At 42.5% G+C, this 72,089-nt stretch overlaps 2 protein-coding genes and 1 long non-coding RNA gene across 10 annotated transcripts; all 3 read right to left on the bottom strand.

Annotated features, from left to right (window-relative positions):
* Positions 1-13,422: 13,422 nt before the first annotated feature.
* Positions 13,423-23,037, bottom strand: LOC128340321 (uncharacterized). The gene is made up of 2 exons (XR_008313598.1): positions 22,900-23,037; positions 13,423-14,161 (listed from the first exon to the last, which is right to left on the bottom strand). It is a non-coding gene; the product is annotated as an uncharacterized LOC128340321 (long non-coding RNA).
* A 14,577-nt stretch (positions 23,038-37,614) lies between these two features.
* On the bottom strand, positions 37,615-55,308 carry SMPDL3A (sphingomyelin phosphodiesterase acid like 3A). Of its 8 annotated transcripts, XR_008313167.1 has the most exons (10): positions 54,711-55,308; positions 50,097-50,310; positions 49,380-49,524; positions 48,293-48,389; positions 46,927-47,105; positions 43,895-44,075; positions 41,037-41,161; positions 39,958-40,172; positions 39,324-39,401; positions 39,091-39,230 (listed from the first exon to the last, which is right to left on the bottom strand). XR_008313167.1 is itself a non-coding variant. In XM_053283974.1 (8 exons), exons 1-8 carry the CDS (start codon positions 54,886-54,888, stop codon positions 38,871-38,873), a joined length of 1,479 nt encoding a protein of 492 aa, XP_053139949.1. In that variant the 5' UTR covers positions 54,889-55,300; the 3' UTR covers positions 37,615-38,870. The 8 variants fall into 8 exon arrangements, 6 of the variants coding, with proteins under 6 accessions (XP_053139949.1, XP_053139961.1, XP_053139975.1 ...); XR_008313168.1 differs by lacking the exon at positions 39,324-39,401 and having other exon boundaries at positions 39,095-39,230; positions 54,711-55,307; XM_053283974.1 differs by lacking the exons at positions 39,324-39,401; positions 39,958-40,172 and having other exon boundaries at positions 37,615-39,230; positions 54,711-55,300.
* Positions 55,309-62,403: 7,095 nt separating this feature from the next.
* On the bottom strand, positions 62,404-66,926 carry FABP7 (fatty acid binding protein 7). Its single transcript, XM_053283929.1, has 4 exons — positions 66,670-66,926; positions 65,344-65,516; positions 63,967-64,068; positions 62,404-62,666 (listed from the first exon to the last, which is right to left on the bottom strand). Exons 1-4 carry the CDS (start codon positions 66,740-66,742, stop codon positions 62,616-62,618), a joined length of 399 nt encoding a protein of 132 aa, XP_053139904.1. The 5' UTR covers positions 66,743-66,926; the 3' UTR covers positions 62,404-62,615.
* Between the last annotated feature and the right edge of the window lie 5,163 nt (positions 66,927-72,089).

Below are 72,089 nucleotides of genomic sequence, written 5' to 3'. Positions count from 1 at the left end.
CTTGGCCTGTTTGGGCCCCTGTAGTGCATGGTGGCGACCATTTTGGCCACTGCCACATATGAGTAAATGACCCCATGAGTCCTGGCATGACCCAGGGTCTCGCAGAGGTCATTTGCCTATGCACGGTGGCCATTTTGAAAAACAAAACAAAATGGCCACCGCACATGGACAAATGACCTCTGCAAGGCCTTGGGTCATGCCAGGGCTTGCAGTGGTCATTTACGCATGCATGGCAGTGGCCAAAATAGCCACCTACAGAGGCCAGAACAGGCCCAAAATGATCAATTTCCTATGCCACGGCGGTGACTTCAGAGGCCAGCAGGGGGAAGGGGAACACTCGCAGACCCCGCCCCCACGGCATACAGGAAGGCCCCCCAAAGGGGCTAAAGATACTTTAAATTTATTGCGAACGTGTCTGGAGGTTCAGTTCCGGTCCGGACCGAACTGGGGTGGGTGGGTTCAGTTTGATCTCGAAACCCCGAACCTCCGGACTGAACCTCTGGACCGAACCTCCAGACTGCCGGACCAATCCACCCATCCCTAATGCTGGGGTGAAATGAAAATGGGTATCTGAAAAAGAGATGGCTCTGTAACTATGGCAGCATCTTGACTACTTTCTGTTCTGCTTGCCATTTAGTGGCTGGGAGTGAGAACTGTGTGCAAAACTCCCAGACAACATATGTGGGGAATTATGTCTGCCAAAAAGAACTTGTTGCTATGGTCAGGGCCAAAAAGCAGAGGGAGCCAGTACAAATTACCGGGGCCCAGTGGTCCAGTCAGGGCCCAGGGCCCTGATTACAGGCGTGCTGGAATGCCTCGCAGTTATCAAGGGCCGCTAGGCCAGATGGTCAGGTTCAGCAGCCACTCCCACTCCACCTGCCACCACCACAGGGGGGTGATCAGCTCACCCCCCCACCCCCCGGCCGCACACAAGGTGGTTCAGCCTTGTAGCAGTGGCGGTGGCAGCAGGGGGGGGGCACGGGGCAGTGGCAGCAGGGCCCTTGCAGCATGGGATTGGAAATTTTTTTCACTGGGGCCCGAACCTGCTCTCGGCAGCCCTGGCTGTGGTTCAGAACTTCAGAACAAGCAGTGCCATGCATCCAGCTGCAAAGGCTGAATGTGCAAAGATGCAACAACTTGTGATACTTGGTGGGCGGTGGGAAAGGGAAATCCATGTGAGAAATCTGTTTTCATATGAAAAATCAATCCTTGATAGATTGGGGTGTCTGACTCCTCTGACGTTGCATCAACATAAAGTTGTGCCGTAGAGTCGGTGTTGACTCCTGGTGACCACAGAGCCCTGTGGTTGTCTTTGGTAGAATACAGGAGGGGTTTACCATTGCCTCCTCCCGCGCAGTATGAGATGATGCCTTTCAGCGTCTTCCTATATTGCTGCTGCCCAATATAAGTGTTTCCCATAGTCCTATAGTCTGCGAAACATGCCAGCAGGGATTCAAACCAGCAACCTCTTGCTCCCTAGGCAAGTTACTTCCCTGCTGTGCCATTAAGTGGCTTGCATCAGCATACTCACACTAATATAATGTACAGCACTGGAACTGTATTGCATTTCTTATATTCCAGTAATATTCTATTGATGGTTTTTTAAAGTACTTCTACAGTTGCATCACTTTTAAAAAAGTGCACACATACATTTAGAACAGTGTTTACAGTTGTTGAATCTCATCCTCTAGCTTTATTTCCTGCCTCTGAAAAATAGATGGAATTACACAAGTGTGGCCAGTATCTTTGATCGAAATAATCTTACTCCCATGTACTAAAGTCCACTTACATTAAAAAAAATTTATATGCTTTAAATTTGTTCCATGACCTAGTATCAAAAAAAAAAAAAAGGCAACTTAACTCCAATATGTTCTAATGTTTTATATCGGAAGATACATACATGTAAATTTTCTTTTGAGAAGGTCCTAATAATTCTGATATGTTTTTATTTTTTAGATAGGAAGATATATACATGTACATTTTCTTTTGAGAAGATTTACAGAAAAAGAATGCATCACTGTAACAGCCGATAGCAATTGTAGCTTTACTCCAGTATACGGGTCAGATTCTAATGAGGCCAATAAAATGTTTATATCAAGCTGTTCGTGCATTGTGTTATGTAGTAGAGAGTGAAAATATTGAGGGCAAACATGTTTCATTGGGTCATTTTCAAAGTGTTGTGAGCTCTTCTTTTTTTAAAAAAGGTGCCTATTACAAAGGCTGATTTCTTGGGTTTATGTATTTATTTTTATGTATTTATTTTTACATTTATGTATTTATTTTTACTTATTTTAAGTACTTATGTATTTATTTTTACATTTATATCTTGCTCTTCCTCTGAGCAGCCCAGAATGATGTATATGGTTTTAAGTTTATCTTTACATCAACCCTGTGTGGTAGGTCAGACTGAGATAAGTGGTTGGTTCAGAGCCACCCAGTGAGTTGTATGGCTGAAAGGGGATTTGAACCTGGGTCTCCTTGGTCATAGGACAACACTCAAAACACTACGCCATGCTGGTTCTGCAAGGTGAGCACCTCAAGCAGACATGGGCTATTACTATCACAGTTGTAGCACTGGAAAAGGCATCCACGACAGATAACTAGTAGCAAATTCAAATATGGTTTATGCATCCATTTCCTGAGCATGCTTTGAAAGAAGAAGTTGCAAACTCTGCTAGGCATGCATTTTCAACAGTACAAGCTACTCTACCTATGTCTTCCAGGCAGATATAATTACTCTGTTCTGTGTGCCAAGAAACCTTCACATTTGCACTTGCCATTATGGATCAGAAGACCCAGTGGAATGCTGTGGAGAGGGACCAGACAATCAGAAAACCACACAGGAAGGGAGAAGCAGCTGGTGGGAAGTGCCAATCAGCTTCTGAGCTGCCATGATGCTGGACCTTCAGTTTGGCACACCAGTGTGATAGAACCCAGTTGTGCTTTAGTTTACAGCAGTACAGGCGTCTCCATGCTGACCCTGTTGGTACTAGATTGTGAGCCATAGAACCAATCTGTTAAATAACTGACCCAATCCAGACTAAACTGTTTAGTTTGCATAGTTTTCAGGCCAGCTGTCTTACCATTTGTAGGTAAAATATTGAAAATGTGGTGCTATTATCTATCTATCTATCTATCTATCTATCTATCTATCTATCTATCTATCTATCTATCATATTTCTATACCACCTGATATAGACATCTCTATATGCATAGCATAATGAAATAAAACCAGTAATCTTCCAGAATTACTATGGGAATATTGACTTTCTGTTCTTGTTTAATTACATATTAAATATCTGAAATGATCTGTGGGAAATTATAACAAGAACTGGTACAGCATTGGCACAAACATTCATTTCTCCATTTGGATACTCAAAACTCATTAACCCCACCACTACCATCATGCCCACCGTTTGGAAGAGCTGGTATGTGAAGTCTTGGATGTAAGAGAAGGTATGTTGGTGCTCATATGGTGCTGTTGCTCAGTGGAAGAACATTTGCTTTGCATACAGAACTTATAGAAGGTCCCAAGTATGATTCTTGACATCTCCAGGTAGAGCTGAAAAAAGACTCCTGCCTGAAGCCTTGAAGAGCCACTGCTGATCAGTGTAGACAATACTGAACTAGACGGAACAATGGTCTGACTCTGTCTGGCTTGCTATGTTTCCTATGACTCCATATAAATCAGCTTCATATTTCCAGTTGGAAGTTTAGATTCCTCGTCAGAGTAGGCAGCATTTCTGAAACTAACCAGAGGAGGGCACTAAAAAGTCACACAATGATTTCGAATTTCTGAAGGCCTGCTTCTGTAATAGGAAAGGTTTGAGCCTGGGATCATTATTTCTGGTTTTGTCATGTATCCATTGGTCAAACAAATCCTGAATTACTCAGCTTTGGCTGGATTGACTAATACTAAGCACTTGAAAATGCTTAATTAAAAATTAATTTTAATTTAGGGGCAGGCAACATGTGGCTCTCCAGTTGTTGCTGAACTACAACTCCCATCACCTCCAGCCACAATTTATTACAGCTGGGGATGATAGGAGTTGTAGTTCAGCAACGTCTGGAGAGCTATATGTTGCCTACCCTTTCTGTAACTAGGTTCAAGTGTCTATGAAACACAACACTGGCTCCCAGCCCGTTTCTGGGCCCAATTCCAAGTGCTGGTTTTAACCTTGAAAGCCCTAAATGGTTACCTGAGAGAGCGCCTTGCCCCATATGTCCCAACCCAAACCATAAGATCTTCTTCGGAGGCCCCCTCCAGGTGCCTCTGCCAAACATGGTGAGGCGGGTGGCTACCAGGGAGAGGGCCTCTTTGGTGGTTTCACCCCGTTTATGGAAGAGCCTTCCAGTGAGGTTCACCAGGTTTCATCACTTGGTTATTTTAGACGCCAGGTAAAGACCTTTTTGTTCACCCAGGCCTTTTAAATTCTGATTTTCAGATTTGATTTGATTTTTAACTAACTTTAAAATGAGTTTTTAAGCTGCTTTGTATTGTATTTTGTATTTTCTTTTCACCGTCCTTGTCTGTTTTGATTTAATGTGTTATGTGTTTTTATTGTTTGTTTTATTTATTTTATTATTTATTATTTATTCAATTTCTATACCACCCTTCCAAAATGGCTCAGGGCAGTTTACACAGAGAAATAACAAATAAATAAGATGGCTCCCTGTCCCCAAAGGGCTCACAATCCTCTGTTGTGAGTTGCCCAATTTGTTATTGGTTGGCTAACAAATAACATTTATTTGATGATGATGATGATGATGATGATGATGATGATGATATAACAACATATTCTTCTACATCTTTCCTTGCATCTACTTCTCTCTCCTTCCTCCATTGTCGCCCTGCCTTTCTCTGTAAAGCAACATGCAGATGGATAGTACTATAGTATATACGTTGATTAATTAAATCCCATTCATCCCAGTGGGGGAGTTGAGCACATGCTTAACAGTCATCTACCAAAAGGACTGACATGTATCTCACTTTGGCTAGTCTTTGTCATGGGCTGTCACAGCCTTGCACTGCTTTAGACATCTTTTAAAAAATACCATGGGGCAGTGTGGGGTGGGGGTGGGAAACAAATTTGGACAAAGCTAAGAGTTACAAGACCTCTAATGGGAGGAGAGAACTACAGAAGAACTGCCATACAGTACTTTTAGAGGTCACAAGCTCATTTATGTTTTTAAATTGTTCCTGCTATCACCTGTCATTAAATCAGATGTGGCTTGAAAGGAGGTTAAAAGAAGTCAAACACGTACGTATCTCCACCATTCCAGCACTTTTGTTTCTCCCTTGGAACATCCTCCGATATATCTCAGTGTCCCATTCTGTTGCCAGCATTTTTAAATCTATGAAACTGAGTGAAATCTTCTGGGGATGGTGTTAGTGTGTCTGGTAACATCCAGTACTGCTTTTCATTATCTACTGACCCAACAGCAGTGATATTGACTGGCACTGACTGTGCACCCTATTTAGATACAATCATGAATTAGGATGAACAGACTGAGGTGGATTCAGCTCAAACAAGAGATGAGGATAGCAGATGGACTGCTTGATGTATGGAAGATGGGATTGCTTGTTCTAGCCAGAAATCACATTCTCTCACAGAACTGTGATGGTGCCAACTCAATCCATGCTTTGATTATGCTTTGCATGGGGCTGCCCTTGAAGACTAACCAAAAACTGCAGCTGGTTTAAGAAGAGGCTGTCAGGAACCCTTGGCAACAGGGTGGCATGTGACTGGGGGGGGGGATGAAGAAGTAAAAACAATTAATATCTCACTAGCACAATATGAAAATAGTGTGTCTTTGTTTTAGACATCTTGTGAAAATGGCCCCATTCAAACAGGCCTTGTGGGCTACCTGCTTCGGTTTTGTGTCTCTGATCAGTGTGGAGGGAGGGAGGGGAGAGAGAGAGAGAGAGGGAGGGAGGGAGAGAGAGATTGTCATTGCTTTATTCTTTATCGATATGCTATATTGTTAGCCATCTTCCTGGGACTTTTTTTGTAATGCAGCAGCGTATTTTTATATAAATAAATAATAGGACTGATAATTTCCAAATCCTTCCTTCCTTCAGCTGAACCAGATAACATTTTATTAGTTTTAGAATCTGAATGCCAAGTTTTATTTATTACACTTCCCTTTGCTTGGTGGATTCTGCTGCTTGCATCAGAATTAGCATTGTGTTTGTTGACTGCTACTTCCTTAATAATAATACTTAACACTTCATAGTGCTTGTGAGTGTTCAGAGCTCTTCATTTGTAGTAAGTGATTGAAATCCTTACAGCACCATGTAAGGTGAGCATTATTATCTCCATATTGCAGAATGGCAGAGGGGGACTGAGCCTTTGGAACATAGGAAGTTTCCATTTACCAAGTCAGACCATTGGTCCATCTAGCTCAATAACACAGACTGGCAGCAGCTTTTCCAAGGCGGCAGGCAGGTCTCTCTCAGCCCTGTCTTGGAGATGCCCCCTCTGCATGCAAGCAGGCAGGCGCTCTTCCCAGAGTGGCTCCATCCCCTGAGGGGAATATCTTGCAGTGCTCACACATCAAGTCTCCCATTCATATGCAACCAGGGCGGATCCTGCTTAGCTAAGGGGACAAGTCATGCTTGCTACCACAAGACCAGGGGTGAGATTTGAACTAGGGCAGTGCTTTCCAACCTTTTCCTTTATGTGGGCCACTACATCATCATCTAAAGCTTTTGTGGACCTCTATGTAAGCAAGCCATTTTGAGTATTTTTAACACAGCCTATGACTGATGGGAGTCAAACATATTTCATATGCTAAATCATTGTAAACCGCTTAGAGAGCTCTGGCTATAGAGCGGTATATAAATGTAAGTGCTATTGCTATTGCTATTGCTATGGGTATTAAATACACAGCGATTTCTTTTATATTTAATAAGCAGAGGTGCTCTAGTCAAAATTATCCCTCTGCTTGGATTCTATTATCTATTTATACTAGTCATACAGAATAGTTAAATTACAAGAGTAACAAAATCAATATCCCTAAACCTAAACTATCTCATTGGATCCTGCTAATATGTTTTTCTTTGGAATAGTGAAGTCATTGTTTTCTCTCCAGCATTTCCCCATCCCATTTCTTTTTCCTCTGGAGTTGACTTATGAGAGGCTAGAATATGACATTTCAGGCTTTGTTTTCTTCATTACCATACAGACAATGCTCAGCTATTCCCAATTATGGTCTGGGGAACTATGCTGTATTTTTTCCCAAGCCTTCTTATTATTCGTATTTTTAAGAAGGAAGAAAAGGAAGAAAAGGAAAGGAATCAAGGAAAAAAGAAACCTCTCATACAACCAGCAGAAGATTGTTTGGCGTTGTCAAGCTTAGCCATCGTCTGATGGTGATGTAATGGATGAGGCCCACGATGACTGGTTGCAGCCAAACTGGTCATATTTTGGCCACACATGGCACTGCAATCAGTTTACAATGCAATCTCACTGAAGCCAAAGCTGTCCTTACAAAGACGGCTAAAGGGAAAGCATTCATAGTCTAACAAAGCACCAGTGAAGCATGAAAGCAAAGGAAATCTTGCATTCCGTGGGGAGATCGTTTCCAGCTCTTTTACTAATGATTGGAGACTATGTGGGTCATGTCAACAGCAGGCTAAGATGCTTCTGTTTCATCTGAAACGTAGCCAGACTTTTAGGTGGGAGACAGATGAAGGAAGCTGTGAAAGAACACTTAACAATATCTGTTTTCTTAGAGACTTGCTGCTGAAGCCAGTAGTAGTAGTAGTAGTAGTAGTAGTAGTAACTTTTCCATGTTTGGTCAAAAGCCATAACAAAACTAAAATATCAATTACAAACAACAACCACCACACCAAGAACAGTATTTACATAGGTGCGTCATCTATTGAAGCCTTTAGAGAATCTCACATTTTCATTCCAAAAGCTAGAGTGCTATGAGTTGGCTCCAAAGAACTGTAGGCAGAAGGAAAGCAGCCACCAGCCTATTCCTCAGAAGCGTGTGCAAGAGTTCACACCATGCTGACACGAGTCAGTGGTCCTCTCATGGGCAAGCTGCAGGCTCAGACTGGCCCACAGGGCAACAGGGCATATTCCCGGTGCACCCCACCCACAGGGCTCCCCTGTGCCCCACCACACTTGGCAGAAGTGAATACTCCCTCCTTTAAGCACCCATTCTGCTCAAAACGCTGCACCATCCCCACATATATCCCACGCCCTCTCAGTGCCCCCAGTCCAGCCCTGGCAAGCTGCAAGTGTCAGCTTGCACAAGCAGCTCTCATGCGTATGTAAGAGGTGGCACACGCTCTTGCACAAGTAGAAGTGCATCACTGGATTTCGTTTTTCTTTTCTTGCACAACCCACTAGTACAAGGTATAACTAGCCCTTCAGAGAGTGACATTTTCCTCATCCGGGAGGAGGACACCTTTGAATCCAAGCCAGTTCATGGGCTTGAAAATTACATGGCCGCAACAGTTAATTTCTGAAATCTGTTTGTCTGTTATACTCTAGCATGGGGTTAAGAAATGGAAACTCTGATGCAAGAAAGGGGATGCAGAGATGGGCCACTGCAGGTAGGAGGGGGCTCAGTTATCAATTGAGCTTGATAGGACAAAGTAAATGGGCTTCAATCAGTAATATTGTTGGGAGGGGTGAAACCTGCTCTCCTTCTTTATGACACCAAGGCCCTAAACAGCTTGCAACTGGGTTGCCTAAAGGACCACCCACTCCCAAATGAACCTGTCCTCCTGTTAAAAACTTCATCCGAAACCCTGCTCAGAGTACCCCACCTTTGGAGGTGAAATGGATGGCAATGCGGGACAGGATCTTATTGGGCGTGGCACCTTACCTGAAGAATTCCATTCACAATCCATTCCACAGTCTTGTCCATTTGCCTACTGCCCTCTTTGAGACCAGTCAAAGATCCTGCTATTTGCAGAGACTTCTAATCAGGTAGTCTGTTTGCTCTGATCCTTCGTCACTTTTTAAACAATGGGTTTGAAACAGTTTTCACAACTGTTTAACATTGTTCTAAATTGGTTTTATTGCAGTTGCCTTTTTAATATGCTGGACTTTAGCTTTTTTTTTGTTTTGTTTTTTTGTTTAAACATGTTATTGACTTTCATTGTGCGGTAGACTATATCAGATATGATGGTTGAGAGGTAGGGTGTAAATATATTAAATACATGCCTAAGGATGCAAGTTTATCTTCCCTGCTCATTGGTGAACTTCAGTATACATCCTTCACCCTCCCCTTCATTAATTGAATGGTTGCCATTTCTCCTGTGGAAAGAAGTGCTGCAATTGGGCACACTGTTATGGGGGAGCAGTAACCTCCCCTTCCTAACTCCAGCAGCAGGGTGGTAGGTTCTGCTGAGAAGCATCTCTTCTCTCTCTGTTCTGTCCTCTGTGCAGAGTCCACCTGTGCACTGTGTCCAATCCTAAGTCCTTGCAATGACCAGGTCATCAAGGGGGCATCTAGGTATTTTTGGCCCCTGGACCTGAGGCTGAAGGACTTTGGAGGCCCCCTGATGTGAGGCCCCCCCCTTAATTTGTCTTTTTAATACCTGCCTGGCTGCTGCCGTGGCTGCCCAACCTCCGGCACACACCACACCTATTTCCCCCTCTTCACCGGCCAAGGTGGGGGCGGGGGTGAGCGGAGCAGGCCACCACCACCCCAGTGGCAGCAGCAGGCACCGGAGAGCCTCCTCGGCCTGCACATGTGCATCCTGGATGCAATACTCCATACTCCAACTGTGCATGCACTCAAGCCAAGGAAGCTGGCCTGCACCCCACCCGCAGCCACCACCGGGGGGGGGGGGGGGGCTGCTCAGCTCACACACCCCTGGTGGTGGAGAAATAGCAGCAGTGCGTGGCAGGGGCCGGGTGGCAGTGGTGGGGCATCAGGGCTCTCAGGAAGCCCCCAGAGCATTTGGGGGCCATGGACTGCTGCTCCGTTGCCCGTGCCTAAATGCACCTCTGCAGGTCCACTCTTTAGCGCATTAAATGCCATGCCTCTCATAATGACTAGTGACAAGGCAAGCTCCAGAAATGAGGTGAGTCCCCAATTTCACAGTCTGTTCCTTCCCTGAATCCATTTCAGACTGGACCAAAGACCCCTGTGGAAGTTGGTCCCAATTAAAAATGTATCCATTTCAGATCTGCAGTGGTTCTCAGGAGTCTTCTTTAACACATTTACTTGGTGATTCTGATGCAACATACATGTAGGAGCTGGAGAGTGAGTGCATGAGAGTGTATGTTGCCATAGTAGCCAGGCATGGAGTATTTGGGGGGAGGGATTTAAATGACAGTTGATTAGGAGAAGAAAGTTGGAGTTGGAGCTGATTGTTCGGAGTGAGAGCTTGGACAGAGTGTAGCAGAGAGATTGGTTTATGTGATCTGAACAAGAGAGATTGTTCAGGGGTTTTGTGAGACTTGAGTGCTGAATGTGTGGAGACTGTGGAACCAGCAGTACACTGGGGCAGTACTCTAAAAATGGGGAGTGTTACGCCTGGGAAAGAAACCTTGAATGTGAAAGGTGCTCAGAAGTGAAACCTCCTGGTGACAGACAGGGAAGTCTGAGTTGATTCACTAAGTACAAAACAAGTTTGATTTACCTCTGTCCCAGTTAGATCACCTCCCTAAATGTTACATTTTGTCAAGAAGGAAAAACCACTCAGAGAGTTAAACAGCTGACGTACTTAACAACTTTGTAGAGAGGTTTATGTGCCGTGCCTTGCAGAGATCTTCATTCCAACCAGTTGTAAACAATAAACCTATTCTTGTTTTTGTTCTACACCTCAAGTTTTGTTTCATTTGTACACTGAACATATATGCCTATCTTGCGCTCATGAGGCTACATAACCAAGCAGTTGAGTATTGAGAGCAGAGTAATAAATAATCATATGGTGGCAGCAAAAGAAAATAAAAAATGAGTAAGTTGCCAGAACCTGGAGGCTAAGTTGTTATAAATCAATATAAAAACAAATCGTCTCCCTGAACTTGAGAGGGGCGTCAGGGTGGGTTACTGACAGTGATGATGGGAACTTCTCCTCCAGATGATTGTAGTAGGGCTTCAAGCACTGTATGCTACTGCATATATAGTGTGCATGCAGAGCAAAAGGAACGCCAGGTAGCATAAGAGTCACATGAGGCATCTTTAATTCAGAGTGGATCTGATTCAGTTTGATTATGCAAACAGCTTCTGCACCTCAAGTTGAGGCACAGAAAGATTTTCAAAGCTATTGCTACATATGCTCCCCACTTCCCCAACTGTAAAAAGTTGCAGGGTTGTGAGCTTCTGGGATTCTGGCTTTCTTTGGTGGAGAGATCACTGGAAGCTAATGGTGCCTTTGCAATATTTGATTTATTTACAAATATATACAGATTGAGCACTATATGGAGTTGGAATAGCAGAGCACTCCTCCAAGAAGCAGCAGCAGGTTACATCAGATGAAAACCTTGCACCCCAAGGTGGTTTGGCTCTCTGCTCAGTGACGCCATTTCAGTCTTTCCAAAACTCAGTCTCTGCCTCCCCCAAAACTCGCAAAACTTGCAAAACTTTGCAGTTTTGCAGCACCCTCGCTCTGGGCCACCCCAGCACCCCCAAGTGCAGTTATGGGGCTACTGAAACCTCCATTCTTCCCTATGGAGAAAAACCTTAAAGCCACTTGTGGGGTGCTGGGGTGGCCCGGAGTGAGTGGTGGTCTAGTGCAAAGAGGGTGCCAACCACCCCCATGGGTTGCTAACCCATGGGGTACTGGGTTTTGTTGTTTTTGAAGTGTTCTGAGTGTAGATTCTTTGGTAGCATATAAGATTTTCAATGACAAACCATGAATCCACTCTCATTGCTTAAAGACACATAAACTTCAAAAATCACTTAAAAATCAGCCCTTTGCCCAATTCCTTTCAAATAATTCTGATAGCTTCCTGGGCCCCCTTGGGCACTACCACCCACCACACTCTGCTCTAGGCCACCCCTTTGCCCCCAACGTGAAGCTATACATTTGCTGACACCTCCATGCTTCTTTATGGAGAAAAACCTTAAAGATGCGTAAACTTCAAAAATCACTTAAAAACCAGCCCTTTGCCCAATTCCTTTCAAATAATTCTGATAGCTTCCTTGCCCACCCTAGGAACTACCACCCACCACACTCTGCTCTAGGACACCCCTTTCCCCCCCGATGTGAAGCTATACATTTGCTGCAATCCTAATTATTCCCTATGAGGAATTCAAAAATACTTTAACAATTCACCAATAATTAGAGGAGTGTCCAATTGCCTTGGGGTTTTGTGGGTGGTAGGCACCCCTGTCTGTCTACCACCCACCCCACTTTTGTGCCCCTAGGTGCTCCACAATAGGGGATATGGACTGGTTCTGGTCCCATTATACTCTATGAGAAAAATAATTGAAAATATTTCAAACATTCATTAAAAAATCGTAGTACTATCTGATTGCTTCAGGGTTTGCATGGTTTTTGGCACCCATGGGTGCTCCACAATAAGGTATAATGGCCTGGTTCGAGTCCCATTATACCCTATGAGAAAAAATAAAAATAATTTTTTAAAATTCATAAAAAAATCGTTCGAGTGTCCGATTGCTTTGGGGTTTGGATGGCAGGTACCCCTGGGTGCCAGCTACCATCCTACCAATTATTGGATGTCCAAACCAGTTCAAACTGGTTCAAATTGAACCACCCCCTGGTTCGATTTGAATTCAAACCTGCAGCTCGAACCTGATGGCTGGTTCAGTTCGAATTCGAACCTTCGAACCACCCTGGTTCAACTTCGAACCAGTCCATACATCCCTACTTAGTATAAACCTTACAGCCTGATCTCATGGTTTTCCTAAGTAATTCCCAATTAACTGAGTTCAATGGAGTTGTCTCTCAAGTGATCGTGCATAGGATATCGGCTCTAGTCACTATTTGATTTTTTAAAATCGTTTGGATTATTTTAATTTTTTTTTGCAAGGAGGTTGATGGTAGAGGGTAATGGATGATGGCAAAGGGCATGACACCATTTCTAAGACTGCTTTCCCCTCCATGAGAACTAGAAACTCTTTTTTAAAAAAATCTTAACTTTAAAAAATTAAAGCTAAGATTGTCAGAATGTCAGAACATTTCTCATCAGATTTAGTCTGTGCCTCTGCAGCAATCCCATGAAATACCTCTACTCAAGTTATGGCATTTGTACCAGTTAACACACACCTCTCTTCAAGCATCTCAGCTCCTTTCTTAAGTCTTGCTACTTCTCTTCATCTTTGCCCTTGGTTGTTCAATCTCTGGTTTAAGACTGCATCATCTTTATAGTCTTTGCAGCAACTAAATACTCTGCTGGTTCAAAATACACGTTAAACAGGAGGAATGCGTAGTTCTTTCCTGCACCCCCCCCCCCCGCCCCAAACTGCCATTCAGACCACAAGTTCGACAATTGTTTTTAATGAAACTGTAGATAATGATGATATTCCCTGCCATTTGAGCACTGAGAAGAATGGAAGAATAGAGCTTATGTGGCAAATGGGAAATGTATACAGAAAGTAATACAATGAGATTGCTAAGCCTACCAGGTGTTTCCTACAGTATAAAGCAGATGTAACAAACAATTCCCATGAAAACAAAAAATTGTACTGCCTTTTTTTTCTTTTGGGCTGATTACTAACGAGCAACAGGGAACAAGAAGAGTTGTGAAAATGCTGCATTAGCATGATTATATGAGGTTCCAAAATGCTCCCAAAGTTTCTTTTCTCATAACAAATCTTCTGATTGCACAAATCGCTGCACAAACCCTGTACTTCTGTCAGAGGTTTTATGCCTAGGTTACTGTTGAGAAAAAGCATTGCTCGAAGTGTAATGCAAAGGAAAGGACCTTTAATGTTGCCTTGGGGCTCTTCTGGTTTCTCTTGCTTTGGCATACTTGGCCATGGACTTTCAATCTGGGTTGGTTGTGGGGAGTGAACAATTCCTCGCTGCAGAGCATTTTAGAAAGGACCATCAATCATTCTTCTATGGCACTCTTTGGAAGAGTGAATGAAAGAGAGGTCACATGCAGAAAACTGTGTAACTCAAGACAGACTGCAGTTGCACCAGATCTTGAACTTGGACCTCAGGAATGGGGAAGTCCTTACATCAAAGGTGCTGAATCTTCTAGCTGAGATTTGCCACCTATAAAAGAAAATCCTGTAATGAAAGCTGATTACCTCATCACTAACACACAGAAGAGACAAGAGTGATCCATCTAATTTCTCTTCTTTACAAATTGCCCAAGGGGTTACTACCGTTCAAGCAGTCTCATTAAAGGCAGTGCCAAACTGTGGGGATAATAGATGGTGGGGATTCAATACAAGCAGCCTGAAAGGCTATTCTGCACAATCCAATTGTTACTAAGCTCCTACCTAACAAAGAGTTGCATTGTTTGGGGAGTGATTTCTGCCTCAGTGGGAAAAGCCTTGAAACAATGTGCCAAATACATTGAAAATGAATATTGTGCACTATATGACCCAGTGAACCATGGTTCCATTTCATACAACAGTACTGAGGAACTAAGCATGAATGTTTCCTTTCTAAAGAGAGAGAGGAAGAGAGGTGCTTCTTCTTTGCAACATTTCAACCAGCTTGAATTTCCCTCTCCCCACCCCCCGTATACTTTATTGCATTTATATATCACGCCATACAAAATATCTGGGTGGTTTACAAATTAAAAGCACCAGCAACAATTAAAACATTAAATCATGTAAAATAATTTAAAATAACTTTCAGTAAAACTTTAAACATATTATGAACTATAAGCCTGATGTCACTTAAAAACAACCAGAGATGGGGAGGTTCTGGTTTCATCTGGGAGCAGGTTCCAGAGCTCTGGGACAACCCTAGAGAAGGCCTGGTTTTGGGTTGCCCCCACACAGGAATACTCTGGTCATTAACTGCAGTACGATTATAATGTATTATTAGCATAACACTTTTCAACAACAAAAAAGTTCTTGGAGAGATTTACATAGAATAAAGGAATAAGATGGCTCTCTGTTCCAAAAAGGCTCACAATCTAAATAGAAACACACAGTGGGCACCATGGAAAGAAAAAGGTACATGTCACTCTCCTACCTGGGTCCCCATGAATGGTCTGGAAATACCCCAGTTGATTGCACACTACAGCCTAGCATTGCTGAGCCACTACTTTTCTGCAATCAGCTGGAAACAGAATTAAAATGGTACTTTATTGTACTTAACACTATGTTATCTAGCAGTTCCCCATGCTCAAGATCCTTTTATGCTTAAGTAAGCCCTGTTCAGCAAAAATTGACTGAAATGTTAATTAATGGTTTCCTATGTATGTTCTGTCCTTTTTATTGCTTCTTTTTCAGCACAACTGGGGCATTTAGTGAACATAGGAAGCTGCCATATATTGAGTCAAACCATTGATCCATGTAGCTCATGTCTACATAGACTGGCAGTGATGTCTCCAAGGTTGCAGGCAGGAGTCTCTCCCAGGCCAGCCCTATCTGGAGATGCCAGGGAGAGAGCTTGGAATCTTCTGCATGCAAGCAGGCAGATGCTTTCCCCAGAACAGCCCCATCCCCTAAGGGAAAAATCTGGCAATGCTGAAACATGTAGTACCGCATTCAAATACAAACCAGGGTGGACCCTGCTTAGCAAAGGGGGACAATTTGTGCTTGCTACCAGGAAGTAACTTGCCTAGGGAGCAAGAGGTTGCTGGTTCAAATCTCCACTGATTTACCACCTGTATCGGGCAGCAACAATATAGGAAGATGCTGAAAGGCATCATCTCATACTATGTGGGAGATGGCAGTGGTAAACCCTGTATTCTACCAAAGACAACCACGGGGCTCTGTGGTCACCAGGAGTCGACACCGACTCATGGCACACTTTACTTGTTTACCACAAGACCAGCTCTTGCCCCTTATTAGTCAGCTTCTCTTGTTTTCTGTATATTATTGAAAAAAAAGGAAAGAAGCAGAAGCAGCAATTTCGCCATAAATGGGGTGGGGGGGATGAAAGGAAATCAGTGGTTAAAGGTTACAAAAACATGATCATAGTACTGATGACACCTTGCCATCCTGCAGAGATGTAAACAAAACTGTGCTGTGTTCAATATGGGAGACAAAATCTATAATTTTTCCGCCCTTGCTCATCTATTGGCTTACTGGGCATTGGGGTCCTGGAGAATGAAAGCTGTTTCTGGGGATAGTTGAAGACCAGTATTCCAATCTAAGGTAAAGGGTGCTGTCAAGTCAATTTCAACTCCTGGCACCCACAGAGCCCTGTGGTTTTCTTTTGGTAGAATAATGCAGGAGGGGTACCATTGCCTCCTCCCACACAGTATGAGATGATGCCTTTCAGCATCTTCCTATATTGCTGCTGCCCAATATAGTACCAGTGAAGATTCAGCCACCTTCTGCTTGTTAGTCAAGCATTTCCCACTGCTCCACTTAAGGTGACTTAGTATTCCTTCCTCAAATGGAAGGGAAAGCTCTTCACAGAACAAAGGGGTATATGTGCAAAAATGCCTCTGCCATTTACATGAATGAGGAAACCCTTGTGCATACAGGATCTCCATGCAGCATCAGAGGACTGGGATACAGGTGGCTGAGAGCAGATCACAAATCTCACTGGATATACTGCAGAAATGAATTAAGTAGTAAATAAACACCTACTGGCTTAATAAATACAGCTACCAATGTTATGCTATCAATAATAATCTATATTCAGAATAACATACCTTGACGATAACAATAAATGTGATACTGTGGTCAAAATATTTCCTATTCATCTGAGTAGTTAAGGAAAAAGTTCCATAACCACAACTCTATAAAAACTTTAAAGAAAACAACACTATCTTTTCCTAGAATATGATTAATTTGTCCTTGAACAGAGAAGCTATTTTACCACATACAGAAGCTTAGCTACAAGTTTCAGTTGAAAATTGTACAAAAATCCAGAATTACATTGGCAGAAATTGGTGTGATTAATGGATCCTTCTATTATGGAACAAAAACTACTTAGGGTGTCGCTAGATAGTTGCTATGGTTTCTCGATGCCTCCTGGCAGCAATTTGCTAGCTTAGCAGGGAGGAAAAGTTGCACAATAGGAGAGAAAAGTGCTCCATCGAATGCTCACAGTTGTTCCAAGCCTATTCCTCTGGACATGTCCTTGAAGATGTGCTTTCAATTTTTTAAAAATAAGAAAAGCTTGGGTAGCAAGTACTTGGGTAGCAATAGAAAAATCTGCTTTGAAACATACCACTGCAAGCAAAGAGTATTTGCTTAAACAAAAGTTTGAAGTCATTTAAGTAAAATCTATGTATAATTCTGGGAAATATGGACTTCTCCTTTTTAAAAATTATTCCAGTAATATTTTTCAAAAGGCATTTGTCATTCCATTCTCACAGTGCTAACACACACACACACACACACACACACATGAATGAAGTGGATATAATGAACCAAACTTTGCATTTGACTATGTAATAATTCAGCTAATTTGCAGGCCAATTCTATGCATAGTTTCATGAAAGCGAGGCCTACTGCAGTCATCAGAGTGTATTCCTCAGCAACTATACACTTGATGCAGCATAGTAATGCAGTCCACACTGCTCTAGAGTTAACAGCAAACACACCATTAAATAAACTTTATGACAGTCTTTGACCAGTACAGAAACGTGAAGAAACATGATGCCCTTTACAATAACGACAGTATAGTTTTCATGAATATACGATGACATAGTAAATTATTCCATTACATCAATAATTAAATTTTGCCATCTATTCATTGCTATTAGACAAAACTTAGTCGCCATTGACTTGGAGATATCTGGAGCACAATCCAGTTCTCTTTAAATTTCACTGATTTCAGTGAAATAGTTGAGCACATTCTTAAATCATGTTCATTCAAATAAATGGAAGTGAAAAGTGTTTTACTTTCGCTGAATAGGGACCATGGATTATATTTTAAATGGCTTGCATTTCTCAAGTTTAAAAAAGCAGGCTGCTTAATTAAGGCAACAGCATTAACAAATTACTCTTTGTTTTATTGATCACAGAGTGTTAATCTTGCATTGCTTGTACATTCAGAATGATTTTTAATTACCTTCATAGTGTAGTGGTTAAAGTGTTGGACTATGACCGGGAAGACCTGAGTTCAAATCCACATTCAACCATGAAACTCACTGGGTGAGCCTGGGCCAGTCATGTATCTCTCAGCCTAACCTGACTCACAGGGGTGTTGTGACAATAAAAATAACCATGTACATCGCTCTGAGCTCCTCGGAAGAAAAGCAGAATAGAAGTGTAAAAATAGAATGAATGAATAAATAAATAAATAAATAAATAACCCACATTTTGCTGAGTTTGGGCTCCTCCCCCCCACCGCCAGTTTAATAAAGACAACAGAAAGAAATGATTTATTGTTAAGAGAATTATTTTAAACAATTATTATTATTTATTACATTTCTAGACCACCCCATACAAAGGCTCAAGAAGTTTAAAAAACATAAAAATGAACACCATTTAAAACACATTGCTTAAAATAATGTAAAAACAATTTTAACACTTTAATAAGGGGACAAGTACATGTGTGGATTGCTAACTGGTTGAAAGACAGGAAACAGAGGGCAGGTATAAATGGAGAGTTTTCACAATGGAGGGTAGTAAGAAGTGTGGTTCCCCAGGGATCTGTACTGGGACGGGTGCTTTTTAACTTATTCATAAATGATCTAGAAGCAGGGGTAAGCAGCGATGTGGCCAAATTTGCAGATGATACCAAACTCTTCCGGGTAGTGAAATCCGAAATGGATTGTGAGCAGCACCAAAAGGATTTCTCCAAACTGGGGGAGTGGGCGACAAAATGGCAAATGCGGTTCAATGTTAGCAAGTGTAAAGTGATGCACATTGGGACGAAAAACCCCAACTTCAAATATACGCTGATGGGATCAGAGCTGTCTGTGAATGACCAGGGATCTTGGGGTTGTGGTTGACAGTTCGTTGAAAGTGTCGACTCAATGTGCGGCAGCTGTGAAAAAGGCAAATTCCATGCTAGGGATCATTAGAAAGGGGATTGAAAATAAAATGGCTAACATTATAATACCCTTATACAAAACTATGGTGCGACCACACTTGGAGTACTGCGTACAATTCTGGTCACCACATCTTAAAAAGAACATTGTAGAACTGGAGAAGGTACAGAAGATGGCAACCAAGATGATCAGGGGCCTAGAGCACCTTTCTTATGAGGCAAGACTACAACACCTGGGGCTTTTTAGTCTAGAAAAAAGACGTCTGCAGGGAGACATGATAGAGGTCTATAAAATCATGCATGGCATGGAGAAAGTGGAGAGAGAATGATTCTTTTCCCTCTCACACAACACTAGAACCAGGAGTCACTCCATGAAATTGATTGCCAGGAGGTCTAGGACCAACAAACAGAAGTACTTTTTCACACAACACATGATCCACTTGTGGAACTCTCTGCCACAGGATGTGGTGACAGCCAACAACCTGGATGGCTTTAAGAGGGGTTTGGATGACTTCATGGAGGAGAGGTCTATCAAATGCTACTAGTCAGAGGGCTGTGGGCCACCTCCAGCCTGAAGGGCAGGGTGCCTCTGAGTACCAGTTGCAGGGGAGTAATGGCTGGAGAGAGGGCACGCCCTCAACTCCTATCTGTGGCTTCCAGTGGCATCTGGTGGGCCACTGTGTGAAACAGGATGCTGGACTAGATGGGCTGTGGGCCTGATCCAACAGGGCTGTTCTTATGTTCTTAACACGATTCAGAACCATTTAAAATCAATCAAAATACTTTAAAAAAAAACCAATTTAAAAACCTTGGAAGGCCAGGCCAAGCAAGTAAGTTTTTAGGGTTCTCTTAAATGCCAGCAATGAGCCTTAATTACAGATATCTGCCAGGAATGCATTCCATAGGCCAGGAGAAGCTAAAGAGAAAGCCCAGCTCCGAGTCGCCACCATACCAGTGTGGTAACTGAAGACGGACTCTCTAAGGCAGCCAAGGGTCTCTGAGGCAGGACTCAAGCCGTTTAGGGCTTTAAAAAGGTAATAACTAGCAGTTTGTATTTTGCCCAGAAATGTATTGGCAGCCCCTACAACTGTTTTAAAACAGGCATAATATGGTCTCTCCGGGTTACCCCAGAAACCACATTTTGAACTAACTGGAGCTTCTGAACTATGTACAAAGGCAGCCCCATGTAGAGCACATTGCAATAGCCAAGCCTGGAGGTTACCAGCTGATGCACCACTGTTTTGAGATAGTTGTCTTCAAGCAATAGTCGCAGCTGTCAAATCAGCTGAAGTAGATAGAAAGCACTCCTGGCCATAGCCTCCACCTGAGATACCAGGGTGAGGCCTGGATCCAAGAGCACTCCCAAACTGCAAACCTGTTCCTTCTGGAGGAGTTTAACCCCATCCAGCACAGGAAGAGCTAACTCATCCTTCAAATTCTGATACCCCACAATGAGCACCTCTGTCTTGTTTGGATTCAGCTTCAATTTGTTATCCCTCATCCAGTCCATTACTGCCCATAGGCAGGCATTTAGGGAATGAATGCCATTTGAGGAGGAGAAACAGATTTGTGTATCATCAGCATACTAATAACAACCTGCTCCAAATCTCCTGATGACCTCACCCAGTGGTTTCATGTAAATGTTAAAAAGCATTGGTGACAGAATGGAGTCCTGAGGGACTCCATATAACAGCTCCCATTTTAAAGAGGAACTGTCACCAACCTCCACCATCTGGAATCTGCCTGAGAGATAGGAGTGGAACCACTGCAAAACAGTGCCTCCTGATCCCAACTCCCCCAGGTGATCCAGAAGGATACCATGGTTATTGGTATCGAACACTGCCGAGAGATCCAAAAGAACCAGCAGAATCACACTCCCTCTGTCAATTCCTTGGTAAAGGTCATCCATCAGGTTGACCAAGGCAGACTCAGCCCCATAGCCTGCTCTAAAGCCAGTTTGAAATGGATCTAGATAATCAGTTTCCTCCAAAACTGCCTGAAGCTGGTGGTCTCTCAACCACCTTGCCCAACAATGGGAGTCTGGAGACCGGTCTATAATGATCCATCACTGAGGGATCTAGGGAAGGCTTCTTAAGCAGTGGTCTAATCATTGCCTCCTTCAAACAAGGAGGCATCCTACATTCCCTCAGTGATGAGTTAATGATATTGACTAGGCCATCTCCAACAATTTCCCTGATAGATAGAAGCAGCCAAGTTGGGCAAGGATCCAGAGAACAAGTGGTAGGCCGCACTGCCCAAGCAGGTTGTCCACATCCTCAGGCATCACAGATTGAAACTGATCCAATCTAATACTGCAAGAGGGATTGCTGTACACCACCTTAATAGACTCTGCAAAAACAGTGGAGTCCAAGTTGGCCTGAATACAAGTGATTTTGTCTGCAAAGAGCCAATTAAAAGCATCACAGCAGAACATAGTCTCTGGGGACAGGTTCAAAATGGAAAGAGCCGGAATCAAATTCCTGATATCCTGGGACAACTCTGCTGAACGTGAACCTGCAAAGGCAATGTGTGCTGACCAGAATTGTTCTTTTGCTGCATGCACTGCATAAACCTTCAAACGGGCTCTATGTTTTGTCCTGTCAATTTCAAGCCAAGTTCCCCTCCACTTGCATTCCAGTCACCTACCTTGCTGCTTCAGACCCCACAACTCCTCTGTAAACCAAGGGGCTACTTTTAAAACAGGTCAGAAGGGATGCTTAGGAGCGATTGTGTCTACTGCCCTGGTGAGTTCTCTATTCCAGATTTCCACCAGGACATTGACAGAATACTGGCAGGACCAACATTAAAACCCTCCAAGGCTTTTTGGAATCCTACTGGGTCCAGCAGCCATCTCGGGCAGACCATCTTAATAGGTCCTCCACCCCTGCAGGGCTGGGTTGTGGTTGTGAAACCAACCTTAACCAGGTAGTGGTCCATCCATGACAATGGGGAAACCACAGGATCCCCCACCCATGGAACACCCCCCCAATCCAAACAAAGGACCAAATCAAGTGTGTGACTGGCAACATGAGGTGGTCCTGAAACTAGTTGGGATAGGCCCATAGTTGTCATGGCCACCATGAACTCCTGTGCCGCACCAGACAAGTCAGCCTCACAATAGATATTGAAGTGTCCCAACACTAAGAGTCTGGGTGACTCCAACACCAACTCCAAGACCAGCTCCATCTGCTCAGTTAGGGAGTCAGTTGGGCAGCAGGGTGGACGGTACACCAACTGAATCCCCCAACTATCCCTAGTTGTCAGCCTTAGAAATACACACTCAATATAAGTCAACTCTCTCACAAGGTCTCCTGTAAAGGAGATGGTATTCCTATGGACCACAGCCACTCCACCACCGCCCCAATGCCCACTTCCCCTAGCCTGCTCCACAACAGAGTGGCCTGGTGGGGAAAACTGGGCCCCAACTGGGCCACTAGCCTCCCCCATCCAGTTCTCAGTTATACAAGCCAGGTTGGCTCCCTCATCCATGATCAAGTCATGGATGATTTCAGTCTTATTCTGAACTGACTTGGAATTGTAGAGGAGCAAGGCTAGGTTCTGTGGGTAGCTGGAACAGCTTCCCGAGGCCAGAAAACTAAGAGGGCAGCCAAAAGTCAAAACAGTTACTAAATCATTGGTTTCCCTTCTGCTATAACTGCCAGCTGCTCTGCCAATGCCAATTCTTCTATTCCCCACCACAACAGTAATAGTTGCCCCAGAGCTGCCAGATGCATCTCCCACATCTCCCTGCCTAAGAAAACCCAAACACGTGACAACAAAAGGCCTGGCACAACACAATAAAAGGATTAACAAACTTTAAACCAGATCTCCAACCCCATCTTAATATAACCTTCTCCACAGGCTTCCACAGCTACCTGCAAGCAGTCCATCAACTATGCCACTAGTGTGCCTTCTTCCTGTTTATGCTCCAAAGGGCTCCAGAAATCTCCCCTCTCATAAGAGATCTCTGGTCCTCAGGGTCAGGTGGAATAAGTCAAGCACTCAAGTAGAAGGCACAGGTGGAACAAGAAAGCAATCAACCTGTCAGCAAGCTTTTCTTCAGAAGGTCCTGCAAAACAAACCTCCTCAGCTGAGTCAAGAATGCACAGGCAGGGTGAGACAACTGCTATTCGTCAAGAGAGCTCAGGGAAACTGACAGAATCTACCCCCCTCTCCTCTCCCTCTCCAACTTTCCAATAGAGCCTGAATACATAATGTGTGTGCTGTGTGTAGAATTATGCCACTGGGACTCATATTGCCCATTTCAGGTAACTGAACACAAAGGACCATTTCCCAAGCGGCAATTTACCAGAGTATGTATCTATCCCACCAAGTTGTGAGGTAAATCTTAGTTTCCCCCAGATTTCTCACAAGGCACAGAAGTTTGGCAAATATTTCCTCACCACTTGGCAGGGTGATATATTTATTCATTTATTTTCTATCTATCATATTTCTGTACTGCTAACTGTAAGAATACTATATTTCTTATATGTGCAATCCTAGGTGGTGTACATAAGTTAAAATACAATATAAAGACAGGATACAATGATTAAAGCAATTATGATAAAACCAATTACAATTAATTAAAAGCCTGAGAAAACAGGTGCATCTTTAAAGTCTTTTTAAAAAACAGTCAGAGATGGAGAAACTCTGATTTGCTTTACTAACAAGCAGAAGGTTGCCGGTTTGAATCCCCACTGTTATGTAGCACCTATATCGGGCAGCAGGAATAAAGGAAGATGCTGAAAGGCATCATCTCATACTGCTCAGGAGGAGGCAATGGTCAATCCTCCTGTATTCTACCAAAGAAAAAAACAAAGGGCTCTCTGGTTGCCAGGAGTTGAAATCGACTTGTCGGCACACTTTACTTTACATTCCAGAGCTCTGGGGCAGCCAAAGAGAAGGCCTGGTCCTGAGTAGCCACCAAACAAGCCAATGGTAGCCATAACCAGACCTTTCCAGATGATCTTTAGGTGGGAGGGTTCATAACAAAGGAGGTACTCTCTTAAATATCCTGGACCCAAGCCAAGTGCTTTATAGGCAGTAACCAGCGCTTTGTATTTTGCTTGGAAACATATCGCCAGCCAGTACAGTTCTTTTAAGGTCAGTGTTATATTGTTTCTTTGGGTTATCCCAGAGACCAGTCTGGCTGCTGCATTCTGCACCAACTTCCAGACTCCATATGAAGGCAGCCCTACATAGAGTGCATTACAGTAGTCAAGCCAGGAGGTTACCTGCACATGTACCACTGTTCTGAGGTCATTTATCTCAAGAAACAGACACAGCTGGCATATCAGCTAAAGCTGATAGAAAGCACCTCTGGCCATTGCCTCAACCTGAGACACCAGAAAGAGGTTTGGATCCAAAAGCATTCCCAAGCTATGTACTTGTGGGAGTGTGACCCCATTCAGAACAGGCAGATCTAAACCATCTCTTGAGTTCTGACTCCCCACAGTCAGTACCTCCATCTAATTTGGAATTCAGTTTCAGTTTCTTATCCCTCATCCAGCCCATTACCACCTCCAAGCAGGCATTTAGGGAACTTATGCCATTACCTGATGAAGTAGATCTGGGTGTCACCAGCATATTAACACCCTGCACCAAGTCTCCTGATGATCTCTCCCAGCGGTTTCATGTAGATGTTAAAAAGCTTTGGAAACAGTATGGAACTCCATACATTAACAGTATAGATGTTTGACTTACCAAGCAGCTGGCAATAAGTTACAATACACTTAATGCATGTCCTGTGAGCCATTATGCCAATCCCATGAGTGATTGTGCCAACAGTTTTCCTGACAAGTTGTGGTTTACATGTGAACTTGCCACATCTTCCTTGGACTCAAATAGCAACAAAGGGGTTACCAGTAGGAAAACCCCATACATGCAGAGCAAGGGCATGGCGAGGGACTGGATTGTACTCTCAGTTCTTTGACAGCTGTGTGCTCCCCCTCTCCAGCAATGGAGCTCACCTGGGAGGCTTGGTTGTCATGCACATGAGGTGGGGCCTTCTTGGTCATTGACCACAGGTTTTGGATGCTCTACCAGTAGGCATCCACTCCTCACTCTCCCTCACAGTTTTTAGAAAGTGGAGAAAGACTTGGGTTTTTATTCAGGCTCTTGCATCAAAGGAGCTATTTCCCTTTTCTGTTTTTGCTGCTTTTTGTTTTATGGTGGTGTTTGTTTTTAATTTCTTAATAGATTTTGTAATGGACCAAGCCAGCTCAGAGGAATTTCTTGCTGAGTCACCTCTCCCTGTGCCTTGTGGGTTGCCTTGTCCAAACGTAACTCAAGGATCTCTGATAGAATCATTTCTCTGCCACAAGTAAACCCCCCTCCCCAATCTATCCACTTTATTATGGTCAGAAACCAGCACAGGTAATAATACGACAGAATAGATAATAGAACCATATTGAAAGTTGCTACATATATGCATACAACTATCAGTGAGTATAAAAATGTCTAAAAAGTATAAAATAGACTATAAAATATATAAAATATAAAAAGGGTAAAAGAGAGATAGCTAAAAAAATAAGACAGCTAACTGATAAGTAATACAACTGATAAGATAACTAATATAAGCAATATGTAAAAATTGGTCTATAAAAATACCACTCTAATAGGATGAGTAGTAAAATGTTAAGAGTTAACTATCCATGAGTTAAATGCATCTAAGAAAACAGAAGTATATAATGAGCCATATTAGGATATCCAATAGTTAAAACCGCAGATTATGGGCTAGCAGTCATAGTCCGACAGATCTTGCACGCTGCCGCACAGAACCTAGCAATACTGTATGTGAAGGTTTGATTTTCATCCAAGAGCAGCATCTTAGTGTAGGCTTGACTAGGGTGGCTAGGGTTGAGAAGTAGAGGAAATATAAGCTTCTTCTGGCTATCTTTATCAAATGGGCAGGAAAAGAGAATGTGTTTAGTGGTTTTCACCTCCCCAGAGGCACAGGGGCAAAGCCTTTCCGTTATTGGGGTCTTCCTATATTTGCCTTCCAGCACAGCGGATGGAAGGGCATGACAGCGGGCAAGGGTGAATGCCCTTCTGTGGCTTGGAATTTCCAGCTGTAGGGGGGATACCTAATTTCCAAATATGTAGGGGGGATACCGTGAACCTAGAGCTGTCTGAGGCCAGGTAGCCAGGCACCATACTTAGGTCCACCTGTCGTTCCGTATCCAGGATCCTCTGTTTGATAGCCATTTTCACTTTGTCACTGCCCATAGCCAGAAGGTGAGACAGGGCAAAGCCCAACAGTGCCACCTTATTATCAACTGCCCGCTTCCAGGAGAATTGGAAGTTGTCCTGCAGCACCAGTGGGGCCAGGCCCTGTGGACAGAGAGCCAGTTTGAGCCAGTGATTGAGAACTGTCATCCAAACTCTGGCCTCAACTTTTATCATGCCAGTTTCCAGACGCAAAGTGGCATTGGAGATACAACAAGGTACCTGTAAGGCCGTTCTTAGGAATTTAGACTGGACACACTCCAATATACTAAGATTAGAGGGGGGTCCTGGGTGGGCAGCATAGAGTAATTGTGCCAGTGGCTTGGCTTCATATAGTTTGAGTGCAGCAGGTACATAGTGACCACCTCTAGTTTGAAGGAACCTCAAGATGGCAGTGGAGCTCTTCTGTGCCACTAAGGCAACATGTTCACAGTGGGCCTTTCTTGCACCAGAGGCCTGGAGGACCACCCCCAGATATGTAAAACAGATGACCTGTTCAAATCTATGGCCATCAATACTGCAGCAGCGGATCTTTCGTCTTCTGGTGAAGACCATGATCTTAGTTTTTTGGTAGTTTATTTCCAGTTAATCTTTGTAATACTGAGACAAAGCCGCCAGTGCCCTTCTGAGGCCTATAGGGGTCCTCGAGAGGATTGCAGCATCATCAGTATAGAGTAGGATAGAGATGGATCTTTCAGCCAACTTGAGAGGGTGGAAATTGAGGCATTTGAGTTGTTGAGGCAGCTCACCATAGCATTGATGTAGAAATTGAACAGAAGTGGGGCTAGGATACAGCCCTGCTTGATTCCCTTCTGAGTTGATACAGGCTTCGTGAGGTGTCCTTGAGGGCTACATCTCACTCTGAGTGTTGTATCAGTGTGGAGGGCGCAGATCAGAAAAAGCAGGCGCCTATCTATTGTGGTGGATTCAAGCTTTTCCCATAGCTTAACTCAAGAGATGGAGTCACATGCAGCCTTGAGGTCTATTAAGGCAGCGTACAGGGAGGAAGAGTCGTTAGAGGAATATTTTTCAATAAGATGTTGGAGCACCAGGCACTGGTCAGTTTTGGATCTGCCTTCCCTAAAGCCTGCTTGTTCTTCCGCCAGCAATTCCCCAGTCCCTGAGTTCCCCATATGTGTGTCTGGCATACAGCTGGCTGTGTCACGCCCTCGATCTCTGACAGCGAGGATGAAGGGGAAGCTGTCAACTTTCCAGGCGATGCAGGAGTGTCTGAGGGGCAGAGCCCGGCTGTCAGTGTTCATGAAACAGCTGTGGATAACGACTCTGAGCAGGCACAACAACCTGAGGCAGCAGAAATAGTGAAAGACCAATCGGAAGAAGAGCTATGCAACCAACCTCCGCTGACCCCCCAACAGCGGTGTGTCACAAGACGCAGGGATCAATTAGAGACTATTAGGAAAAGCAAACGCCTATTACAGAGGGCTGATAAGCCTTAAATCCCTGCCAGCTGGGAGCTCTCGTGGCTTGCACTATAAATCATGTCATCAGTCGGCTACTCCCTGCTGAAAAACAACATTTGTCACTATATGTCGACAGTGTGCAGCCAAGTCCGGTCGAGACCCTGACAGGCTGATGGTATTGAGCAGGCTAATGGGCCTATAATTGACAGGATCATCCCTGCGTCCCTTTTTGAATATGGGGACGATGATTGCCAAACCCCATTCCCTGGGGATGTGGCCCTGGGAGTCTATATGGGTAAACAATGAGGCCAGAACTGGGGCCCACCATTCCAGGTTACCTTTTATAAAGTCCATAGGGATTAGGTCTTCCACGGGGCCTTGCCCGCTTTAGATTGTGAGACAAGGGACTCAACCTCCAATATCATGACTGGTGGCCAGCTGGGCAAATCTTTTATATCCACTACGGAGGGGCCTGAGTTTGCTGTGGTATCTTTGTATAAGTTCCGGAAGTGCAATTCCCAGGTTGATAGGGGGATATTGGTGTCTATCAGAGCCGAGCCATGGGAAGAAGCATTAGCTGTAATATGCCAAAATGTAGAAGAGTCCTTTGCTTTGGCCACCTGAATGAGTCGTGTCCAGGTGGTCCTCATGGCCTCTCGTTTCTTGATTGTCTGAAGATGTTTATATTGTTTCTTTAGAAGCTGAAGATGTGTGAGGGCCTCCAAGGCGACTACTCCTGTATTAGCTCTGTAGGTGAGGTAGGCAGTGGTAAGGGCTTTCCTGGCCTTTATACAGTCCTTATCAAACCAGGGTTTGGATGGGCGTCCAGAAGGCATGGCGGGGGAGCCACCCTTCCTGCATAGATGTTTTTGGAGCTCATGCACCAAGCTCTCATATGTCTCCAGGGGGTCTGCTGCAGAGGTGAAAGTTATAATGTCTTGCTGGTAGCTCAGAAATGGTTTCACTGTGAGCAGTTCCTTTACTGTTTGGTCAAGTTGGGGTAACCATTTTGCACGACATCAGCCTTGTACCTCTGTCAAAATGTTGAGTGTGTATTGAGTTTCCAGGCGTGACTGTTGAGCAAGGGTCTCTAGTGGTCAAAGGAGTGGAAAGTGATCACTATCCAAATGCGGTATGATTTCAAAGTTCAGAACAAAAGGGAGTAGGTTCCCGGAGATAGCAATATAATCTATGGTGCTTGTTTTTACGCCAGATAGGTAAGTATATTCTCCTGGATGGTCGTTCTCCATTGAGCTGTTTAGGATTTGTAGGTTGAGTCTGGCTGTTTGTGCCAGGCAGAATCCAGCAAAATTAGCTCTCTGGTCCTTTGAAGAGGCGTAAGGGACAGGGGTTCAAACTCCAGACAAGGGATGGGTAGGTGGTGGCAGAGGAATAGCCTGTGGCTGCCAGAACCCATCCTAGCATTAAAGTCAACCCCCATCACCACCAGCATCTTGGGATTGGCCAAAAGGAGGTCATTTGTGTACTGCTCAAATTCAGTCCACCCTGAGCAGATTACAGGTTTTCATTGGTGGGGTGGTAGATAGACATTAATAATTAACAGTTTACTAGAACCAAAGTGAATTAGTATAGCCATGGCAAAATGCTTAAGTGAGGTGAGGGCTATCACTGTATCCCATAGGGAGGTGGAGATGAATATTGCCAGATCTCCTTTAATTCTTCCATGTCCTAGCCCAGGGACTGCCCCCATTCAGAATGAAAGATATTGATTAAGTGTAAGGTCTTCTGCTGTCCAAATTTCCTGGGCTAGGATTATGTCAAATTGTGAGAGGAAGCTGCCGCAGACTGCGTCTTTGAAGGTGACACCACCTGGCCAGGTTCCAACATGCAAGGTCGATCCTATGCTGGTCATGAGGGTGTCATAAGGATGTGGTGGGTATGGGGTTTGGTTGTTCACCCACAGACCTATTGGGTGACTGCATTTCTTGCTTGTCTGCCAAGCGTGGGAGGGCCTCCGTTGGGTCCTGTTCTAATTGCTCAGAGGGCTCTGAGGTGGTGCTCAGAGAAGCCGGGGCTTTCTCCTGTAGCACTGTCCGTCCAAGGTGCACTCCTGCTGACTCGTTGCAGGGCAGGGGGGTGGGGTCTTGTGTGCCCACTGGCTCTGTACAGGTGAGCAAGGTGTGCAAGATCTTGGCTTGGAGGTCACTATTCAAGGATGTGTCAGTGCCACATGCTTGCAAGAGAGTGGATGAGTCCCTTGAATCTTGATCCTGGACATGGCTGCCATCTCCATTCTCTGAGGAGCATTGGGAGGCAGTAAGGAGTGTCATGTGGCTCTGCGTATTCATGCCGTCTGGGGCAATCATCTCTATGAGGGTGTCAAACTGGGGGTCACTGGCAAAAGGGAGTCGATGTCTGAGCGTTGACGGGGCAGTGCTCAACATGGGGGAGGCATATCATGAGGAGAACCCTAACTCCTTCAGATCCTGGTGCATAGGAAAGAAAATTCACCCCCCTTTTAGCAGAGTTTCTCTGACTGAAAATGGGTGACACACCTTCAGTCCCCTCAATAGACTGCCAGCTGGTGATATAAAATCTCAGTGCCAGTGCCACTTAAGTCTATATTTTAAGTGGGAAAGTAGATGGGTTTTGCGGTCCTTGTGTTACAGACCAGGCCTGATTTATACACTAAATATGCTCATTAGCTAGTATACAAAATAGGTCTGGACCAAGTTCTTTTATATTGGTGACCATGTGTGATCTGGGCGCATGGAAGAAAGGAGATCAAACCAATCCTCAAAGATTCAATGGGCTTTACTGAGTATAAAAGACTAACAACATAATCTAGCAAAGCAGAAAACAGAACACTCTATCAATATCAGCAACAGTATTTAAACAGAACATCCTAACCACAACCAGTGTTCCTAACTACCATATGTGTGTGCAATTAAATCTTCCTAGAGCCTAATACAATTCAAATACAGGCAGAAAAGAAGGGGGGGAAGGAAGGCTGAGGGCTGGCATGGTTTGGGGAGATTAGTAGAGGAAAAGGGGGGAGAAGGGAGCAGGAAAAGGGGAAGGGATGAGGGGATTCCAGGCTTGTAGGAGCAGCATATTTACCCAGGACCAGAGACTTCTCGTCAGCTGAAGGAGTGAGGCGCTTGGCTGGAAACAGGAGTTGTTGCAGTTGCTTCAGATCATGGCTGAGAGCTGGAGCACCATGGCTGGGGAGTCTTGACTTCTCATTGCGCAGTAGAAGTCAGACAGCCTCTGTGCATGGGCAGAGTTCCTGCTTTTTTTAGCCCCGTAGCTTAGCAGCAAACTCTGGCATAGCGTGTCAGCAATCTTGTGCCTACAAGATGCTGAAAGGCATCATCTCATACCGCACGGGAGGCGGCAATGGTAAACCTCTCCTGTATTCTACCAAAAGAAAACCACAGGGCTCTGTGGGCGCCAGGAGTCAAAATTGACTTGATGGCACATTTTACATTTAATGAATTGTTGGTCCTGCATGACTAATATTTCTTGGCGATGTTTTATAATAGGATTGGAACTGGCAGAGAACATAAGATTGGAGGATGGATTTGGAACACATCTCATTTTTTCCAAGTCTATCAATGCAAACAATTTGTTAAACAATTGGATGAACTAGAGTTAGTCATCCATTTTTAGATCAAGTGTCATAATAAGCAGCTGGATCAGACCAAAGCTCTCTCAAGCTCAGCCTCTTGTCTTCCACTGGGGCCAACCAGATGCCTTCAGGAAGCCTACAAGCAGGAGATGAAAGCAACAACCCTACTCCCATCCTGGCTGTTGTTTTCCTCTGCTAGGGGTGTGTGCATGAGTGGTTTGTCTTGAACCGGTTCACTTCGAACTAGAGTCGGTTCAGAGGTTTGATCGTGAACCTAACCAGGGGTGGTTCAGTACGTGATTGAACCAAACCAGGACCAATTTGGGTGAACTGTCTTGGGACAGTAAGGGGCTGCAGGGCAGGAGCGATGAGATCTTTACTCAGCCAGTGCAGCTGCCGCCGCCACCCCCCACTTGCTGCTTGCCCTCCCTGGCCAGCCCCAAGTGCACTCTCCCCCTTTCCCAGCCAGCTTCAACCCAGTTCCAGCCTTACCTCCTTGCATGTGAGGAGGCCAGAATCAAGCCACAACTGGCCCAGCCTGTTCTTCAGGAGGCCGGGGTGTGTGTGTGGAGAAGCCCCTGCCGCCACCGCCACTGCCGCCTGCAAAGCTGCAGGTACCCTTTCTCTCATCCCCTCACCAGATTCCCTTTTACAAATGTATCCCCCAAAACGGTTCAGCCGGAACCAGACTGAGTCAGTTCGAATCCGGTTTGGATTCAAACTGAACAGGCCAAACCGGTTTTGTGCACACCCCTACCCTCTGCAACTTGTGTTCAAATTTATACTGCCTCCGAACATGAAGGTTTCACATAGCTGTCATGACTAATAGCCAGTGATAGACCTCTTTTCCATGAACTTGTCTAATCCCCCTCTGAAAGCCCTCTAAGCCCGTGGCCATCATCACAACCCATGACAGCAAATTTCATAAATTATGCTTGGTGTGAAGAGGCACTTTCCCTGTCTGACCCGAATCTTCTGCCAATCTATTTCATTTGATGACTCCAAGTTCTAGCATTAGAGAGGGGGAGGAAAACTTCTCTTTAGCCAATGTCTTGTTTGAATTAACCTTCATGGATGTAGACATGTGTTCTATGTGCTAAGACAACTTCATAATTAAAATTCATACGACAAGGGCAAGTGTAAATTGCACTGCAACTGGGCATGCATGCATACTGGAGGACTTCATTTTAAAAAATGTGCAGCATTTTATAAAACAGTAAGTGGTAATGTAATAAAGAAAAAGCAAACTTTAGTAGACTTAGTCTGGATCACAGGATTGCATTGCAAAAAGCCTACTTTGTATTCTCTTCAGCATGTAAAAATCTAGTACAACATTAAGTACATTTAGCTCATTTTAATCACTTATCCTACCATTTTTTATTCTTAGAAGTTTCATTTTCATTGCAGTAGAGCAGTACTAGTATAGCAAAAGAACTTCATTCAATTCTACCTCTCTGCTTTCTAGATTGTTGCCTAGGAGCTGCATTAACTGTTCGAACAAGAATGCAGATATTGTAAAATGCATCCACAGAGGAATTTTACATCCAATGAATTAGAGCCTTCTGCTGCAGAAGTGTTTTGAATGTTAATAGCTGAGAATGAATATAACAGATTGTTTACTGAATGTTCTAATTCATTTCATTCCTTCATGGCTATTTGAGGGATTAACTCAGAGCAGAGTTCATGCAAAGTCCTGATGACAAATTGAATGTACGCTAGCTATATAAGTGATGTAACTGCCTGCAGTTGTAGCATACATCCACACTTCCTCAGAGTTAATTGCTACTCAAGCTGCAATTTCACAAATGCATTGCTAGCCTATCTAAAACTACTTACTGCTTTTGCTGTATAGAATAAAGCTGGCATTCAGAGGCATATTTGAAGGTAACATATAACTATCAGGGATTAGTAGGATAAAGCTGTCCGCCATGGATTTATCAATTCCAACCTCTTTTAAAGCCATCTAGGCTAGGACCATATCTTGTGGAACGCAATTCTACAGAGTAATTATACACTATATGAAGAAGTACTGCCCTCTTTCTGTCTGTCCTCTTACTAATCAGTTTCATTGGGCAATGCCTGTCCTAGTCTTGTGAGAAGGAAAAGCTTCTCTCTACTTACTTTCTCTACACCATGATGGAGGCTTATAATTTTATAAGCCTCAATCATTTTCCCCTACTCTCTTTTTTCTAAACTATAATGGTCTAAATACATTAGCCTTTCCCTTGAAAGTAAGGTGCTTTATTTATTTAAAATATTTACCATCATCATAGAGTTTTATTGTATATGATTAAAAGCCATTACAAAACAAGTTTAAAACAGGAGAACAATTTTCCAGAATAAAATATTCAACTTAACGAGTCACCTTTACAATTCACAGCAATGTTGTCCAAAAATGCAGCACAGATTTAGCAGCTTTTGCAAAAATGACAGTGTGATACGTGAAATATGGATCATCATCAGCCAGTAACCAGCAGATTTTCTCTTTCCTTCCATGTATATACTGCCCTGGTGGTATACATGAAAATCTCTCCTGGGATACCCGAGAGACGACGAAACAAAAATGCATAATAAAACAATTTTTAAAAAATTAGAAAAGCATTTAACCCAGATTAAAATCAAAATTAAAACTAGATGTCATTAAAAACCAGGCTAAAAAGATGGGTCTTTAAGGCAATCATGAAGGCCTCCAAAAAAGATAATCCTCTCATATCCATACAGAGTGCATTCCACAACCCAGTAGTGACAACTGAAAAGACCAATCCCATGTCGCCACCAGATGAACCAGTGGCACCTGAAGATGGACCCCACCTGATGATCTTAATCAGTGATTGGGATCTTGTAGAGAAAGGCACTCTCTCAGGTAACCCAGACTTAAGTCATTCAGCCAGCACTTTGCCTGGAAACATATCGGCAGCCAGGGCAACTGTTTAAGAACAGGCATAATGTGGTCTCTCGGGATATCCCAGAGACCAATCTGGCTGCTGCCTTTTGAACTAACTGAAGTTTCTGAACCATGTACAAAGGCAGCCCTACATAGAGTGCATTGCAGCAGTCCAATCTAGAGGTTACCAGCTGGTATACCACTGTTTTCAGGTCATTCTCCTCAAGGAACAGGTGGAGTTGTTGAATCAATTGCCATTGGTAAAAAGCACTCCTGGGCACAGCGTCAACCTGAGGCACTAGGGTGAGACCTGCATCAATGAGCACTCCCAAGCTACAAAACTGTTCTTTCTGGGGGAGTGTAACCTTGTCCACAAGTTCTATCCCATCTTACAGATTATGACCCCCAACAATGAGCACCTCCGTATTGTGTGGATTCAGCTTCTGTTTATTATCCCTCATCCATTTCTACCTGAAGACAAGCATTTAAAGGGCTAATGCCATTCCTGAATATTTATTACAAGGAGAAATAGATTTGGGTGTCTTCAATTTATTGGTAACACCCAGCACTAAATCCCCTGGTGACCTCACCCAGCAGTTTCATGTAGATGTTAAAAAGTATTGGTGACACAATGGAACCCTGAGTATAGTAACTCCCATTTTGAAGTGACTCAGGCTGGCAGAAGGAATTGGAACAAATCAGAACATCCAGACTCGAAATGGGACATTCTGTTGTGAGCTTGGAACAGGTACTTCATTTGAAAGGTGTTCTGTTCCAAGCTTGGAACACTCAAAACAGACCTTTTTGAGTCAGAACGTTCTAGCTACGAAACATTCTGCAAATCCCTACTAAACATTAAGAAACCTACCAGATATAAGCACTGGATAAAATATTTAAAAGCCTCTCTAAAAAGGTGCATCTTCAATTGTTTCTTTAAAACACTGAGGGAGGGAGCATGGCGAAGCTGTCCAGGAAGGCATTCCAGTCAATGGGCCACAACTGACAAGGTCCTGTCTATAGTTCCCACCAGCCAGATCTGTGTTAGTGGCATGGCCATGAGCAGGGCCTGAGAAACAGGTTCATATGGGCAAATGCAGTCTGACAAGTATCCCAGCCCCAAGCTGTTTAGGGCTTTAAAGGTCAAGACCAGCACCTTGAAGCTAGCCCAGAAGTGGTCTAGTAACCAGTGAAATTGCCACAGCATGAGTGTAGCACTCATGAAGTGACTGCACCCATGAGCATTCTAGCAATGGCATTCTGGACCAGCTGAAGCTTTTGAATAATTTTCAATGGCAGTCCCACATTGAGCACACTGCCGTAGTCCAATCTGGATGTTGCCAAAGCACGAGTGACTGGGGTCAGGCCTAATTTCTTCAAGTAGGGTTGCAACTGGCATGAAAAGTACTACTGCTGCCACCCGCACCTTCAAGGATAGTCCAGAAGCAACCCCACTCCCCACAAGCTGCACACTTTGTTCTTCAGAGGAAGTATGACCTCCTCCAAAACCAGATTTACTTAGAAATGTTCTGAGTTGGTAGTGAGATAAATCTGGTTTAACACAGAGTACTTCCATCTTATTTTGACATTTCAGCTTGTTTGCCCCCACCCAGCCCATAGCAGCCTCCAAACCCCCATTCAGAACATCCACTGCCTAGCTGGATGTAGGCAGTGCCTTAAATAATAGGTAGAGCTGAGTGTCATCCACATATTGACAACACCGCAGCCAACACCCACTGATCACATCTCCCAGAAGTTTCATGTAGATGTTAAACAGCAGAGATAGAATGGATCCCTATGGCACCCCATAGGCCAAAGGCTAAGGAGTTGAGCACGTGTCCCCCAGCACCATCTTTTGAGTATGATGCTCCAGGTAGGAATGCAGCCACCATATCACAGTGGCCCCAAGTCTCAACCTAGAGAGACTGTCCAGAATGCTATCATGGTAGATGGCACTGAAAGCCATTGAGAGGTCTAGGAGAATCAACAGGGTCACATTCCCTCTGTCTCCAAGTGTAAGTCATCTGTCAGAGTGACCAAGACAGTTTCCATTCCCTAACACGGCCAGAAGCTAGACTGGAAAGGATTTAAGTAGTCCGATTCATCCAGAGCTGCCTGGAGCTGAGATACCACCATGCTCTCCAACACCTTGCCCCCCAAAGGGAGGAATTGGTCAAGAGTTAATTTCTATCCATTTGTTTGGGTTGTCTGCATCTTTGCCAGCTCACCAATATTATTTTAAAGATGTTACAACCTGAACTTCATACAGTGGCTGACATACTGCACAGATGAATGCAGGTGACTGTAGCACCACTGGCACTCTGAGCATGCACCAACTCCATTGACGGTACTGCAGTTCAGGGCAGTACTACTCTTGTCATAAAATTGTACACCCACTTGTGTAATGTGGCAGTCATGGGAAATGAGTGTTGCATTCACTGAGTTTGCACAACTTTATTGCAGAGCAGTACTGTCTTGAACTGCAGAACAGCCAATGAAGTGCATGAATGCACAGGGTGGTGGTGCTTCCACTACTTGAGTTCCCCTGTGTTTAGTGTGTGGATGCACCATTTTATAAGGGCATTACAACATTGGCAGTTTTATTTTGGATCCCTTTCCTGGTGATCCCATCCAGAATTTGCCTTTTCCCACAGCTGATGTGTGATCAGTGTTTTCATTAAGCTATCCATCATGACCCCAAGATCATTCTCCTGGCTTATGATGATTATTTTTTAGCCTAATGCATATTATTATTATTATTATTACATTTATATCCTGCCCTTCTTCCAAGGAGCCCAGAGCGGTGTACTACATACCTGAGTTTCTCTTTCACAACAACCCTGTGAAGTAGGTTAGGCTGAGAGAGAAGTGACTGGCCCAGAGTCACCCAGCTAGTTTCATGGCTGAATGGGGATTTGAACACGGGTCTCTCCGGTCCTAGTCCAGAAGTCTAACCACTACACCACGCTGGCTCTCGATATATATCACTTTAGAGTTGCTTATAATTGAACCACATTTGCCATTTTGTTGCCCGTTCACCAATGGCTATCAAAAGTGATCTAGAGAAACCTTTTGTGGAAGCTTATGAGGGGTTCTTCAGTGAAAAGATTGTTAATGGCATATAGGCTTTCTGAAAAAGACAGCTTGCCAAACATGACCAATCTTTTCTTGAAGCCAGCTGTGGTGGCAGTATTGCATGCATTCTAGAGTGAACTTACTTTGTAGAGTGCAATGGCAAACAAGGTCCAGCATATGAAAACGAATGTCCACCCTAAAACACATTGAAAAACCTTCTACAAATGCATAGAGATAATACAAGAGATACCCAGATGTTTGACATCTGAACTGGTGTGAAAAGTTTTTCTTGAAGTATAAAAGCTGAATGTCAGTTTTCATAATTTCTTACCACTTTCATGCCTAATGGACGTTAATTGCTAGAGAGAATTTTCAGACACACCTTGCAAAAGAATAAATAATAACAATACAACTTTTTATTTGTTAGCCACCTATAACAAATTGTTCTCTGGGTAGCTCACAAAATGCCCAGAAGTTTCACTTAAAGGTTTAGACTTATGGAAAAACTTCTAATGGATTTCCACTATTTCATTCAAATGTTATCTTGGGATTTTTTTTTTTAAAAAAATTATATTATTTTATATACACCCAATAAATTATTCTAGAGTAGCCATCAGATTACAAACATTAAAGTTAAAAAAATCCAAAACCCAACCAATTGAAGGCAGATATATTTGGAATAAGGGTTTATTGTAACAGTGGGGGGAGGGTGGTCGCCCACAAAATACCCTGAGATAGTATAATAACTTTGTATTTTTGCTATATGCTGCAATCCTTACTTCATATTTACAACAGATGTAAGTTTTACTGAACTCAGTGAGACTTATTTCCAAGGAGAAGTTTAGGAACAAGCTGTACGATTTAGTCCGCAGTGAAGTTATTTCCCCGTGCACTTCATACAAGCAGTATCTTTCTAGAAATCTCAAGACAACAATTTGTTAAGGTCTTTTATAGAATCAGCACTAGGGAAGAAGCAAGTCCTTCGTATAAAAGTAGTATCAAGAGTCCTATGGATATGTGCAATCCTGTAAAAATCAATTCAATGCAATAATCTGACATTAAAGAGACCCCAGATCGCATGGAAACAACCACTTTGAGGCCTCATTCACTCTCAGGTGTCTTTGAAATTCTTAAAAGCTTAGAAAGAAAAAACTGCCATTTTGCAATTCAGTTGTTTCAGTTAATGTTTACAGTTTACAAGTGTTAGGCACTATTTGACTAAACCTTTCCAATGTGCATACCTTTTGCATTTTTACAAATGAGGAATGGTAGAGGTCGTTTGAGTTGTGCCTACCCCATACAAGTCAAAATACCTTGCTCATGTAGTGAACAACATGAGATAAAATCCACAGCTAATTTGTGAGGTACCACTAAAATCCTGCATCTCTTGGAGTTCTTTGGTCTGTCAAAGATCTAGTTGCATGCTTTACTTATTTGAATAAGACATTTTCTGCAAGCACTGAAGGGGTGGCTTTTAAAATACTAAGCAATTCCCCTAGTTGCTTAAATTACTGATTTGGATGTTTAACAGCATTAACAAAATAAGATGGTTATGCTTGCAGGTGAATGAACTCTTTCTTCCTGGGAAGTTTTGTTTGATTGTTTTTAAGGCCTCAAATTTTACACCATAACACAAGGAGTAAACACACACTATTCACTGATTTTATCTTTGGAGGATACAGTTCCGTTCACTCCATGCTGAGATTTGCCTTTATGCTCAACACAACTCGTATAGGAGGAGTGGTCTAAATATTGGATTGCACAGATTTGGCTGGTCTTACAGTGCTCTCCACAGAACAAGTTTGCATCATCATAACTTACAAAATATTGTTTGTAATATATTTGGAACAGTTTACTGTCTGGTTCACCAAATTGCTTTGCTACTCCATATAAGCTTTCTGGTTTTAAGTCCTCAATCCCATAAGCCTTGGTCATAATATATTCAAGCTTCCAATCCGATTCATTTTTCATGTTGGCTTCTGTGAGATTCAAGTAGAACTGCCAAAGATCCTAGAATTAAAAAGAAACAGAAGGGTGCACAATTTTGTGTCCTGATTAATTAAGTTTCTAGAGTTATATACAGATTTAAAAGTTGACACTCACTGCCTATTATTCGTAACTGAGGAGAAGGGTCATGGAATCCACCAGAAGACATAGGCTTGTATACCAGCTCAGCTTTTGCTATACATTAATGTGGGAGAAGAGAAAGGATGGACAGAAAGAGACAGACTTGGAAACTCTATTTGTAGATATAGTCTTAGGATAAACAGTGTATTTATGAAAATACACACCAATATGCCCAGGGCTGTGTGTATGCCACAAATGTGAATATGGGCTCACAATTCACAATTCATTATTACTGCAGTGTGTTTTACATAGAGCTGCCTTTGAAGATTGTTTAGAAGCAGCAGCTAGTGGAATATGCTACAGTTCACCTCTAGACAAGGACAAGTAATAGAGAGCATACATCTGATTCTAGATCAACTGCACCAGTTGCCTGCTTGCTTCAAGTCCAAGCTCAAAGTGCTGGTGTTATTGACCTTTGAACCCCTGAATGGTCTAGACAAGTCCTACATATTTTAGGGAGCATTTCCTCTTACACATGCTGCCCCATGCTCTCACATACATAACAGAAGCTCTTCCGCAGTGAAAAATCTGTACTTAAAATAAAAAAAAAAATAAGACAAATAAAGACTGTAAAGGTGTAGAATCAGGCTCTCTCACAGGTGGTACCTACACTATGGAATGCCCTGCCCGCGAAAGCCTGTAAGGACAGTAAATTGCTGGCTTTTTGTCAGTTGGTAAAAACAGTTTGTCAACAAGCATGCCCAGAATCCCAACTGGATGCTTCACAGCATTTTATGAGGCTAAGAAGGCTGATATGATGCTGCCACAGGAACTGAGAGAGACAATTGGTCCATCTATGTAGTAGAAAGCATAGAAGAGGACGATCTAATGAGAGAAGAGATAGGATTGAAATTTCTAACACTTATTTATTTATTTTACTGGTAGTCATAGGAGGCAGCAAACACTCACGTAAGTGTTGGCAGAGCAATACTACAGGATTGAAAAGGACCGGAAAATTAGGAGGTGGATAAGGAATTTTAAAACCACACAGAATTTCCCCCCCTGCTACCTTAAGTGTATCCAGCTATTGCTTTCAGTTAACTCAAAATAAGTTGCTCACTGATCTATGGATATCAAGCAATTACAAGAACATGTGAAATGATTCTTTGGATCCAGGGCAGGTTATGCATTATACATTCAATCTAAGCCTATTCACACAAGCAGCCTAACCTAGACTATGGCAGCCCATTCTGGGTTAGGCTGCTCGTGTGCAGCGCCGGAGTCTGTGTGGATTCCCAGCACTGCCCCCCTGCCTAACCCTACCGTTTACCCTGGCCTTTAGCTGAGGTTAAGGGTGCAAGCACATCCTTATCCCTGGCGCCAGGTAGGTAGAGGGGTAGGGGTAGGGGTAGGGGTAGGGGTGTGTGTGTGTGTCCCCTAGAGCACCCAACTCATGGGGATATCCTCCAATGCATTCGGCTTATTGCATGGTACATTGTGGGATACCCAGAGACCAGACACATACTTATGTGGGCATGCTGTGGCAGCACCACGAAGAATAGGTCCAGGGGAAAGATAGGTTCATCTCTGCCTTCCCCCGTCGCCCTCCCTCCCAATTATCTGCATAGCCTTTCTGCTTCCTCTGCTTTTGCAAATGCAGAAAGCCCCAACTTTGTAACATGATTCCCTTCTGCCACCGTGCAAATGTTAGTAGCTAACAAAAAATGAAGACACTTAAAGTTTACATACCAGGACACTGTATGAAAGGGGGTCATATTGATAGAGTCTCACTCCAGGATTGTTTGAGTCAGTCTCCCATATAGCCTTGACTGGTGTCACAGCAGGTGTTACAAACATGGAATTTATTGGGTTTCCTAAACAAAATAAGATAGTGGGATGCAGAAGAAAGAGCATACAGGTGAAACTCGGAAAATTAGAATATCGTGCAAAAGTCCATTAATTTCAGTAATGCAAATTAAAAGGTGAAACTGATATATGAGACAGACGCATTACATGCAAAGCGAGATAAGTCAAGCCTTAATTTGTTATAATTGTGATGATCATGGCGTACAGCTCATGAAGACCCCAAATCCACAATCTCAGAAAATTAGAATATTACATGGAACCAAGAAGACAAGGATTGAAGAATAGAACAATATCGGACCTCTGAAAAGTATAAGCATGCATATGTATTCAGTACTTGGTTTGGGCCCTTTTGCAGCAATTACTGCCTCAATGCGGCGTGGCATGGATGCTATCAGCCTGTGGCACTGATGAGGTATTATGGAAGACCAGGATGCTTCATTAGCGGCCTTCAGCAATTCTGTATTGTTTGGTCTCATGTCTCTCATCCTTCTCTTGGCAATGCCCCATAGATTCAGGTCAGGCGAATTTGCTGGCCAATCAAGCACAGTACACTGTATACTTTTCAGAGGTCCGATATTGTTCTATTCTTCAATCCTTGTCTTCTTGGTTCCATGTAATATTCTAATTTTCTGAGATTGTGGATTTGGGGTTTTCATGAGCTGTACGCCATGATCATCACAATTATAACAAATTAAGGCTTGACTTCTCTCGCTTTGCATGTAATGCGTCTGTCTCATATATCAGTTTCACCTTTTAATTTGCATTACTGAAATTAATGGACTTTTGCACGATATTTTAATTTTCCGAGTTTCACCCGTACAGGGAAATATTTGAAGAAGTGGTGGTGGTTAAACCTACAGACACATTACATTGCATTGCATTGGAACTACCCCTTTTTATTGGCACTATATTATTAACAATCTTATGCAATAATCCTGGGATGTACCATATTGCAAGCTCTAATACCAAGCACTTACCCACCTTCAATAAATGTTTGTGTCAAACTACACAGGCATACCAGCTTCCTTTTCCTGTACTAACTTGCCTTCTTTTGCATGAGCTCTTAGACATGGAGGTTCAAACACACAGTGGAAACAAATAGCCATTATATATTTTTTTCTAAACAGCTTTAGGTTTCAGAAGATGTGAGGTTTGTTACATCTTCTGAATAAATCAATTCCACATCTACAAAAGGGCAGGTAAGAGGGAGCAAAGCAAGCAAAGAGCACGTATCATATTTTTATCCCACCTTTCATTCATGGAGCTCAGGGAAGTTCTCTTCGCCCCATTAATCTTCACAACAAACCTATGATACAGGTTAGGCTGAGAGATACTGGTGGGCCCAAGACACTCAGGGAGAATTATTGCTGAGCAGGGAACTGAACCGGGGTCTCCATCTAATTACAGCACTCTAAGCCAGAGGAAGGAGGAAGTGAAGTATATAAGTGAGAGGAAGAGGGAAGCAGGGGAAGAGGTAAGGAAATATCTCCCCCTTGGCCCCTACTCCTTTCCCAGGCAATGTCTTGTGGGTCCCCAATTGTACATTTAGGCATCTGAAGATGAGATGTTCTTGACATTTCTCTGACTATTCTGCAGATTAATATATTATTCCGGTGATTTTATTTTCATATTTACATTTATTTTAATGCTTCATGTTGCAAGTTTCTTCTGGTCAAAGAACTGTGGAGCACAATCTTGGAAGCTGGATGCTGCTTTATTCCTAACATTGTGGGAGCGAGGTATAACCAAAGACTTTCTTGCCCCCCTTTCTCCCTAGTCTGTCCCTGTCTTAATTAACTTTGAAGCAGCAGGAAGTCCACAGCAAAGGCACAGTAATAATGCAGGAAACACACAGTAAAATAGAGTATGTCTAGCCTGCTTGAGAATATTCCTTTTGACACACTATACAATAGAAACTGGCCAGTGTAATTTGCAATTTTCACTGTATATAAGGGAAAGACAGACTTGGCTTTAAAGAAGAGGGGGGGAGCCAGCAGATGCTTTTTTAGTTAGCAAGTGCAAACCTTCTAAAGAATTCTGTGGTAAAATGAGCATAAGCCAATTTACTAGGATCATACAGCAAAATATAATCCAGTGCAGGATTCTCAATGGTGTTGCTTCAGAAGAATATAGAATATGTTACACCAGAAGCATTCACTTAATATGCTTAAGGTACCCCTTCACCTTAAAGCATCTATTCGTTGACACAAAGTATTATGAAGATGCATTTTTTCCTAGTCTTTTGCAAAAAACATTTAAAGTGGAATTTTAATTCTTTCTACTTTGGTGGTTATTTGTGAATACATTCCACTTTAATCAATTTAAATCAAATAAGAACAGCCCATAAACATGTATTTGAAATGAATGAAACATGTTACCTTCTTCTACTATACTACAACCACCCCAAATGCATAGAAAAGGGTGGACCAATGATGTTAACTATCAGCTTACCCAATCAGGTAATTTTGAGAATGTGACCTAAAGTATGAAAAGGTGAGAGTCACTAAATAATTAACAGGGAGAACAAATGTAGAGTGGTATTAATCCTGAACGATTTGAAAAACCCTGAACTTCAATAGTGAAGAGTTTGATTTTTAAGTAACAATATTAATTGTTGTTGCACATAATTGAACCAGAATTTGCCTCAAAGTGCCTAAAATACACTACCCTCAATGCACCTAAAACACACTGTGTGAACCATAATATCAGCCAAGAAAGTAGTCCTCTACAAATATAATTACCCTTTTCATCCAGAAGAATCATGATGCTGTCTTTGTGAGTGTGTCCAAAAAAGTGACCAGCAATTACACTACTGTGCCTGCGAAAAATGTCTATCAACCTTTCATTGAAGTGCTCTCTTATGGCAGTAATATTTCGAATATAAGGCAGATAGCCTACTGGAACATGTGCTATCACATATACCTATGAGATCAGAATATAAATATTATATAGAGAATTTTAAAATTAAATTCTATATGTTAGGTGCAAACCATACTGTTGCATTAAAACAACTTACAGTTCCACTTGGTATTTGTCAAGAATGTGCATTGCATTGAACAGATAATCAAGCCCAAGGTGATGCAGCCCTATGGGGGCATATCCTATCTGAAACTATTCCGATGAAAAATGTATCCTATATCAGGTTAAGATTTGATACAATACAAGTATTGTATTGAATAATATCAGAGGGTGTGACAGACCTACTTTTTAAATGCAGGGGATGATCTGGTTTGCATCAGGCCCATACTTGGTATTGGTGTGATCTATTGGGATGGGGGTGGGTACGGCTTATCTTTCTATGAAAATCACATCAAGATGTTGCATCCTTTCCCTAGTACATTACTGGGGGGCAGGGGGAGGGGGGATGACCATGTCCTATAGCTACAGGGCATGACCATTTACTCCCAGGTATGCACCAGGAAAAAGGATGCAACGTCATGATATTGCTTCCTTACCTGTTGCGTTACAATGCAAGACCAGAGAAGGAAATGCAGCAATTTAAAACACCCCTCTGGGACTGCTCAGAAGGCAGCCAATTTCTTCAGACAAGCTGGATATTAATTAACAGGCAAGCTCCACCCACCCCCATTCCAATGGATCACGCCAAAGCCAATTATTGGCCTGATGCAATCCAGACCATGCCCTGCATTTAAAAAGTAGGCCTGTCACACCCTCTGATACTATTCAGTACAATACTTGTATTATATCAAATGTACATGATCCGGTGCATTGTGTACATGACACAAAAATGGCCAGAATCGGGCTGATAATTTGGCCTGTGCATAGTCCTAGTATTCACTCCTTTTGGAATGCTAAACTTGTTTTCTGCTCATAATGAAAATAGTTTACGAACTGTATTATGAATAATCAGGTTATAAGTCAAATAGGTCAGTGCTCTTCCGTACCATTAAGAGGCACATTTTCTAGCTAGTTTCCTGTTAATTGTAAGATGTCTTACAGCTTTGTGTTCAAAAGTTATTGCTCAGTATCTGAGGTGTGGTTTACCTCTATGGCCTTCTCCACAGATTATATACTGTGCACTGTTACAACGCCAACAGGACTGCACCATCAAGCCCCACAACCACCACTGTCCTACCTAACAATGCCCCCCCCCCGCGCCAACACCGCTCCCCTGCTCTTCACAGATACAGCATTTGTTTGCAGAGAAAAATCACTATACCTGGAGAGAATTCTTTCTATGATCAGAAGTGCTGGATGTGCAGTGTTCTAAATCATGGAATCTAAACTTGTGGGATTCTCTGCCACAAGATGTGGTGACAGACAACAACCTGGATGGCTGTAAGAGGGGTTTGGATAACTTCATGGAGGAGAGGCCTATCAACGGCTACTAGTGGGAGGGCTATAGGCCACCTCCAGCCTCAAAGACAGGATGACTCTGAAGACCAGTTGCAGGGGAGTAACAGCAGGAGAGAGGGCACGCCCTCAACTCCTGCCTGTGGCTTCCACGGCATCTGGTGGGCCACTGTGCGAAACAGGATGCTGGACAAGATGGGCCTTGGGCCTGATCCAGCAGGGCTGTTCTTATGGGCAGGAGTCTTCAGTTGAGCATTTGTCTCACAAAGAAGCACTGTATCTGCAGAGAACGGGCAGTACTAGGGCTTGCCAGCATGCTCCTGCTGGCACTGTAACCATGTACAACATACATAGTTCTATAATATCTGAAGGCAGTTGATTGTCCCCTATGACTTTGGCTACAACTAAGGATCTTAGGAACCAAAGGCCTTGGGCTAATGACCAGAGTGTTGGCATAGACAAGCAGGGGGTACACAGTTAGGGGGTAACTTGGGCTCCAAGATTCTACCTACTGTTGTGTTCACTGTGGGTAAACCCACAGTGTATTGGGCAGAAGAGATGGGAAATATCTTTTATAATTCCACATCTAACTCTAACCTGCGGGAATTCATCAGGAAGGCCAAGGTGTGTAGTGTGTATAGGAAGGGTACTATACACCTTCCCCATCATTTATAATATGGAAAATGTTTCCAGAAGTGTTGAGGCATTTATCTTACCTAGACCAAACTCAAGCACTGGCAGAGATCTATCAGCTGACTGCAGAAAGGGTTTATAAATTCCTCACAGGCAGTGATGAGTGAGATAGTTCTCAGCCTCAGGAGTATGCCCACAGTGAACTCAAGAGCAGGTCTTGGTCTCATATGTTCCTTCTGCATTCTTCCCTGCTCACCATTCCACAAGCACAACTGATCTGCCAAATGCAGGTTTTATCCCTCGGAGTCAGGGATCTTCTTCAAACACACAGAGGGCGTTTCCTATTTCAGTTGTGGAATCTATGAGAAGGGTGCAGTTGAGTCTGGGAACTGCTTCTGAACTCATTGCAGAATGTTGGAGCCCATTTCCCTTTTTGAATCAGAGTGAACTAGCAATCAGAGGGTTGCTATACTTTCAACCCCTTTGTAGTTCTTCACAACAGAGATTCTAGCTTATCATCTTGGCAGCACCACAATCAATTTTGAACACTTTGGGCTGCTATGTGAAAGTAAATAGAGTGCCCCCTTGAATTTAGTTTTATGTATGAGTAACCTGCAGGGTTCATCTGCAATATCTGGGATAGAGAGGGGCTCTCCTGGATCATTAAATAAAGACCTGGCATGCTTCCCACTCAAGCAGTCAAAGCTCAGGGAACCTTTGTGGCCATCTTAGTCAGAGGCCTCACCAGCAGAAGCCACCAGTGTCTAGTTTTCTTTATTCAAATAGGGTTTTTTCACATTATTACTGACACTGAAACCATCTTTACCATTTCCTTGTTCTGATGTGCCACCTCCAGTGTGTGTTCCAGCCATTCAAGCTGGTCTGCTGGATCAGTCATATTCTTAGTCATAGCGTTAGGACTGTAGTATAAGACTGTGTTTAAACTGATTATCCGAAGAGGCTGAGATGTTGTGCTGGGTTGAAATAGCTGTGTATAAAAGCCACCTATGGAGCAAAAAGGACAGATTTAAAGAAATAAGAGTTTACAAACATATATGTAATCCTCAGTTCGTAAATAATTATATCCTAGAGAAATCCAACTATCATCAATGTGCTTTCTCCAGTATAAATTGAAGATAATTTTTGTTCAAACTTATCAGAATTTTAAAAGTTAATCTTTCTCTAGATATGAATACTATACATATTTATCTTGTGTAGCTTGCACATCGTTTTATTATTATGTTGTTGGCGATTGCTCATAAGCTAACTTAATCATTTTGTTTGATGGATTGATTGATTTACTGCCCTTCCAAAAATGGCTCAGGGAGGTTTACACAGAGCAATAATAAATAAATAAGATGGATCCCTGTCCCCAAAGGGCTCACAATCTAAGAAGAAACATAAGATAGACACCAGCAACTGCAACTGGAAGTACTGTGCTGGGAGTAGATAGGACCAGTTACTCTCCCCCTGCTACATAAAAGAGAATCACCACGTGCATAATGCCCTGAGCTGTAAGGTGACCCGAGTGTTCCATGTGTACCAAAATTTTGTATATGTGAATTAATTATAGACATGTAACATTTAACCTTTATACAAAGTCTTCATCTGCTAACAAATATTCTACTTCACAGACATGGATTAGTGACCTAAAGTGTAAGTTACTAGTTTCGTTTTTTATTTCCTGCATTTTGTTTTGCAAGTGAAGCATCAATTCAAGGAACAGCATATTTCCTCACTCTTCATGTTCTTTAGAGGATACCAAAAACTCGAAGCTGATTTGCTTTCTATAAACAGGTTGCAAATTAGAATTATATATATAGTCATTATTTGCAAGCTGCTCCTTTGCAAACTGCTTTGAATGTAACAAAGTAGTAACTATTTTTTCAACTTTTTTGAAAACAATAGATTTTTATCTAGAAGTACACCTTCCCTTTCTTGAAATGATTGCCTGAACTGTAATCACTTCTGTGAAAGGACCACACCTACTATCATGATCATAAAAAAAAACACTGATCATCATGGGTATTATGACATAAGTGTGCTGTGCTTAGCCAATCAGTAAAATGAATGATCATCCCTTCCTGACACTTTAAAACAGCAATAAAGAAAGAAACACTTCCTCTTACAAGAAGAATCTTAGGACTGTTACCATGCCAACAAAATGCATGTACTCTTACTAGCCATCTTACCTTTTCTTAATGTGCTGACCGCTTCATCAGTAAGCCAAGGCTTCCAAAACTCTGCTACAGCATTGTAAACTTCATTGACTGATACTGGCAGCTGATCCTTTAAAAATACAGATAACCTCCTTAAAAGTATTTTCCATCAGTGATAATGAAACTTGGAATAAAGCGGTGACCATGTGACTTAGACACAGGCTTTGATGTACAACATACATATTCTTGACATGGAATGGAGGGCCTTCAGCAGGGCCTAAGGCTGCAGATCTTAGTATATGGGTAATCCAGACTTATTGCCAACCCCCTCCGGATTACACAGGTGCCCACTGCTCTGCTACCAGTTTGCAGAGGATCCAAGAAAGCTGGAGGCAGCATACAAGAATTCTTCATTTATATGCCCTGCTTCTTCCTAGCTAAAGTTTATTTATTTATTTAACATATTTTTATACCACCCAAAACTTACATCTCTGGGCAGTTTACAACAAAACAAAAACAGAAAGTAAAACATTAGTTAAAACAAAAACAAAAAGTTTAAAACATTACAACAATTTAAAATTTTTAAAACAATATTTTAAAACAGCATTAAAACCATTAAAACAATATTAGTTAAAAGCCTGGGTGAACAGATGTGTCTTTAAAGACTCTTTAAAAGCTGTCAGAGGTGGGGAGGCTCTTATTTAACTAGGGAGCACATTCCAAAGCCTCAGGACAGCAGTGGAGAAGGCCCGTCCCCAAGTGGCCACTAGATGAGCCAGTAGCAAATTGTTGAGGATGCCTCACTCAAGAGTCCCCAAAAGTCTGAAGCCTTCACTATGCAAGCCATAATAAAGTGGTCTAACCATCTGCATTTTGTTTAAGCATCACAACGTAAGAATTACATTACATTCAATATTATAATTTAGAAATGTTTATACTTAAGACTAGCACGTGATGCAAGAATTACTGAATTATACCTATCACACCAAGTCTAATGATTAATCCGGCTAAAATCTTATTCACACTTACTTGAAAGTTAGCACCATGAACTTGGTAGGACTTACCTTCAGGTAAACAAGCATAGGCTCAGGCTGCTCTCTCTCAGAGAAACTTGTCTTACCTGTGGCCAGTAGTCATGATTTCCCAATGCAGGAAAAACTTGGAGATCTGGGAAGAAATTTCTTATGGTAGAAGTCAGGTTACCAATAATATCAATGACAATCTTGGTAGAGAGTTCTTTCACTGGAACATGAGGAGGACTGTCTCTTTAAGAAAAGAAAAGAATCCAGCTTGGTGCCAAAATGCTTACACAACTGTTTTTAGAAATCAAACAGTTTACCTTCACTTTTCTAATCCTAGTATATAAACAACAAATAAAATACAATATAATACTTCTGACTATTAGAAACTGTTCTCCCTCTTCTCCACTCATTCAGCAACAAATAAAAACCTTAGAAGCATATGGCAGACATGTCACTAAATGCACACATCACTAAAGGGCAAGGCACTAGAGCCCTGTTCAGTTGTTCAAACTAAACCCTGCTCTACATATCAACTTGATGCTTACCACATTCATCTGAAGAGGTAAACACCATAAGCATAAGTGCACCCATTTCTGTGATCGACAGGCTGGTGTTTTTTGTTTTGCATAGAACTACAGTTCCCAGGAATGTCAGGAAAAGCATGGTATGTTCATAAGTCATTATGATACATTCATGGCCCATACTGAAGGCTTCAGGGGACAGAGTCACATAAAAACAAGATGTACACATTTCAAACATATCTGTTGTCACCTTTAAAGCAACTTTTTAATCAGGAATATTGGTGTCTGTCATACCCTGTCCATATCATGAAGGATGCCTGTTGACCTGAATTCCTCATGTACTGCAAAGATGATAAAATAAGCCGATATGGGGAATCACACATAAAGTCTCCAAACAGGCCAGGGTCTGAGGCAGTCACTCCTTTGGAAGAGGCACAGACCTGGGTGAGATTCTTAGTGATATGGTAGGTGGGATCCAGATGCAAATCAGAGATATGCCAGAACTGACCTGTTTTTAGAAGGAAAAGTGTGAATTACATGCAAATGTTCCTAGCAAAATGTTAAAGTGACTGCTTCTCAGTAGTCTTAAAATTCACATTAGGGGTCACTGATCGTCACCTTTGGTCAGTACCTGAAATACATACATTCATCCACTCAACTCGTTGAGCTTCTGCAAGCTCAGCCCTGTCGAGCATAAGGTCTCAGTTATCAACCCTTGTAGGATTTTCACTGTAAGAACTAAGCTTTTTGTCGTAAAGGTTATCTGGATTTATTTGAACTTTCTGGAAGGAAGGTATAAACAATAGAAGCATTATGATTTTGGAAGCAACCACAGGATTTTTGTTTTTCCTTCACGAACTTGAAATATTCTCCTTAAAGCTTAACCAGTTCCACAGCAACTATTAAACAGCCTGCATAAGTAGCAACTGGAGTTCCAAAAAGCTACTCTAGGGAACACCCAAAAGTTTGAGTGGGTGAGATGCGATTGTTGACTCTCTCTTTCAAATAGCATGCCTTCAAATGACAGCTTGTTTGCCATGTAGTGGTGGTGAGAAGGGAGCCCAATTCCCCCCTTGGAAGTATGCAACTATTTGTCCAGTTCTTTGGACCCTAGCCAGTGGCAACAACTATTTTTTTAACTTTTTATTCCCATTTATATCCCACTTCTCTATGAGATACTAGGGCAGCTCACAACAGATCAAAACAATCATAAAAGAATGTTTGTTTGTTTTTAAAACACTTGTATTATGGTTTTGCCACTAGAACAACTCTAAAAAACTAAGAATGAAAAAACTCTTCTGGCAGAAGACAGGGAAGAACAAGGTCTATCTTTCCTTGCTTCTAGTTCAAGACAGAGAGACTTCCAGCTTTTCAGACATATATATGCTACAAATGGGAACAAAACACAAAGATCAAAGATCAAGGTTCAGAAGCAACAATTTATGTAATATATCACTTTTGAGTGAGGCGGGTGATAGGAGTTTCTCTTTAAAGAGATTAGAAATGGTGGCTAACACACCAAGCAAACTCCTATGTGTTTAGTGCACCACGGACACTGCTGTATTTTCCTAATGGCAGTTGCAAAAGCGCACACTTGCACAAATGCTGAAATTGTGGAACCGAATTGCATAATCACGTGGCCATGGGAAACAAAGGCCATGCAATCGTGCAATTTCAGTGTTTGTATAAGTGTGCATTTTTGCAACTGCCATTAGAAAGATGAAGCAGCACCCACAATGCACTAAATATGTGAAGGAGGCTGTGCAGTATGTCAGCCATTAAATCTGACATGCTTGACTAGATTAACCATTTAATACATTATACTTATATGCAGAGTTTTTATGTTAACAATAAACAGTTATTTCTGTCAGTACCTCTCACTTCTTAAAAAGACAAGACACCCAAGTACTATTATGTAATAAAACAACTTGTAGTATTGGTTCTGAAACTGGCACACAAGGAAGTGCAATGACTTGTTCAAAGTAAAATGCCTTGCCTGTACAAAAAACTGGGAATAAACACCAGACTAAAATAAAATAAATAAATAAAAGCAGAAGTTATCTAAAAACATTCCTCTTCTCCCTCAGATGACATTACATTAAATAGGAAGCTAAACAGAAAAAGAAGATGCAAAAAGGTACACTGGAGCCATTATCCCAGCCAAACCTGATGCCCAATGCATTTTGAACATGATCACTCTTTCAGTAGAAATTCTTTTTCGCTAAGCTAAATCACTCTGCAATAAAGTACCATTCTGGTAATAAAGCAATTTGATTTCTCAGTACTGTCTCAGTGACATGGATTTAAGATCATGGGTCAGGAGAACACACAAATGTAACAATTTTAAAATAATGTAGAAAGTAATGGCCACACAGAAAATAGGGAACTGCCTCCTTCCTAACATGATCATTAATCTATGCATTACAAAAGGTACAGATCCAAAAGGCACTTCTGCTTGTGATTTCCATCAATTTCCCCCTCCTGCTGTAGTGCCCTGTGCATTGCACACCATGATAGACAGTCCTCCAACCTTCAGGAGTTGACCTTCAGGAGTCAGGCTTATCATGGTGTGCAAGGAGCTACAACAGGGAAGGGAGAGAAAAGCACACACTGTATGAGCTGAGTTCTGCTAGCATGCCTTAGAATCCAAGACAAAGTGAACTTATATAGTAAAACATTTTCTACCCTCATCCCAGCATATTGCAATTCATTCATTTTTAAAACAGGTAAGAAGTTAGGAAGCCTCTTGGGAAAAGGAGGAAATCGCTGGGCATCGTAACACTCTTCAGGAATGATGTGAAGGAAGGGCACAAAATAATGAGATGTTCAAAGGGTTTTTTGTTTTTCTATAGACTCAAAAGGTTGCATACTTTCAAACAACAGAGACTGATTTAATTAAAAGATATCCCTTTACGTACTTTATCCGCTGGGTAGTTATTTGCTTGGTATGTGTACACTGAATGTGTAACATTGGTGGCAGACAGAAAAAGGACACGGAATAATAGAAGTGTTAAACTAAAAGGTCCTTAACTGAAACCTCCTGCACATAGAGAACCCTCTACAAATAACCCTCCCAGGGCAAAGTCCAACAATACTCCACCTTCAGAATCGTACCCTGCACTGAATTTGGGAGCAGATCTCAGGTCCACACCTTTCTACTATTTGAATATGTGATCTCCCCAGTTCAGTTATTTATTATGTTCTTATCCCAGCCTTCTTCCAAGGAACTCAGGGTGGTGTACATGGTTCCCATTTTATCCTCATAACAACCCTGTGAAGTAGATTAGAAGGAGTGTGTGTGACTAGCCATGACCGTGTGGTCACCCTCTATAAGTTGAACCACAAACATTCAAAAATGCATAGGGAGAGATTCACAATCATGTCTATTAAAAATGTAACATGTGAATGAAGCTACAAGCTGTTAAAATGAAAGCAGGTCAGCTTTACTTTGTCCAAGGCACCGTATTTCCTGAAGGCCTAAAAAAAATAAATCAATTATCTCTTTGTATTGCTAAATTGTTGACTATGAAGTCAGATTTCTGATTAAATCCCTGGGTTCACAGGACAAGGAATAAATGCTACCTACTTTCCCCCACAGAAAAGTTATCCTCTCTTGCAGAATACTAGAGCTTGGGACAGAAGGATGGCTAGCTACCAAGGAATATGGTCACATAATTCAGAAGGCCCACACTGCACCAGAATAAAAACAGCAGAAATCAAGGTTATGCAATAAAATGGGCCAACAGGTAGGTTCAGGACAAGCAAAATGGAGTAGATCTTCACAACACACATAACTAAGTTGCAGAATTAGTTACCTTAAAATGTGATAATGGTTAAGAATTTAGATGGCTTTTTAAAGTGCCACAGCACCAAAGTTATTAAGCAAAATAACTAAATGAGACCTCCATGTTCAGAGAGAGTTTACCTTAGAGAACCAGATGCTGGGGTCAAACAATTGGCAAAGGTTGTTGCTTAAAAAGCCTACTTATGCATTCTCCAGGAACTTTTTACTGATTGTAGCTGGGGCCAGAATGCTGAAGTACATGGGACTTTCCATCTGACACAGTACAGCAAGACAGTTTTGAATGTGTAAGTGGCAACCATAACCTTAATGCCAAAACATTTATAAGTGCGCTCAGGTGGCTAGAAAGGTGTCAGAAGAAGTTTCTATTTTGTCCTCACTCAGAAATCAAAACTCAAGGGAGAAAGATCACTTTTAGCACTAGCACAGGGAGAAAGGTGAAAATAACACCGGAGTTTAGCACAAAGTGTATTTTACTTCGGGCTATGAGATGCATATTGCAAATGGAAATTGTATGTACATATCACCTGGGAGCTATAGTAACTCGCTCACTCTCTTACACTTACACACTGCAGGAGGAAGCTACATGCATTTGGAAGCCTGGAAGCCACCTGCGAGAGATGCAATCACCGAAACAAGCAGACGCTGCGCATGTATAAATTTAAAAAATGTGGGGAGTCAAAAGGTCACGAAGTGCAATTAGTTCAGCCTACGAGTCTATGCAAAGCTGAGAACGTATATAGAAGACAAGCACGGCGGCCCTACGTGGGGCTATGCTACGGTTGCAGCGGCTGAAAGGAAAGAGGGAAAGCCCAGCTGGTTGGCTAGCACCCTTTGTGCGTCAGGCCCGGCTACCCGGAGAGGCCGTGGGGTGTTGTGCATGGTCCACCCCACCCCACCCCACCCCACCCCATTCTCTCTTTCCTCCAAGTGCCGGCGGCGGCGACTGTTCTCCAACTGGGGCAGCCCCCGACCTTTCATTGGCGGAAACGGGGGAGGGGAGCAGGAAGACGTATTCAGTCGCTACATCTTGGCAGCCGAACTTTTGGCATCTTCACGGGCGGCTGTCGGGCCCGAATTCACGGAGCGACGGAAATGAAACTCACCCGCACTTAAAGGCACCTGGGGAGTAGCGCCGCGGGTGGGTGCTGCGCTGGTGGGGTCCTGTAGCACGCTGCCCAGCAGCAGCAGCAGCCCGCACAGGCCCAGAGCGAAGCCGCGCGCAGCCGGTAGCAGCCCCGCCATGCCTGAGCATGAACCTCCTGGGACAAGCCTGCTGCTCATGTGACTCCGTCTCTTTCCTTAAGGGTGGAGGAGGAAGGCGAGAGCTCCTCTTACGGCGGAACAGCAACGCCCGGCTCCGCTTCCCAAATAGGCCCCTCTCTCTTCCTCTCCACTCCCGATCGACGAGGTGCAATATCGAAACTGAAGCCGGGGAAAGGCCGCTCTCTTTCCCGCTTGCCCGACAGCTCGCTTGATATAGGAGGAGTTGTTTCTCTTTCACAAGCAGGCAGGACAGTTCCCTGGTCTTTCCGAAGTTCTACCCGGGTTAGAGGAACTTGTAAGAGAACCAACCAACGTCCCATAAATCACAAGGCGGGGAAGCCCATCTGCTGGCGCCACATACATGCGCCCCGCGCCCCCACCGCGGCAGGGTTCTATGAGAGGAAGGAACTCAACGGGTGTATGGTATAGCTCCCCCCGCACCCCGTCTCTGCATTTCCGTGGTAGAAAAGTTTTTTACTCGTTGACTTTTTGCTTGCCAGGCCGCTGTTAAAGGAACAGAAGCCTTATCAGAAAAATGCAACCACAAAATTCCACCCACATCTTCGCTCGCTTAATTAATTCAGAATATGTTCTGACTTTCACGCATCTACTCATTAAGTTGAATTAGCCCTACTTTTGGGGTGGTGGTTAGAGTGTTGGACTAGGATGGGGAGACCTGAGTTCAAATCCCCATTCAGCCATGAAACTCACTGGGTGACTCTGGACCAGTCATATATCTCTTAGCCTAACCTACCTCACAGGGTTGTTATGAGGGTAACTATAACCAGGTACCCCGCTCTGGGCTCCCTAGGGGAAGAGCAGACTATAAATGTAATAAATAAAGAGAATGCGGGGGAAGAATCACCCTAGTGCAGTGTTTCTCAACCACCGGTCTGTGGACCAGTACCGGTCCGTGAGCTGTTGGGTACCAGTCCATGAGGGTAGTGGTCCGTCACACGTAGAGGGGCCAGGCCTGAGATCCACAAAGCCCAGTTGAGCTCTCTAGAGCTCACTTCTAGGCAGGCAGCCCTCATTGCTGGATAGCATTAATTTAGCTTCCTCAGATGAACGTTATCCAGCAATGAGGGCTGCCTGCAAATGAGCTCCGGAGAGCTCCGGATGGTGGCCCCTGCCGGCCCAAGATTGTTTTTAGAGGCCTGGGGTTGGGATGAGCGGAGTGACCCCTATACTACCTGCTGGTCCAGGAAACTGCACACGAAGAATGTACCGGTCTATGACTCCAAAAACGTTGAGAAACCCTGCCCTAGTGTCATTAGCTCTGTGTTTGTGTGTCAGTGGCAGCGCTCCTTTGCTTTTAACAGCCATGTGATAACTTTAGTAGATGAAGCTTTTCCTATCACCTCTTCATGCTCAGAAAAGCTTCAGCTACTACATTTCTACTGAGCCATGCAGCTGTTTACGGCACAGAAGTCCTCCCGCATATGGTGACAATCCTTAATTCTTTACCAACCCAGTCTAGTCCGGCAAAGTATAAGAGTGGTGTGATTCTGTGACTGTCCATGTTAAATGCTCTTGACCACTGCCTATATGGTTTTCCATTTCCTATAAAGAGATATATCAGGATTTAAATCTGTTGAAGAAGGACCTCCTACATCCCAGTTATTTGAGATAAGATTGTGTTTAACCCAGTGGTCATGTGGGAAATGAATGCGTTCTGTTCAGATGTAGAGGAATCTTATCATTCTCACCTCATATGTTCCGGATCTGACCACAAGCATTCCAGATAGGTTCTGTGATGACGCTTATGCTCATGCACGTAACGTATCATTATATAAATTTGCTTCATAACACTTTAACCAAAGTTCTGTTTTTAGAACCAGGCGCTTCTCTTCACTCTTTTAAAATTACATGTATAGGTGAAGTGGATACTAACCCAGTTCAGGGTAGCCAAAAAAACTGACTAGCCTAAACTGGAAAACAGAGAATAATTGTGATACAATGGAAGAAATTCTCAAACCTGTAGTATTCCCCTGAAACTTGCATATTTCCTCATTTAGTGTGTAACTTTTCATGCAATGGATGAAGTTTATCATGTCTGTGTTTTAACATACTTTACACCTGCCAGCATAGTCACCAGCCTTTTCCTTGTCCTTATAAAATATTCTGAAAGAAGAAGCCGCATATGGCAGTATTCCTAGTCCTTTGATCTCTGATATTATTGCTTACATTTGAGGTGGCAGGTCAATAAAATTTAATTGGTTTGTTGCTATGCATTAAATGAAGTGTGTAGGTAGAAGAGGGGAGGGAGAAACAGTTCATTTTAAGTATGTTTATAATGTATACGAAGAATATGAGACAACAGAAGAAGAGGGTGTATTGTCAAATGTTTACTTACCATTTAAACCCAGTAAATACACTGAGTCTATTCCAGCCCTACCTTCAGCAAAATTGTCACTTGGTACCACCATAAATCAGTTGCCATGGAAATTAACGCTACTCAAATGATGGCTTTTTCCATGGAGATGAAGTCAGAAACCTTGTTCTGGCGTCTCTGGGAATGGGAGGTCTGGGAAAGGCAGTCATCTGCTATTAGCCCACAAACCAGACAGCAGTGATGTGAGCTGTGTTAATGGATTACAGACACAATGCGTATTACCATACTGCTGCTGCAAAACATTGCAAGCTCTGTAAAGGAGTATTATGAAGTTACACAAACAGGCTACAGTCCTGCAAAGATTCACACACATACATCATGATTCCACACTTGTACCAATGCAGCAGGCTCTGTGTACGGCTGACAAGACTTCCTGCATCGGCATGACACACTGTTTCTGAGTTCAATGCTGGTGTCAAGGCACTCCAGCACTGCCCCCTCCCATGCCCCCCCACTGCACCAGCAGTGCACTAGTTCTCGGAACCGCCATCAAATATAGTGCAGTGTGTGGGAGTATCCTGGAAAGATACTCCCACACTTTGGAGAGGAGAGCTGGTCTTGTGGTAGCAAGCATGACTTGTCCCCATAGCTAAGCAGGGTCTGCCCTGGTTGCATATGAATGGGAGACTTGATGTGTGAGCACTGCAAGATATTCCCCTCAGTGGATGAAGCCGCTCTGGGAAAAGCAGAAGGTTTCAAGTTCCCTCCCTGGCTTCTCCAAGATAGGGCTGAGAGAGATTCCTGCCTGCAACCTTGGAGAAGCTGCTGCCAGTCTGTGAAGACAATACTGAGCGAGATGGACCTATGGTCTGGCTCAGTATATGGCAGTTTCCTATGTTCCTATGATCTGAATTATATCTCCTCCCTTTGTCTATAGAAGATACAAAGGGCTGCCAGTGATGACTTCACTACATACTGTAGTGCATGGATATTTAATACTTATGTAGCACTTCAAAATATGTCATATACATTGGGTTGGACCCCAATTCGCATTGTGGATGGCAACGAGGGGGACAAGATTTCTGCTTATTTCTCCCTCTGCCAGTCCCCTCCATGCCATACTCCATGCTACGTTGGAGGCAGTGTTCCATCTAACAGGGATTCTTGTTGACTACAATTCCCATAATCCCCAAGCAAAGGCTATTGCAGCTGGGGATGCTGGGAGTTGTAGTCAACAACTTCTGGGAATCCCTGTTAGAGGAAACACTGGTTGGAGGCCCCTGATTGGCTTTGGGGGTAGCCTGGGGCTGTAGGGTGGACGGATATGTGGGAAAGTCCCATTCCACTTGTGGCTTGCTTCTCGCAGTTCTCTAAATCACCCTGTTATCTTTCTTATCAATAATCCTTTCAGCAACCCTGCAAGTTAAATCCATGCAATGCAATCTTCATGTTACAGACAGAGGCTTGAGTTTATAGCAGAAATGAGATTTGAATTGGTGATCTTGGTTAATAGCTTGCACTTAATTACTAATTGCACCATAAAGTAACTATGTGATACAGGATAAATTCATGTTGCATGTCTGCAAGATTAAATCAGTTGAATTGGTAGGTTAATTAAGTTTAGCTGCAGATTATTGTTTCCCATCATTAATCAGTGAGGTTCAGAACTGGTAGATGCTCACAATTCTACAAACATCTCACAAGCTTAAGTTTTCATAGAAGCATTGGGTTCTTCTCCCCCTGTCAAATCAGATGAAAAGACATTTGATGGCTTTTACTTCTGGTTTGTGTCCAAAGCTAACGACATTTTTACTTTCCAGATGTCATTTCTATGCCTTCTGATAATAAGAACCAGAGGCAAATGAAACTGACAATGCTTAGTTAAAGCCATTTTGGTTCCCATGTGTTACTGTAATAAGGAACTGTCTGTATTTCAGGTTGATGGGGCGGGAGCAGGGGGAAGAGGAATTAATGACCTTTGATTCTAACAATGAGTGATGGGTTTTGTGTGTTAAATTGTACAGATATGTACATTTATGCAGTTTTCATGCAAAGAGGATCCCTGAATAAGTGCAGGATTATTTTTTAATCCTGTCACAAGAGTACCTAAAAGCACTACCATCAACAAAACACTTTTGCCTTCTCTTCCAGGGGATCTAATCCAGATGTCTATAAGCTGTTCACTATTCTAACTGGAGGGAGCAATATCCAAGTAAATTGGTTGGTCAGTGATGGTGGTGGTTTTTTTCAATATTGGCTTTATCCAGTCATGCAAAGGACTGAGAATTGCTAATGCTAATACTACTGCACATCACTGGGAGACATGAGTGTTCTCAGGAAATCAAGCCCTCAATTATATTTTGAAAGAAACATCAACTAAATTAATGAACAGCCTCTTTACGTGTAGCCTAATGGTTAAAATGGGATCAACTATGCTTTTTTCCCCATAATTATAAATAAAGCCTTATATAGCTTATTTTAATGCCTTAAAATACTGTCTATAAATTAATTTTGGAAATGTTTTATATTAATTTTTTGAATGTTTCATTACATGTTAAAGGAAACTATTCTCTCAGCTTTCTTGCTATAATTTTAGAGAAATGTTCTATGTATATAAGGTAACCCATGAGTAAGGAAGTACTTTAGATTCTACAGTTCTTCCCTGAAAGGATGTTTAACAAAATTTGTATTTCCACCAGTGCCTAGAATCCTGCCTTTTGTTACAAAATGTGAATCCACAAGCCCGTTCACACTCTCAGTTTCCCCCTTGCAATTATATATGTCATATATAGTGATAAGGGGGAAAGCTTGCTTGAACTAAGCGACATACTTGGAGAAATAGCAGTCATTTTTGTGATCAGTAGCCACAATCACAGGGCAAATTACTAGTTTCCTACATGTATAGCCAGTTCACATAAGCCTTTTTCTATGAAACTGTGGACCACATAAAAATTATTCCATGGCAAGGTGAAATGTAGGGTGTGCATACTAGAACTTAATGGCCTCATTTTCTTCCTACATTTTGAATTTTGTTACTCTCATGTATGCAAACATGAGAGATTGTTCATATTCATTATAATTCCACCACATACACATTTTGGATGAATCCAGTACATCAAATTTGATGTAATAAAGTTGCTGTATATTGTCCAGTCATGGAAACATTGATGAATGCTCAGTAGCTAAAACTCCAATGAGAAATAATCATGTGCTTAAGATTTTTCAAAGCCTATAACTGAGTATGTAAATGAGAATTTTGTTGACTTAGCATCCACGAAGAAACAGTCTGTTCATTTCTGCATGGATATTTCTGCATGTGAACTCTGAGGGTGGGAAAAGGGAGGGGGGAGGAAGGGAAGGCAAGTCTCTCTCTCCCCCTCTCCCAGTGGTAAAGATTTCCTATTCTTGCAGTGAGGGGTGGATATCAAGAGGTCAGAACAGTTCCTTGAATTCCCTCCCCACCACTACAAGTAAAAGTAGCACTTTGTTTATTTGTTTGTTATTTCGCTGTGTAAACCGCCTGAGCCATTTTTGGAAGAGTGGTATAGAAATCGAATAAATAAATAATAATAAATATACCCTTCCCTCATTCTATCAAGAAACATCCTCAGCAGCAGGGCAGCATGGGCCAGTAATCCACAAGGGCATAGTTTCCCTCAGGCAGTTGCAGAAGGAAGGAGGAAACAGTTAAAAATTCCCCTCCCAAGTGACGGAAAATCCTGGTGTCTGGACACAGGGTTAATCTGGCTGTTGGCCAGTGCAGACAGTACTGAGCAAGATGGACTAATAGTTTGACTCTGTATAAGACAGCTTTGTACTTTCCTCTCAGCCAAAACATAAGACTCCACCACTGTTCTCCTCAGACCTGGAATTGATTGAATGTCCGTTGGCTAAGGACATCCTGGCTAAGGATATCCTGGTCCTGGCCAGGATCCTCCCTCCAGTTGCTTTTCTGTAGCCACCAGGCTCTTTAAAAGCTGTAGTCATGTCCTGAAAACAGGGGCATTGACACCCCGTGTGCCCCAATGAATACTTTTTAGTCGCCAGATGTTCTCTGCACTGCTGCCTGACAAGCCAGGCATGCTGTTACCTCAGCACCTTTGTTGGGTGGCTTGCACTATTACTCTTAACAACCCCCTGCTATGGACAATGAACAGCTTCCCCATTCTCTTCAGGCAGCCCTTACCCCATGATGCAATGACATCAGGCAGCAACCCTTCTTATACTGCATGCTACATGTGCTTCCAGCTCAAGCAGGAAGTTCCTGCAGCACCTGCATGTGGCACTGAATTGTACCTTCCTTCTTTGATCCTCTCCTACCATCATGACAAGCAGTAGTTTGGAGAAAAGATGCTGAGCTTGCCCTTGCTGCTACTTAGAGGCAGCGGAGCAAGGTTGATATCAGCAAAGCAGCCCTTTGGGTGGGTGGGTGACAGAATCAGGAACTGGCTACTTTAAAGAGTATAGTAAGAAACTTTTGCTTGCTCTGCCTGGAAATATTTCCAAATAACATTTAGAAGTACTGTATTATTAGTTGTAAACCACCCAGGGCTATTAATTTAGATTGGGCAGTATACAAATGTTACAAATATCTGGCTTCAAAAACTGGAAGAGAGCATTGGATTCCTTTATAAAGTATGAATAGATTTAATTATCAAAATGGAAGTGGGGGTGGTAGGCCTGGACCTTAGAACCTTTAACTACCTAGCAACATCCCTGCTTGAGAGTTCTCAGGGTATGGCATCATGTTCTCCAGTGTCCTCCAACCTGATAGCTGATTGGAGTCATCAAGCAGGAAGTCTCTCGAGTGGCCAAGGAGATCAATATTGTTCCCAACAACCTGGCTGCCAACACCCAAGTCTCAAGTCTTTTATTATGGTCTATGACCAGTAACACTGACACCCACCAATAAAGAGGGGCAGAGAAAAGTAGGGAAGTAACAGAAGAAATTAATGTGTGTGTGTGTGTGTGTGTGTGATGAAAAAAGGTGTGTGGGCAGTAGAATGTGAACATGTGCGTGCAACAGATAGACCAGAGGGATGTATTTGTCCCATAAATAATGAAAGGACTATACTACTCAAATTCCTTCACTGAACCACTACACCATTGCTATGAAGCTGGAGGACTATCTTGGTTACAATTTGATTGGAATTCCATTAAATGTCAAACATCATGGGCATGCTTTTAAGTAGACAAGCAAGAATTTCAGACATTTATTGCAAAGTTTTACTTGTGGCGATGTACAGAGCAAGAGCAAGAGTTTGACGATTTGATGGTATAAAGTTAAAAAACAAAACTAGCACTTGATTTTCCTTCATGTCAACAATGTTCATTTCAGAGATGGCTAACTGAAGACAGCTCTTTACTCCATCCCGAGACGTTAAAAACTCAAGCTGGACATTGGCAAATTCTATGCTTTTTCATACTGGCGAACAGCAACAATATCACCAAAGGTGAGTGTCTGCAAATTTAAGAAGAAATGAACAATTAGGATGAATATGTGGCATTGGACAGAACACAAAAGACCCCATGTTTTCTGTGATTCTTCAATGATTCTTCCACTGTCATGGAATTTAGAATTTGTAGCAAAATTTGGCACTGGCCACAAAATTTCTGTAACATCCTATAGCTTGAAAATGCCAACACAGCAAGGATGATTAGCTGAGAGAATTCTCAGTATCAACCTTACTATGGTCTACTCCACAATCTTCAGCATTCATTGAACAAAACAAGTTGAAATTTTCATATCCAAGTGTGAAAAATGCAGGAGTGTGAATAAGGATAAAGGCAGATGTAACGGTTTAGGAGTGATCATAGCAGGTTCTTCACCAAGCTGTGTGATTCTGGCAGCTTGCCTTATGCACACCAGCAAGTTGGGGCTGCAGTCTGCCCTTCCCCTTGTGTTTTGAAAATATTTTAAAGTGCCACATATACATTTATCCCTAAATATGTTTTCCCCTACTTTATAGAAAACTACAAACACAAACATTTGCAAAAACGACTCTGAGAACTGGGGTAAGTATGTTAAAATGTTACATTTGCATTCCTTCATTTCATCACCATCAGTATATCACATGCTGAGGTTCTAATAAATAAAAATGGATAAGGAAAAATGCAGACAGTTCCATGAACCAATGAAGGGTTAGGCTCTGAAAGACAACAAGGAAGAAAAGACAAACTTTAAAGGTAACAGAGAGGTAATGGGTGGGAAGGAAGAGTGAGAGAAGAGGAAGCCAAATAGATTCTTCAGTGATATGTTGAGACATCTCATTCATAAAAGAAGAAAGCAAGCTTGCTTCTAATGCCAGAACAGGATTTTCTGCCAATAAAATTGCTGCGAGGGAGACCACGTTGCATTAGATCAGGGGTTCCCAAACAGTGGTGTGCCAGATGTTGCTGAACTACAATTTCTATCATCCCCAGCTACAATGTATTGCAGTTTAGCAACATCTAGAATACCATGGGTTGGAAATGCCTGCTTTGGACCATTCCCAACCAAGTAGCTGTGCTACCCAAGGTGGGTATACACCAGAGATTGTATTTTAACCTTTTTTTGTTTTGTTAAAGTTTTGTTTAAATTATGCTCATTATCACTATTCCATACAAGGCAATGTTGTGCACCATGTTCTTTAGAAAGGAAGTCTGCTTAGTATGGGTGGTGGGGGGATGAACCTGTCAAAATGCTTGGCATGTATCCTAATCAATACTCGGTTTTCTCCAGCATGAGGGTAGATAAACTCAATAAAGCTTTCTTTACTTACCATGACCATTTTACCATCTTTAATTTCTCTAACAAAGTTTGTCTCTTTGCCATCCCATTTCTGCACATGAACTAGCTTTTCTCCATCCATGGTAACAACAGACTGTGGGCACAAAAACAAAACACAGAGGAGGTTTCATTTAAAATGGTAGGAGGAGTCATAAAGATTCCTCAGATTGGAAATTTCACAAATAAGATTTCTGAGCATTATCCCCAATCCTGTGTAACAAATTTAGCACATGTTTTAATATTTGAACTATGAAATCATTTGGGCCATTTATTTCAAACCAAAGAACTTGTTAATAAGCATATTTCCAACAACTCAATTAAAATACATAAAATGAAATAAAGTTAGTGTGTTGTGTTCTTATTAGTAATTTCAGTTTCATAGTGTTCCTGATAGAGGGATTTGTCAGTAGCTTCATTTTGGTGAATTGTAGTGAATGAATGAATTCCACGCTCATTAGAAACCCCTCACCCTAAATGTGGTGTGTGTGTGTGTGTGTGTGTGTGTGTGTGTGTGTGTGTGTGTAATATTTGTATACTGCCCCAAACCTCCATCTGAGTGGTTTACAGCAACATAAACAAAACAGAAATCAAAAGCTTAAAACAATTTAAAACCAGACAAGTCTGGTTAAAAAAGGTTGGGTGAATAAGTGTGAGACTTTTAAAAAGTTGTCAGAGATGGGGAGGCTCTTATTTCAGCAAGGAGCGCATTCCAGAGTCTTGGGGCGGTAGCAGAGAAGCCCCACAAGGATAGGGATGAGTTTCACTCCAACTGGGATCTGGGCTGGAAACGTGGGTTCTACTCAAGGCAGAAGCGTTTCCATTGTGGAATCCAGAGCCACTGCCATCCAGCAGGTTCTGTGACTATGCTACAAATAACATGGGTGGGAAAGAGAGTGGAAGCCTAGGATGTCCCTGTACACAGTGCCTCCTCCCCATGCCTGCAGGTCTCTGGCATACTGAATGGCTATTCTCCACTCTCTCAGCATGCTAGAGGCCTTGGCGAAAATTAGGCAAGCATATAAACTAACTTCTCTATCCTAATTCCTAAATACATTTACTGAGAACTTAAATCATGGTTGGCTGAATGGTTCTTCCAAGGAGATATGGTTAGGATAATAACATAAATTCCTAAAAATAATAATTAAAAATTGTTCTTAATTGGCTTATAAACCAGTGCTTGAACATACTGAATAGGCTGAGGTCAAATGTTAGTTCTTTCCTTCTTTAAACTTTATTTACTGCATCTTTCGGTTACAGGACAAAACCATATTCTTTTCTATTCTGGCAGCCTTGAAAAGATCATCTTTTAAAATAATAATAAAATACAAAAAACAACCCTCTGTAGCAGCAAGGGCGGTTCCTTGCTTACTTTGCAGTTTCTATCATCTGCAGTAGTTTCATCAAATTCTTCTCCCAGTTTGAAACTGATTTCTGTGTTCTTGAAAGTGCTTTGGGTCCTGATCACCACTTTGTCTCCCTCTTGGCTGATGATCACAGTTGGTTTGGTAACATTCCCCACTTGGCGAGTAGCAAAGCCAACTCCTAAGAAAGAAAAGTTTTTTGGTTTTTATTAAATGAATGTAACTGGCTGGTTTTGTATATTGGGTTCTGAAGTTTAGAAGTAAGGACAATGTTCAAATAATCATATTTAACCTAAGAAGCATTTCTCTTCTATCCACGTTTCAGCTAACTTTTCTATTCACCCGAGACTCCTTCTCTTTCAATACTTCTTAAACAACTCACCAAATTGCATTAATGAGAATAGAGAGCAGCCAGTGATGCATGTCATCACTGTGACAGCTAGTTTTTTGCTCACACATTTGGCATTTCACTGTGTGCAGGTGAGGTTTATAACTGCCGTTGTTGCCAAATGTCATTTATTTCCCGTAAATTAAAAAGCTGTGCACCAAGCACAATTATAAACCTATACAACCAGACACAGTTTCTTACAGATTTGAGCAATACACTTTCTTTCTTTCAGCCCATTCTAAACTCGGAAACAAAACAGTCCTTTATACTGGAAGGAAAAAGATCCCAGTTTTCAGTCCAGCTAAACTAAACTCATACTTGAATTCAGAATAATAAACATTTCAGTCCATTTATTTTCAGTTGAACTTTTAAATAAAATAGTATCATATCACTAGGCTATGATTCCTGAGGATATTTCTTTGGATTGCTCCTTGCAATCTGACTGCTCCTTGCAATCTGACTGTAAGCAAGACTGCTTCTTGCAATCTGACTGTAAGCAAGTTCATACCTCAGCTCTAAATATATGTACTTTGAAGGAAGTTCCCTCAATTTTATATAGCGCTCACTTCCAAGTAATCATGGCTAGAATCTCAGTTCAAATCAGTCACATTGATTTAATAAAACTTGCTTTCTCACAAGCACATTATAGGCTTGCAACCTGCACCTTCTTAAATCCAAACCATTTGGTTTAACCAGATTGTAGATTAGCTGATGCTAATCTAAATTACATAACATGTTTCATCTTCTTGCAACAATGCACGTTATTTAAGATATGAACATAATTACTTTTTTTAGCCTGCATTACTAGTCTGATGTCAGCCAAATGAGTTACTCCTTTGCAAAATCTCAGATTCTGTTATCAAAATGGAGGAGAGGAAAAAATGTCAGAATTAAAAGTGTGATTTTGCCACCAAAGAGATTATTCTAAGTAGCTCCTTCTACATACCCAGTGCCTTCATGTACTCATCAAAATTCTGGCTGTCAATCAGCTTCCAGGTAGCACAGAATACCTCGACCATCTTAGCTGCTGAGTTAGATTAGCTGGAATGAAGCTGGCGTGAGTGCAGTTGTTACTATTCCTAATACTATGTTAAAAAGTCTTGCAGTTTTATTTGAGCTCAACCCCTTCGTTACTGGGAGAAGAGGCATGCAAACCAGAAAATGACTTGAATTGCAGACTCCACCCTAGTCTTCTCATTCCTCCTTTGAAGCAAGGGTTGGGGGGAGGAAGATTTTCAGTCTGTTTGATGATTGGATCAGGCCACTGGGTCAACAGATCTGGTTGGACTAGCCATCCTATTCAGCCTGGGAAATTGAGGGAGGAACAGAGTCCTCTGTGAGTGAGGGGAATGTAAAAATATGTGAGGGTCTTTTAAGTTCTGTTTGGAAACTTGGCAAGGAACATTGCAGTCTCAAAAGGAGAGCTGAACAATAAGACAATGGGATTAGTTTCCGCAGAAACTCTACACTGGTGATAATTTCAGAGAGACATGGATTCTCACTCTCCTTGTAAAGAAAGCCAAGTATTAAACCGTCATCTGAAAAATGGGGACATATAAAAGAAAAAAATAACATCCACAGATCTGAAAAAAAGAGCCAGAGATATTAAAAGGTAGAATTAATATACATTAATTTTTTAAATCTCCTCCAGAGATATCCCCCCACAAGGAAAATAAAGGATGTGCAAGAACTACTACTACTACTACTACTACTACTACTACTACTACTACTACAACGAATATTTATATACCACTCTTCAACCAAAGTTCTCAAAGTGGTTTACATAGGAAAATACATAAATAAGATGGTTGCCTGTCCCCAACAAGCTCACAATCTTTAAAAAGAAGTGTAAGAGACACCAGTAACAGCCACTGGAGGGATGCTGTGCGGGGTTGGATAGTACCAGTTGTTCTCGCCCTGCTAAATATAAGACCATCACTACTTTAAAAGAAGAAAAGCAAGAAGAAAATGAAATGTTTTACTGACTATAATTACAACAGTTCCACTGAATTCCACTGAACATAAAATGTTTCTGCTTGTGACAGTAAACAGAAACATACCTCAGAGTTGTTAACACTGGCTCAGTTCAGACTTCACACAGAGCCAAGAATGAATTTCGGTTTTGCACAATATCCCCTAGTCTCGGGAGCATGCGCTGTGAGAGAAAGGATTCTTCTTTCAATCCTGGCTTAGAACAAAGCCAGGATCTGTTATGACATCTGAATAAAGTGATCCTGGCTTATTCTAGTCAGAGCTTCCAAATAAACTAGGATCTGAAGTGGGGAGGGGAACATCCACTCAAGAGTTCTGAAGGAACTCAGATGTGGAATTGCTGATCTCCTAGCAAAAATATGTAACTAGTCATACAATCAGGCTCTGTACCAGAGGACTGGAAAATAGCTAATTAACTCTGATTTTTAAAAAGGGATCCAGGGGAGATCCAGGAAAAGTTAGCTTAACTTCTGTGTTGGGCAAATTTATTATTTATCTATTATTTATTTATTGTTAAATTTGTATAATGCCTTTCATTAAAACAATCCCAAGGCAGTTTACACAAAAATTAAAAACAATACTATACATATGACACAATTAAAATATTAAGCTAAAATATAAAACAAATCTGATTGAAAAGATTTAAAATACAAGCATTAAAATAATTTTACAAAATACAAAGAAGCAGCAGTAGAGACAATCATATAAAAGCCTGGGTAAAAAGCCAAGATTTAACATGTTTTCTAAAAGCTGTGATGGAGACTGAGGAGTGAATAGCCACCGGGAGAGCATTCCAGAGTCTGGGGCAGCAACAGAGAAGGCCCTGTCCTGAGTGCATGACAACCAAGCCTCCCTCATTGTCGGCACCCGGAGCAGAGGCCCCTCAGATGACCTCATCAAGCAGGCAGAAACCCTTGGGAGCAGGACATCCACCGCCTCCCTAGGATCAGGTGACAAGGAGAGATAGAGCTGAGTGTCATCTGCATATTGCTGAAAACTCAGTCCAAGTCCCCGGATGACCTCTCCCAGCAGTAGAATGTAGATGCTAAACAGCATGGGGGACAAGACTGAACCCTGCAGGACCCCACAGGCCAATGACCATGGAGCCGAGCAATAGTCCCCAGCAATAATTGTTGGAAATAATTGCTGGAAAGCATACTTAAGGACAAAATTGTTAAATGTATTGAACAACAGGCCTCACTGAAGGAGAATCTGCATGGTTTCTGCAAGAACAAGTCTTGCCTCACTAAACCTTTGGAGTTATTTCAGAATTTCAATAGGCATGTGGATAAAGGTGATTCAGTTGACATAGTATTCCTGGACTTCCAGAAAGTCTCTTGAGTAAACTTAGCAGTCATGGGATAAGGGGATAGGTTCATGTGTAGATTGGTAACTGGTTGAAGGACAGGAAACAAAGGGTAGGAACAAATGGACAGTTTTCATAATGGAGGGAAATAAAAAGTGGGGTCCCCTAAGGATCTGTACTGGGACCAGTGCTCTTTAACTTGTTCATAAATGATCTAGAAGTTGGGGTAAGCAATGAAGTGGTCATATTTGCAGATGACACTAAACTATTTAGGGCAGTGAAATCCAAAGAGATTGTGAGGAGCTCCAAAAGCTCACTCACCCAGTTTGTCACCCACTCAAACTGGATGAGTGGGCAACAAAATGGCAAATGCAGTTCACTGTAAGCAAGTGTATAGTGATGCATATCGGGGCATGAAAAACCCAACTTAACATATACACTGATGGGATCTGAGCTGTCAGTGACTGCCCAGGCTAGAGATCTTGGGGTCATGGTGGAGAGCTCATTGAAAGTGTCGACTTAGTGTGGGAGCTGTGAAAAAGGCCAATTCCATGCTATGGATCATTAGGAAGCAGATTGCAAATAAAAATGCTAATATTATAATGCCCTTATACAAATCTATGGCATGGCCACATTTGAAGTACGAACTATGTACAGTTCTGGTCATCGACCTTAAGTACCTTAAGAAGGACATTGTGGAACTGGGAAAGGTGCAGAAGAGGGCAACCAAGATGATCAGGGGTCTGGAGCACCTTCCATATGAGGCAAGGCTACAGCATCTGGGGCTTTTTTGTTTGGAAAAGGGGTGACTATGGGGAGACCTGATAGAGGAGTATAAAAATATGCATGGAGTAGAGAGAGTGGACAGAGAGAAAGTTGTCTCCCTTTCTCACAACACTAGAACCATGGATCATCCCATGAATAAAGGCCAGGAAATTTAGGGCTGACAAAAGGAAGTACTTGTTCTCACAGGGCATAATTAATCTGTGGAATTCTCTGCCATGGGATGTGGTGGCGGCTTGAAAAGGGGCTTAGACAAATTCATGGAGGACAGGTCTATCATTGGCTACTAGTGGTGACTATAGGCCACCTACAGCCTCAGCAGCAAGATGCGTCTAAATACCATTTGCAGGGGAGTAACAGCAGGAGAGAGGGCATGCCCACACCTCTTGCCTGTGGGTTGCTCAGAGGCATCTGGTGGGTCACTGTGTGAAACAGGATGCTGGACTAATGTGTTTTGAACGTGTGCATCTGAAACTAAGGACATCTCACAAAACTAGAATCAATTTCTCTCCTGGCAATAGTTGACTATGACAGTAAATGTTAGAAGGGTTTTCCCTATAGATCTTGTAGGTGCTGATATGGTGTCTAGTGATGGCAAATCTAGTACTGCCTTGATAAAGCAAAACAAAAGGAATCAAGAGAACTAGAGAGGTGCTCCCATAAGCATAGATAGGCCTATTGCTATGCAGTAGCAGCTGACCCATTATTACATATGACATTTAAGTAGTAAGTTCCATGATTTGAGAAGGATAAGCTGCTAAATTCTGTGGCATCTCTTACTCTAAATGCACTGAAAAATGAGTGACTAATTTTTAAAAAACATACTTTTACTGGGGTTGTTCTAAATTGTTCTTAAGTATATTTAATTAGTTTTAAATGGCTCTGAACTGTTTTAAATTTGTTTTATATTGTTTCAAGCCATTTGTTTTAATTGGTGTTTGTTTTTTGTTTATTGTGCACTGCCCAGAGCCTTTGGATAGGGAAGTATAAAAATGTAATAAAATAAATAAATAAATAAATTTGCCTGCTTTTAATCATTTTAGCATTTATCTTGCCATTCCTTAATGATATTCTCATTTGTCCAACCCAGCTTTATCCTAGCCACTGAACACTGGTTAAATGGAAAATCACTATGAACCATCTCTTTGTAAAGAAGATCCCTTTGTGATGTGGGCAGGCTGATCCTATGGTGCTGTCTCACCAGCAGCTGCTGTGGTGTAATGCAATGCATCTGAGGCAATAAAGTAGAAAGCAGAACAAGAGTAATAGGCACAAGAGATAACACAGGAACAACAGCAGCTACTCCTTTGAATCTCTGCCACGTTGTGCAGGGATATGTGGCTATAGCAAGGATACATTATGGCATAACAGATGAGGGAACAAGCATTTTGTAAGAGAGAGGGAAGGAGGCCACATGTACCAGGGAAAAGGCACATACAGACTGCAGGCTTGGAGGAGGTAATTCTATCAGCAGATTGGTGGTTCAGTGGCAATGGGAAACAGGAGATTTTATTTCCCCTCCTGCAACATGTACATTTGGTCACCATAAAGTATGGCTTATCCTGAAGGCAACAATAATTTTAGATGGAAAAAAGTAGACTCAGCAGGACTGGAGAAGCTTTGCAGAAGGTTAGGAGGCTTGTGGTCAAGGCAAGTTTGCATACTTATGTCTATTACAACCTGTTGAATGAGAGTGAGGTTGTGCCGACAACCTTGCTGGGGTGAGCAGGTGGGCTGTTTGTGGGTCAGGCAGGAGCTCAGCTCCCTTCCCTGACAGATGAGCAGCTGCCTTCCTCCCCTCCACCACACACCCACATGAGCAGCAGTGTGGCAGAGGGAGATTCTGGGAGTGGGAGGACCCCCACCCCACCCCACATCCCAGGTTGCCCCAGGGCATGAGCTTCGTCGCTGCTCTTGTTAGCGGCTGCTCCTTTCCCTCAGCTAGCTGCTGGAAACAGCAGTGGGATGGGGGTGGGTGGGGGGAGCCGTTTAACCCGATGGTGGTCGTCCAGACAATTGCCAGCCGAGATTAAGCCAACCCAACCTTGGCTAAACTCCAAGTTTAAAAACTTGGTCTTGACATGGAGGCAGCGCCGGGATTGGGCTTGATCCTGCAGCTTCACATGCACAGCCTAGCCCAGGCTGGACTGCCCTAGCCTGGGTTAGGCTGCGCGTGTGAATACCCTTGATGAGTTGTTAGGCCTGTGCAGTTTCTCCGGATTGCAGAAAAGAAGGAAGGAAATGTTACCAGGCTATGTGTGCATGAGTGCTCTGTTCCTCTTGGG

Source organism: Hemicordylus capensis, chromosome 1 (assembly GCF_027244095.1).
Source record: "Hemicordylus capensis ecotype Gifberg chromosome 1, rHemCap1.1.pri, whole genome shotgun sequence".
Taxonomy (NCBI): domain Eukaryota; kingdom Metazoa; phylum Chordata; class Lepidosauria; order Squamata; family Cordylidae; genus Hemicordylus; species Hemicordylus capensis.
Note: the sequence above shows the minus strand (reverse complement) of the source record. Positions and strands in the feature narration are given on the sequence as shown.

Coding starts and splice junctions, on each gene's coding strand:
- FABP7 (XM_053283929.1), bottom strand. CDS start 66,742: ATGGTCGAGGTATTCTGTGCTACCTGGAAGCTGATTGACAGCCAGAAT. Junction 64,069..65,343: donor CAGATGATAGAAACTGCAAA/GTAAGCAAGGAA, acceptor TTGTGCCCACAG/TCTGTTGTTACCATGGATGG. Junction 62,667..63,966: donor AAGATGGTAAAATGGTCATG/GTAAGTAAAGAA, acceptor TTAAATTTGCAG/ACACTCACCTTTGGTGATAT.
- SMPDL3A (XM_053283974.1), bottom strand. CDS start 54,888: ATGAGCAGCAGGCTTGTCCCAGGAGGTTCATGCTCAGGCATGGCGGGG. Junction 48,390..49,379: donor ATCATGACTACTGGCCACAG/GTAAGACAAGTT, acceptor GTATTTTTAAAG/GATCAGCTGCCAGTATCAGT. Junction 39,231..41,036: donor CCCTTTCATACAGTGTCCTG/GTATGTAAACTT, acceptor TTTTAATTCTAG/GATCTTTGGCAGTTCTACTT.